Source organism: Pygocentrus nattereri, chromosome 22 (assembly GCF_015220715.1).
Source record: "Pygocentrus nattereri isolate fPygNat1 chromosome 22, fPygNat1.pri, whole genome shotgun sequence".
Taxonomy (NCBI): Eukaryota; Metazoa; Chordata; class Actinopteri; order Characiformes; family Serrasalmidae; genus Pygocentrus; species Pygocentrus nattereri.
Window position 1 is genome coordinate 33,819,246 of NC_051232.1, and position 61,843 is coordinate 33,881,088.

At 46.2% G+C, this 61,843-nt stretch overlaps 2 protein-coding genes across 4 annotated transcripts; one reads left to right on the forward strand and one right to left on the reverse strand.

The window, feature by feature from the left end:
- Positions 1-6,119: 6,119 nt before the first annotated feature.
- LOC108443827 lies at positions 6,120-38,712 on the forward strand. Of its 3 annotated transcripts, none has more exons than XM_017724692.2 (8): positions 6,120-6,267; positions 7,724-7,853; positions 24,312-24,592; positions 26,226-26,388; positions 27,140-27,352; positions 30,224-30,264; positions 32,842-33,039; positions 36,228-38,712. In XM_017724692.2, exons 3-8 carry the CDS (start codon positions 24,389-24,391, stop codon positions 36,579-36,581), a joined length of 1,173 nt encoding a protein of 390 aa, XP_017580181.1. In that variant the 5' UTR covers positions 6,120-6,267; positions 7,724-7,853; positions 24,312-24,388; the 3' UTR covers positions 36,582-38,712. The 3 variants fall into 3 exon arrangements, with proteins under 3 accessions (XP_017580181.1, XP_017580182.1, XP_017580180.1); XM_017724693.2 differs by lacking the exon at positions 6,120-6,267 and adding an exon at positions 6,516-6,543; XM_017724691.2 differs by lacking the exons at positions 6,120-6,267; positions 7,724-7,853 and adding an exon at positions 23,148-23,280.
- Positions 9,838-11,008, reverse strand: foxg1d (forkhead box G1d). The gene has a single exon (XM_017724682.2). It carries the CDS (start codon positions 10,950-10,952, stop codon positions 9,954-9,956), a length of 999 nt encoding a protein of 332 aa, XP_017580171.1. The 5' UTR covers positions 10,953-11,008; the 3' UTR covers positions 9,838-9,953.
- Positions 38,713-61,843: the final 23,131 nt, after the last annotated feature.

A 61,843-nucleotide genomic window follows, 5' to 3' on the forward strand; every position in this document is an offset into this window, starting at 1 on the left:
TAATCTGGTGAAGCTTTAAATAATAATAACAGTATTAATAATAATAACAATAATAAAATAACACAAGTTAAAATTATGTAAGTTTAAAATAAATAAACAAACAAAAACCTTTTATAGGTTTTTATATTTGTTTGACTTTGTTTAATTTCGGCTGTTCTAATGTTCTAATGTTCTAATATTTCCAGTTCTTGAGAAAATATGACGATGTTTCATCTTTAATGAAGGTCCTGCAGGAATATTTTGCTTAATTTCTCTAAATCTTGTTCGATTTTATACAAATGTTAAAATATTTTATTGGTCAATTTAAATGTGTAAAATTTAAAAAAATCAATGTAAAATTTTATCACATTAAACATATTTTTAAAACTTTATTAAATGTAAAAAATGTAAATATTTTCTTTATTTTTTGATGGGTTTTTTTTTTTTGCTGGTTGGGCTGTGGGGGGAAAAACACGGATAATGACGTCACGTTCCCCTCGCAAACTGTAAAAAGGGGGCTTTTAATCTGGAAACTCTTTAGAAAGTGACTGGGCCTCAGCCCTGAGGATTAAAATGCTCCGTTAATAAAAAACGCTTTTGTTGATTGTTGTGAACTGGATTTTTTTAACTGGATTATTTTGTGAACTGGATTTTTTTAACTGGATTATTTTGTGAACTGGATTTTTTTAACTGGATTATTTTGTGAACTGGATTTTTTTGTGAACTGGACTTTTTAACTGGATTTTCCGCGGAGCTGCAGTTGATTGAAGGAACTGGAAACGTGCAGTTTAGTAGTGAAGTTGCTGTTGCAGAGTTTAGATTTAAGTGGTTCTGTCAGACGTGTTCGCTGGAACGGAGATCACGCGCGCGCTATTTAGATTAAATGACATTGAAATGATTTCTCTTTGATGGGTTTTCTCGGATTTATCGGTCACTCTCGCGCGCAGCGGAGGATCAATAATAAACACCGTCCGGTTCACTCAGACTCTGAGGGTCAGGACGGCACCAGAGCGCCGATCTGCCTGTCTGCCTCTCTGTCTGTCTGTCTCTCTGTCTTTCTGTCTGCCTGTCTGCCTCTCTGTCTGTCTGTCTGTCTCTCTGTCTCTGTCTGTCTGTCTCTTTGTCTGTCTCTCTGTCTTTCTGTCTGTCTCTTTGTCTGTCTGTCTGTCTGTCTGTCTTTCTGTCTGTCTGTCTGTCTCTCTGTCTGTCTGTCTTTCTGTCTGTCTTTCTGTCTGTCTCTCTGTCTTTCTGTCTGTCTGTCTGTCTGTCTGTCTCTCTGTCTGTCTCTCTGTCTGTCTGTCTTTCTGTCTGTCTGTCTGTCTGTCTGTCTCTCTGTCTGTCTCTCTGTCTGTCTGTTTTTCTGTCTGTCTGTCTGTCTCTCTGTCTGTCTGTCTTTCTGTCTGTCTCTCTGTCTGTCTCTCTGTCTGTCTGTCTTTCTGTCTGTCTGTCTGTCTGTCTTTCTGTCTGTCTGTCTGTCTCTGTGTCTATGTATTTATTCATTCTGTTTATGTAGTTGTTTGTTTTGTTTATTTATTTATTTACTTTTATTTATTTGTCCAATATAGTTTTATTTATCGATTTATCTGTTTATGCTTTTGATTATTTCTCCATTTGTGTTTTTTTCAGATATTTATAAATTTTAGTTGATTTTTTTCTTTTTGTTATTTCCATTTTATATATTTCTCCATGTATTTATTTATTTGTCCGTTTCTTTGTTTATTTATCTGTATGTAAATATCCGGACTGAGTGGAATCAGTTCGCCGTGTTGAGTGTCGGGACTTTTAATGGGTCGTTTGTTTTTTTGTGATTTTGTTGGACTTTATTTTTTTAACTTTACTCATTTAAAAGTAAAATTCTGAAACGAAATAAATTCATAAATGAAATTAGAAACCGTGTCTGAATAACGAGTTATTATTAGCATGATTATAACATGCTTATAACTCTGACTATAATTCTACATGGTTGTGTTACAGAGCGTTTAAAATGTTCCGACTGGACTCCGGTAGATCTCCTAACTCATACAGGCGGACACGCTGCCGGACCCTCAGCCTGCCGGACCCTCAGCCTGCCGGACACACTGCCGGACCCTCAGCCTGCCGGACCCTCAGCCTGCCGGTCCTTCAGCCTGCCGGACCCTCAGCCAGCCGGACACGCTGCCGGACCCTCAGCCTGCCGGACCTTCAGCCTGCCGGACACACTGCCGGACCCTCAGCCTGCCGAACACACTGCCGGACCCTCAGCCTGCCGGACCCTCAGCCTGACGAACACGCTGCCGGACCCTCAGCCTGCCGGACACACTGCCGGACCCTCAGCCTGCCGGACCCTCAGGATGCCGGACACGCTGCCGGACCCTCAGCCTGCCGGACCCTCAGCCTGCCGGACACGCTGCCGGACCCTCATCCTGCCGGACACACTGCCGGACCCTCAGCCTGCCGGACCTTCAGCCTGCCGGACACGCTGCCGGACCCGCTGGCCGCTCCGTCAGAGTGATTATTGGTTATCAGTCCTGATTGATCTCTGATGATTTCAGCGTCCAGCGCTGTCCTACTTTCCAGCGCGCGGGGTCTGTGGAAGTTCCCCCACCCGATTTCAGACAGACTCCGCCTCCTGCGCGCGGATTGGCCAGCGCGGATGGGCCATTAGCCAATCGCAGCGCGGGACGCGGGGTGTTTCCGCCAGGCCCGCGCGCTGGAGGCGGAGCTCTCCCGGATACTGTAGGAAATCAGAGCGCGCAGCGTCGCGAGCGGCCTCGGGGGAGGAGCGGCTCGCGCTGAGTGGACGTGGTTCTTAGAAAGTTGGAGCAGAACCTCGGACTAGAACACTGAGGATGCATATATAGATCTATATTCTAGAACCACGAGCACTCAAAGAACCCTTCATATGCCTGAAAGGTTCTCTGCGTGGTGAAACGTTCTTCATATCGATGGAGAACGTGTTGTAATGGTTCTGTGGAGCACAAAGGTTCTTCTACACGCTCAAGATCGATCTGAAGAACCCTTCCACCATGCCAAGAACCATTTAGCCCACAACGTGTTTCTGTCCGGAACCAAAAAGGTTCTTTCTTTATAAGGATGTCAAGCTTGTAACGACAGCAGAACCCTTTTTGCTGCTACCTAGAACCCCAAAAGGTTCTGTACAGAGCCATAAATGATACATTCTCCATCAATCTGAAGAACCATTTCACCATGCGAAGAACCATTTAAGCATGAAAAGGGTTCTTTGAATGTTCATGGTTCTGTATAGAACCAGTGTCTTTGCTAAAGAACCCTTAAAGAATCACATTTTTAAAGAATGTGTATATGTAGCAGAACCCTTTTTGGTATCTTTTCAACAGTGTTCTATATAGAACCATATACGACACGTTCTCAGTCAGTCTTCAAACCACGCAGAGAACCATTTAAGCATGAAAAGGGTTCTTTGAGTGATTATGGTTCTGTGTAGAACAATTGTTTTTGACTAAGGAACCTTTAAAGAACGTGAGTGCATGCATAAATATACTGGGGTAATTCCGTTCTTAGGCTTCTGTGCTGGGTTTTGAAGTGTTCTAGATAGTGTTCTAGATAACCGTAATCGGTCAGAATCGTTCGCAGTGGTGGGGGAAGGCAGAGCTGTTTTGCTGGTGAAGATGTTCAGGGTGTAGGTCACTCCGCGCGGAGGTCACGCAGGTCAGGAGGCCGGTCATCGCGCGCAGATGAGCGCGCGTCTGGTTTCTTTGTTTAGGCGCTTCCCGGCGGGAATCGCAGCGCCGGCGAGTGCAGCGAATTTCCGAGCCTGAGTTTAAAGCGTCCGTCCAGACCGCAGACGCGCCGCAGCGCTGACCTGCAACAATATTACGTTCCCTTGCAAAAGCTTTGCGTTCACTCGCAAATATTTTGCGTTTCCTTGCAAAATTCACTGTATTTGCGAGTGAGCACATTGTAACCGCAAGGAAATGAAAAATAGCCCGTTTGAAGCCGATGATGGGAGGTATTCAACCCAGTGCTGAGGGAATGCGAACCTATTCTAATGGAATGCAAAATAATTGCGAAATAAATTAAAATGATTGTGAGGGAATGCAAAGTGATTGCTAGAGAAATTAATGTAATTGCGAAGGAATCCAAAATAATTGCATGGGAACGAAAAATAATTATGAGGCAAATAAAAACAATTGCAGTGGCCTGTAAAATTATTGCGAGAAAACTAAAACAATTGCGAGGGGAATAAAAATAATTGCAACGGCCTGTAAAATTATTGCAGAAAAAAGAAAACAATTGCGAGGGGAATAAAAATGATTGCAATGGCCTGTAAAATTATTGCGAGAGAAATGAAAACAATTGCGAGGTGAATATAAATAATTGCAACGGCCTGTAAAATTATTGCGAGAAAAAAGAAAACAATTGCGAGGTGAATATAAATAATTGCAACGGCCTGTAAAATTATTGCAAGAAAACTACAACAATTGCGAGGGGAATAAAACTGATCGCAATGGCCTGTAAAATTATGAGAAAAAAGAAAACAATTGCAAGGGGAATAAAAATAATTGCAACGGCCTGTAAAATTATTGCTAGAGAAATGAAAACAATTGCGAGGTGAATTAAAATGGAAAGACTTGCGAGGGGAATAAAAGCAGTTGCGAGTTGAATAAAAACAGTTGCGAGTTGAATAAAAACAGTTGCGAGGGGAATAAAAACAGTTGCGAGGGGAATGAAAACAGTCGCGAGGGGAATGAAAACAGTTGCGAGGGGAATGAAAACGGTCGCGAGGGGAATGAAAACGGTCGCGAGGGGAATAAAAACAGTCGCGAGGGGAATGAAAACAGTTGCGAGGGGAATGAAAACAGTTGCGAGGGGAATGAAAACAGTTGCGAGGGGAATGAAAACAGTTGCGAGGGGAATAAAAACAGTTGCGAGGGGAATGAAAACGGTCGCGAGGGGAATGAAAACGGTCGCGAGGGGAATGAAAACGGTCGCGAGGGGAATGAAAACAGTTGCGAGGGGAATGAAAACAGTTGCGAGGGGAATGAAAACGGTCGCGAGGGGAATGAAAACGGTCGCGAGGGGAATGAAAACGGTCGCGAGGGGAATGAAAACAGTTGCGAGGGGAATGAAAACAGTTGCGAGGGGAATGAAAACAGTTGCGAGGGGATGCTAAATTGTTCCAGGGAGCGCAAAGTGATTGCGATGGAACAGAAAGGAATTGCGAGAGGAAGCAGAACGATCGCAGGAATGCAGCGCAGTCATTGGCCGTTCAGACTAATAGGTCTGACTACAGCAGTGAGCCGAGCCGTTCCACTGCATCATGAATATGCAAATGAATGTAAATAAAATCCAGCAAACGACGCAGATTAAAGGACGGAGATTACAGCCAGCTGGCGTGGACGCTAATCCACGGAATCACACTTGAAGTGGGCTTACGGGCCTCGTGCGGGCCGCATACCGGCTACTGACGTGTCTTAAAGGGCAGCTCCGCCCGGTTTTCTGAATTTCCCCATGACAGAGAAACGCCACAGTGGAGGTGGTGGGCACCAGACGTCCGCCTCTCAGCGCTCTTTAAGGGGCCTGATGTCTTTATGGGACATCTTTGGGCTCCAGTAATGGTGGGGGGGGGGGCACATGTGGGGCCTTATCAGGCAACATGTTCTCTAATGAAACGGGGTTATTAAGACCCGTGTGGGTTCTCTGGTGGTTCTGGATGGTTAATAAAGTGTCTATATGTGTGTGTTGTAGTCATGGCGACGCCTGGTTCCCATCAGCACCGCTGTAAAGACGCCTGGACCTCTGGATGACCTGTGTTCGGGTCAGCTGAGCTGGAGCAGCTGTGTGCAGACAGACTTTAATATGGAGCATCTTCCTCTCCGAGCAGGTTAGTGGTTTAAAAAAGTCCAGGAAGAGACAAACAAACAAACAAACAAACAAACAAACACATCGCGAACTAGTCGAAACAAAAGTGCGAGAACTGGAAATGACCCTGGCGTCATAAAACCGCCGAGCTGGACACTCAAATCACAGAAAATGAATGACCAGGCGTCCCACAGCTCCGCCGCGCAGCGTGACGGGCTCAAGGAAACCGGCTTGGCTGAAAGACCCTCGTTCTAGTGCCGTGACCCTGACCCGGTCTGACCCGCGCTCTGTCCGAGTGGAGTTGCCAGGGCAACAGTGACCTCGTCTGAAGGCAGGTGAGGAAATGCGTGTGTCACTACATCACTGTGATTAAAGGGTCTTTTACTTTCAGAGGACGGATGTTTTGCGTCATCGCATGACCAGAACGTTACTCCGATGGCGTCATCGCCGCAAGGTCCGAAGACCGAGGTGAGCACGGCGCTTTATTCATGTCCCATGTTGTTTGTAAATGCTGATTTCTTTAGCTCTTGTTTTTTTAATAAAAGGACGAAAAACAGAAAAAATGTTTTTTTTTGTTTGTTTGTTTAATTTGATGGTATTTTCCATCATTGACCAGACACCGCCCTTTAACATCGTTTTAAACACATTCGCGTCATTAGGCAGGATGAATAAAAACCCGCGAGCTTCTCTGAAGGGCCTCCGGACGAAGCGCCTGGACACACGGACAGTGAAAACGTCCAGAAGGTGATTGTTCCTCTGCTCTGTGGACCTGACGGGTTCTTCTTCAAGGTTCTGCAGTAAAGGGAATGGTTCTGTAGAGAAACATGAGATGCTTAAAGAGGTCTCGGCATGGTGGGACGGTCATTGAGGTGTTCTGTATGGTTCTGGACACACTGTGAAACATAAGGCTGGGCGATGTGCGCACAGTGTTTACAGTACAGATCACATTATATATTAATATAATATTATAATATTATATTATAATGTAATAATAATCATTTTGATTTGTGCATATTGTGTCATCGGCGCTTGTAGGCACTGACCAGCTGCATGACTGACCACTGGTTACTTTCTCTGCTCCAGGCTCACCAGATCAACCCAAACCCAAGACGTTGAGCAGTAAGAAGCAGCTGATCCGGTTTTATGCAACTCAGAACCCGTTGATCTAAGGATTATTACTCCCTTCACTTGTTACCACGTCAGGTCGTTTTATAGCCATTCTTTGCCGGGCAAATGGTCAGATGTCTGAGAAAAAAACGAATATCGTGTATGGTGAAAATGTCTTGCAGCATCGCGATGTTCGATTTTCACCGTATGGCCCACCTCCGGTGAAGTACAGTTGAGTTGAGAGGCTGGCAGAAAGCCGAATTAGTCCCGCTTAAACTGGAGTTGGAGTTTAAACTGGGTTCATGCTGTCGAGTAAACGGCTGAATAAGATCAAGCTCACGGTTTGGGGTAAATATCGTCATTTTTTGAAGTATCGTGATACTCGATACTGTATCGCCCACCTCTAGTGAAACCCACCCGCGCAAGCCTAACGCCGTGTTTTGCGTCGTTGTTTTGTCAGAAAGGACTTCCTCAGTCTGAGTAACAGTCCCGAGTAACTGGGGTGAAAGCCGGGCGGCTTGGAGTCCGGCGGCCGAAGAGGCCCGGAAAGTGTTGAGCTGGACGCCTGGCGTGTAGAAATATTCCCGAGCGATACGGTTAAAGATGCGCGCGACGCAGCGGCTCTTTCCTCAACGAAGCTTTGTCGCGTCGGAGCGTCAGGCTGCTCTCCTATATATATATATATATATATATATGTGTGTATGTGTGTGTGTGTGTGTGTGTGTGTGTGTGTGTATGTGTATATATATCCATATATATCTTGAATGTCGCTGCTGCTGGAAGAAAACCTTGTATCTCCGTTTTTGTTGTTTTTCAGTTTCGTCATATTTGGGAAAGGCCTGTTATGATGTCCGAGGTGCGTAAATTTCATGAAGAATGGAGCAAAACAAGCGACTGAAAACGGCTTGGAAAGACGCCTGGTTCCCCTGACTTCCGTTAAAAGTGCAGTAGGTTCTTTTAAAGTTACATTTTAGGACATACAAGACCTACAGCTATATATCTATATCTATATCTATATTCATACACATACATATATACACAGGTAAAACAAAGTACATTAAGCTTTATCCTGTTATGTCATTTTTAGGCAATAAGTTTTCATGATTTTAGCCCCTAATTTTTAAGATTTACGTTACAAAGTATTTGTGTGTATTTATACACACACACACACACACACACACACACACATATATATATATATATATATATATACATGTTAGTTAATAGATTAAAGCTCAGTTGTTTTAGCTGTGTGTGTGTGTGTGTGTGTGTGTATACAGGACTGTGAAAGTTTTAGGCATCTAAGCAATTTTAACCAGCTGACCTCAGCAGTGAGTTTATCACAATATACATTAGAATAAATTCATATTCATAATTCAAATAAACACAAAAACAATAAAAAGTAAGAAGATTTTTCTTGGACACTATCATCAATTTCATCAATGACATCACGAGCTCGATTTACTGAGCACTGATTGGTCAAACCAGGAGCTGCTTTTTAACTACATATAATACTGGAGGAGAGGCTTGGAGATGGGTAAACAAACACACTGACGTCCAGAAAATCACGGTTATTAATATATAAATAAATTAATTAATATTCTATACATTTTGTTTATTCAAATATTAACACTTTTCTCCGCAAATAAACACGAACTACACAAATAAATAGATTTAGAAAACGAGACTTGGGGGCCGAAGACTTTCTCACAGCGCTATAATCAGTTGTAGCAGGTTTAATGGAACCTGTTGGTCCACTTTACTGTCCACTTACTGTCCACTTTACTGTCCACTTTACTGTCCACTTACTGTCCACTTTACTGTACGCGAGGCTTTTTGTCAACTAATTTCTCTTTACAGTGATGAAGCCTTTCTGGAAGTTGTCCTGGATAGCACCCAACAGAACCAAGTTCCCTATAGAACCATACACAACACACTCTGGCAACCACAGCAGAACCCTTCTTGGTTCTGACGAGCCATTTCATCACGCAGAGAACCTTGAAAGCATGCACATGGTTCCAGATCCATTGCCTTTTACTGAAGAAGCCTTTTAAGAGTGCAGCAACGGAAGAGAACAGTAATAATAATAATAATAATAATAATAATAATAATACTAATAAAAGTCTCCTTCGTAGAAAGAGTTGCATATTAGGACCTGCGTGTGTTTCGTCCAGCAGAGCGGCGTAAGACTGCAGCCTGTGTGACCTGAGGAAGTCGGAGGGGCCCCTGAGGAAGCCCCTCTGTGTGTGTTTGCCCCCCGCTACCCGGATTCCTTAAGGCGCTTCTCAACGGAAAGAAAAGACGTCCAAGTTCACAGTTTTCTATTTACATCAATAATTTATATCATCATCAGACGCTGCCCGGGCCGGGCGGGGGAGCGCAGCCGGGCTGGACACTGAAATACACGCGTGTTCGTCCCCCTCCAGGAGTACTCGGCTCAAAGGGCAGGTCCACCAGCATTTCCAACATTTCCGCAGGACTCAGGCGGGAAACGCTTCAGGTCCCTCTACGGCGGTGCTGATGGGAACCAGGGGTCACCATGACTGCGACACGAGTGCGGACGCGTTATTTACTATCCAGACCCGTCACGTGTCGTCTGGCGGTGAATGTGGGGTGTTGATGATCAAAATTCCTGTTGGGGTGGGGGGGTATTTTGCCCTGCGTGTATCCCTCCGCCGTAATTTAAAAGAATTGGTGTTTTGGGCCAAATCCTGGCAGCGGAACCGCCACAAAGCAGGGTCTCCGTTTAAGCCTGTAGACGCGCTACGTGCCCCGTTTGTCTGGTTCCCATCACCACCATTCAGGCTTCGTGTGTGCCTGGCTGATTTACGCGGTGCAGAAATCGTGGCCACGCGGTGGAGCGGCCCTCTGCGCCGTGGTGGGGAGGGGGTGAGGGGAGGGGGGTCTGAGCGGTATGTATAAATAGTTAGTTACCTTTGGCGGGTCTAGACTCAGTCTGAGCTCAAAGGTAACAGCGTCCCTTCACAACAACACCATCAACAACACAGTGACCATTACAATCAGCCCCCCTTCCTCTCCGGGGGTCCTCAGTTTAAGAACGAGCTGGGCGCGACCCTCTTTTGCTGCGCTAAGACCCCAGCGAAGGCGCCGCCGGCTCCTGCGGCCGGGAAGGAGGGCAGCGCGGTGGCGAGAGAGTCCGCGAGCAACGCGCGCGCCGAGCTGGCCGGCTGAGGATGAGGATGAGGAGGAGGTGGGTGCTGCGGGGCGGGGGGCGCCTGCTGTCCCGAGCCGAAGTAGCCCGGCTGGCCGTGCAGCAGCCCCGCGCTCATCCCGCCGTACGCGCCGAACGGCCTGCCCGCCTGCACGTCCTCCAGCAGCGCGCCGTATCCGGGGAAGGCCGGCGCCGCAGAGCCGTTGTAGTGCGCGTGGTGGTGGTGGTGGTGGAGCGAGAGGAAGGGCGACAGCTGCCAGCACAGCGGGCCGCTCGCGCTCTCGTGGATGCCCATGCCCAGCGCGAGCTGCGGCGCGAAGCGGAGCCCGCGCTTGAGCGCCAGCTTGCCCCGCGAGGTGGCCGAGCGCCGGCGCAGCTTGCCGGTGGTGCCGCCGATGAAGACGTCGTCGCTGGACGGGTCGAGCATCCAGTAGTTGCCCTTGCCCGGGTCGTCGTAGTGCCGCGGCACCTTCACGAAGCACTTGTTGAGGCTCAGGTTGTGGCGGATGGAGTTCTGCCAGCCCTGCTTGTGCTCGCGGTAGTACGGGAAGTTCTTCATGATGAACTCGTAGATGCCGTTGAGCGTCAGCCGCTTCTCCGGGCTCTGCCGGATGGCCATCATGATCAGCGCGTTGTAGCTGAACGGGGGCTTGTCCGGCTTGCCCTCTTTGCCCTCCTCCTGCTGCTGCTGCTGCTGCTCCTCCTTGCCGTCCTTGGCTCCGAGGGGCTCCTCCGGCTTCCTCTCCGAGGGGGACGCGCCGCGCTCCGGGTCCCGCGGAGGAGGCTCGCTCCGGGACGGCAGCAGGAGGCTGGTGATGCTGAACGAGGCGGATCTCTGCACCGTCGTGGCGCCCTGGTCTTTCGGATCGCCCATGCCGGGGTCCGCGCGCTTTTGTTGCGTGTTGTTTTGAGTGGTGCTGTTTTGTTCTGGGGGGGTCCTGGGCCGAGCGGGTGAGGGGGCGACGGGATCAGGGCATCGCAGGCGCGCAGCTAAAAGTTGTGGCACAGGCAGGAGGAGCTCTCGGAGCACGAGAGGGAAATTAATTAGTCATTAAGGAGGTTCCCACTTATCGCGACATCAGCGCAGGAGGCGGGGCTTCCTCGTGTGTGTGTGTGTGTGTGTGTGTGTGTGTGAGGGGGGGGGGGGCGTTGTAGTTAATCCATCCGCGCGGGCAAAAGTGGGTTAGAATGAAGTGTGAGGCAGGATAGACTCACTACACCCCCCCCCCCCCCACCTCTCTCTCTCTCTACCACTCTCTCTCTCTCTCTCTCTCTCTCTCTCTCTCTCTCTCTATACCTCTCTCTCTCTCTCTCTCTCTCTCTCTCTCTATACCTCTCTCTCTCTCTCTCTCTCTCTCTCTACCACTCTCTCTCTCTCTCTCTCTCTCTCTCTCTCTCTCTCTCTCTCTCTCTCTCTCTATACCTCTCTCTCTCTCTACCACTCTCTCTCTCTCTACCACTCTCTCTCTACCACTCTCTCTCTCTCTCTCTCTATACCTCTCTCTCTCTCTCTCTCTCTCTCTATACCTCTCTCTCTCTCTCTCTCTCTCTCTCTCTCTATACCTCTCTCTCTCTCTCTCTCTCTCTACCACTCTCTCTCCCTCTCTCTCTCTCTCTCTCTCTCTCTCTCTCTCTCCACACCCCCCCCTCTCTCTCTCTCTCTCTCTCTCTCTCTATACCTCTCTCTTTCTCTCTCTCTCTACCACTCTCTCTCCCTCTCTCTCTCTCTCTCTCTCTCTCCACACCCCCCCCTCTCTCTCTCTCTCTGTCTCTCTCTCTCTCTGTCTCTCTCTACCACTCTCTCTCCCTCTCTCTCTCTCTCTCTCTCTCTCTCTCTCTCTACCACTCTCTCTTCCTCTCTCTCTCTCTCTCTCTCTCTCTCTCTCTCTCTCTCTCTCTCTCTCCACACCCCCCCCCTCTCTCTCTGTCTGTCTCTCTCTCTCTCTCTCTCTCGTAAGAGCGTGCAGGCGTCATTGCGTAATTATGCTCGCGCTGCGCCCTCTGTCCACTGAGGACTGCAGGTGCAGTAGCCACCCCAGTTTCTCCACGTGTATGCAAAATAATAATAATAATAAAAATAACAATAATAATAATAATAATAACAATGATATAGAAATAATAATTTACAAAGCACCTTTCATACATTAAAAGTGCAGATCAAAGTGCTTCACAAAGTTAAAACAACAAAAACATAAACCATCAAAAATAAGATAAACAACAAAATAAAAAAAGCAACAGAGTAAGACGAGAAAAAATATAATCAAAAATGAAATAAAAAAATAAAAATTAAAATATAAACAGAGGAAGAAGAATAATAAAATTATAAATAAAATATCAAAATCCAAAAATACAATAAAAACAAAGAGAAGAGGAAAAATGTAAAATAAAATAAACAACAAAATAAACATATAAAAGGAGAGAAAAGGATAATCAAAAATAAAATAACAGAAAAAGAGAATGAAAAATAAAATAACAGAAAAAGATAAACAAAATAAAATAAACAACAAAATAAATATAAAATAACAGAAAAAGAGAATAAAAATAAAATAACAGAAAAAGATAAACAAAATAAAATAAACAACAAAATAAATATAAAATAACAGAAAAAGAGAATAAAAATAAAATAACAGAAAAAGATAAACAAAATAAAATAAACAACAAAATAAAAATAAAATAACAGAAAAAGAAACAAAATAAAATAAACAACAAAACAAAAACAAAATAGCACATTTTTAATTGTGTGGTTCTCCAGTAAAGGCAAAAATTCAGTTTAGAACCATAAATTCTATGTAGAACCATATGATGCTCAAATAGTTCTTTGCTTGGTGATGTAGTTCTTCAGATTGATGAAGAATGTGTTTTATATGGTTCTGTATGGTTCTTCTGTTGTTGCAGGCTTGCCATTGTAACTGTATAGAACCCTTTCCAAAAAGAATCACATAAAACCATCAACAGCACACTTTCCTTCAACCTGAAGAACCAATTCACCATGCAGAGAACCGTTTAATAATGCAAATGCTTCTTCGAGTGTTCATGGTTCTATGTAGAACCATTTTCTTTACTAAAGAACCCTTGAAGAACCGTCTTTTTTAATAGTGTAGTGCATCACAGTCAGTTTATTCGCTCGTCTGCAACCGCATTATTTATATCGTTGAAAACATTGGCCAGACTTGCTCTTTGAGTGTTCCTGGTTCTATGTAGACCCATTTTCTTTACTAAAGAACCCTTGAAGAACTGCTGCTTTCAGGAGTTTAGTTGTGAACAGTGTTTGTTCTGAAACAGTGCTTGTTGTTATGCTGTAGGTGGAGAGAGAGTTGAGTATTGTTTTGATTTAGTCTCATTAAAATGAAAGGCAAGCCTTTCTGAAAAGGTTCTCTGGAAAACTTAACGAGAACCAGAAGTCTGAGTCACACTGCAATGTGCTCGAGGCCTCCACTGATAAATGCACTTGCTCTGAATCTCGCTCTCCAAACCCATCGACACGTGAAGAACGTAGAGCTGCTTGTGTTCAGTTAGTCTCCGTTGTTCTCTTCACACGTTCTCTCACCATCTGCCGGTTCTGCTTCGTTCTTTGGGTTATTTCAGGGTTGCACACTCTTCTCTTTTCAAGGCTCCAAAGTACCATGTCTGATGTTTGCGGAGGCCAGCAAGACGAAACAAAGTACAAATAAGAACCTCAAGGGTTCTTTAGCAAAGGCAACGGTTCTGTAGACGACCATAAACAGCCATTTTCATGCTTAAACAGACCTTTGCATGGTGAAACGGTTCTTCAGACGGATGGAGAATGTGCTGTGTATAGTTTGTCATAGCACACTGTCAGCTAAAAGGGTTCTATATAGTACCAAAAAGGGGTTCTTTGGCTTGTAACAGGAGTGGAACGGTGTTTGGTGCTATACAGAAGGCTTTTCAAAATAGAACCATCCACAACACTGACGTGGTGGTGGTGTGTTAGTGTGTGTTGTGCTGGTCTGAGTGGATCAGATACAGCAGTGCTGCTGGAGTGTTTAAACACTGTGTCCACTCACTGTCCACTCTGTTAGACACTCCTACCTTGTCGGTCCACCTTGTAGATGTAAAGTCAGAGATGACAGCTCATCTGCTGCTGCACAGTTTGTGTTGGTCATCCTCTAGTCCTTCATCAGTGGTCACAGGACGCTGCCCACAGGACGCTGCCCACAGGACGCTGCCCACAGGACGCTGCCCACAGTCATGTGACACTATCTAGAACCCATAGGATTAAATGCTGCCAGTTATACCTTAACACAAGGTGAATTTAGGTTGTAGTTCATTCTCAATAATCTGCATAACAGTTTCTTAACAGTGTTTTTCATACAACAGGCTGTTGTTATTGAATCCCAGGTGGTTGCTAAGGTGTTGCTGGGCCATTTCTATGTTATCCCAGGTGGTTGCTAAGGTGTTGCTACGCCATTGCTATGTTATCCCAGGTGATTGCCAAGGTGATGTTGGGCCAGGGGGCAGTTGTGGGCTGGATGTTAAGGAACCAGCCCTGTGACTGGAAGGTTGCCGGTTCAGGCACCTAACCCCTGACTTCTCCCTGGGCGCCATGGATAGGGCTGCCCACTGCTCTGGGCAAGTGTGCTCACTGCCCCTTAGTGTGTGTGTTCACTAGTGTGCATGTATGTGGGTGTTTCACTGCACGGATGGGTTAAATGCAGAAGTCTAATTCCACAGTGTGCAGAACACAGTGACAAATGGTTATAAATTCTAATTCTATTCTATTGGTATGTTATCCCAGATGGTTGCTAGGCCATTTCTATGTTATCCCAGGTGGTTACTAAGGTGTTTCTATGCCATTGCTATGTTATCCCAGGTGGTTACTAAGGTGTTTCTATGCCATTGATATGTTATCCCCAGGTGGTTGCTATAGTGGTAATATGCCATTGCTACACTATCCCAGGTGGTTCCTAAGATGTTGCTATGCTGTAACTGTGTTATCCCAGGTGGATGCTAAGGTGTTCCTTGGTCATTGGTGTGTTACATGCAGGGCATTGTGAAGCAAAATAGTCCCCTAAAAAACTGATTATTCCAGATATTCCACTATTTCCCATCATCAACATTCCATATAAACTCAGAAAACATGTGTAGGTTCTCTGGTGGTTCTGGACGGTAAATAAAGTGTCTATATTTGTGCTGTAGTCATGGTGATGCCTGGTTCCCATCACCACCACTGTATAGAAATCTGAGCCACTACAATCAGCCATTTCACACCAAACCACTCTGAATGACTCCCAACCAATTTGCAGGAATTGTAACAATTCCCATGTAATAATTCTCCCATATGTGTTCGGTAAAGTGTTATCAGCCTTTTAATGCAAATGACTGAGAAACAGCTTCGATTCAGCCTGTAGTGGAACATCTCTTTAAGAAGCCTGGTGGGTTTATCTCTAATCACATATGGACGTGATTACAAACACGTTTTTGCCACGTCAAACACGTTCTTTCAAAACAAACCGTCAGAGTGGTTCAGAGCGCCGAGCCAGCTGGCATTTATTGAATACATGGATGGACAAGACACTGTGTCAAAACATTAAGCTGGAGCAAATGTGGCTGATGTGCTGCCCCCTTCAGTTCCATTCCTGCTGGTGCAGCAAGCTCAAGTGCTCCTGTTCACCATGAGCAAAGCCCTCATTGGACTGTCAGAGCAAATCCCGCCTCAGCTCCAGGGTCACCAGGAGTTTATGCTATTAATAGTGCTGAGGGTAAGGAGCCCTACAGGAGCAGCTCCGCTGTCCTGGGACCAGGCTAATTACAGCGGGTCAGCAGGACTGGAGAGCGCAGACCACAGTGCGAGAGCCACTAAGCAGACAAACACAGGCTTTAGCCCACCTTGGCCTAAATCCACTTGCTGTGTGTGTGTGTGTGTGTGTGTGTGAGAATAAAAGCTGATATTTATTCACGTGAGCTGCGCTACACTGTTAAAAAAAGAAGGTTCTATTTGACAAGAGAACAGTTTCATGTCTAAATGAACTCGTTCTTCAGATTAAGAGACACTTTTTAATCCCACAAACAGGGAAACACACACACTAGCAGTGGGCAGCACTATCCACAGCACCCGGGGAGCAGTTGGGGGTTAGGTGTCTTGCTCAAGGGCACCTCAGTCATGGACTGTCAGCTCTGGGGATCAAACCGGCAACCTTCTGGTCACAGAGCCAGTTCCCTAACCTCCAGCCCACGACTGCCCCCTAATTGATTGATGGAGAGTGTAGAATCTTTTATCAGAATTTCTGTGTAGCACCAAAAAGAGTTCTACTGTTGTAACGATGTCAGACCAAGTGTCCATGGTTCTATATAGAACCGTTATCTTTACTAAAGAACCCTTGAAGTATGTTTTTAAGCGTAATCCACCTGGAACAGTGAATACATCACCAGCGTTTGCCCCTTAAAATCTCAGGCTTGTTACACACTCCAGCTTATTATTCAGCAACTACAGGGACTTCACTGCGAACCTGCTGAGCTGTTCTCAGGCTAGATGTGTGTAGGGAAACTCCTGACCATCCAGGGGGTTGAACAGCGCCCTCTTTCTAATGAAAACAAGCGGTGGATCGGAGTTCTTTCTCCGCCAGATGCTCAGAAAAGTATTGTGGTGTATATTTTGGCGGTTTGGCTTAGTTCTGCACAGCCAAACGCGTGCCTTCGTTCTCGTTTCCACTTTCAGCCAATTTGAGTGGAATGGACAAATAAAGAAAGGCTTGATTACGTGCACAGCAAACGTGCCCGGCTTTGGAAAAAATGATAGCTATTAAAAATGGATGCTCAGCTTAAATTATGCACCACTCATCTGTAAGGAAGGGAAGGAATGTTCCTTCTAACCTGGCGCTTTTGAGAAAGCGTGACATTCCTAACCTTTCTCGGTTACTTTTCAGCTCCCACCGAGGATTCACCCACATTTCACCTTCCCTGCTTTTCGGCTCGTGGTGTTCCGGTGCTGCTACACGCTGTCAGGACCTCATGGTGCACCACGGTGCTTGGGTTGTGCCTCTAAGTGCAGTACAGGGTTGTGCTGTACACCTGATGTCTAGCAAGCTCTTGAAACCGTGTGTTGTCACTGTTTTTGATGATTTCAGTTTGAATCAAATTGTGTACGACTGCAGCTAGTAGGGTGAGACTAGGGGTGGGCGATACTGCACAGTGATTATCTTGATACGCAGTGCGCATCACGATCTTTAGGTCTTTTTGAGGTTGATAAGCTGGAACAGATAAAAAAAGAAGGTAATGTTGCATTAAAAAATACTATAATAAGTAGGATGAACCTGCCTATTGCCTATTGCCCAGTACTTTATATCACTAGAAAAAAAAAAATATATATATATATATAAAATATACACAAAATATAGACACAATATACAGAAGACAGAGACAATATACATTTAAAGTGACTTGAGTGACTCTGTGCTATTGTTCTTTAAGTCACTTTAAATGTATGTTGTCTCAATGTCTTGTGTCCATGTTTAAACTAGAACTAGTACTAGTTTTAAGCTACATAGTAACTCTGCCCCAGTCATTAATTATTCATTCGTATTAATGCGCATACAGCTGCACTAAATCCAATTATACAGGCCTAATTATACTCGCTTTGTAATGAAATATACAGTTGGTTTCTTTAAGCGTTAACAACATCTATGATAAACTCAGAAAAGCATGTTGTGATGTCATTTATAACAATAATGATAAATAATTCTCATCTCGCCCACCCCTAGGAGGGAGCAGTGCAAGTGGGATAAATAAATCAAATAAACGTAATGCTGTGTGAAGTCAGTCAAGTGGAACTGTAATCATTTTTATCTGAAATCATAACTTGTTCCACCAAACACGTCGTTAACCCCCAGAAAGCTTCAACAATTTCAGAATGATAGCAGTGGTTTAAAGAGCTATGATGCCTATGGCAAAACAGGTTTGAAGAAAATGCACTATTCACACAGTGGCCCGTTTACTCCATTACAGACTGGTTCCAGCTGCAGGCCTAAGGACCCGCTTTTCACAACGTTTCAACAAACCTCTTTCACAGAACTCCTGCTGCAGCTGCACTATCACCACCTTTTGGGTGTCAGCGATTCGTTGTATGGCCACCAGAGGTCTCAGTCCCTGGAGCACTAGCCTTCTTCCACATGAACCACCTGCACCTTATTTCAGTAAATCAGCCGTCCTTTCAGCCAGGCAGGGCGAAGTAATGCCAGTTCACCTGTGTCTGCGTACTGAGCGTTTGGGAATGTCTAGCTGTCTTGTGTTTCCGACTCTCTGCCCGGACTTTCAGATTTTTGCCTTTTGCCCCTGTGTTTTGGATCATTGGTTTTTGGACGGACTTACTGGTTTTGACCTGTTTTCTATGCCGTTTGACCACAGGTTTTGGATTATCCCTTCTACTGTTAAACCTGCACATGCATCCTTCTTCAGTTTCTGAGTCTGTTGTGTCACATTGGGGGCATTTGGGGCAAAAAGAACAAAATTTGTGATTTTTAAAGTGACACCACAAACACGTTAAACATGAAATAATGTACATATCATTACTGTCGGAACAGAGCCGTGCATCGCCAAAGCAGCATAAAAGGAGAAATGTTCTAGTCTTTCTAAACTACATTAAGTAAAGTAGTACAGATGAGCGCTGAGTGGTCTTCTCACAGTGGAAGGATGGACAGAAACACCTGTGGATGTTTTCAGATCTGAAGCAGCTTGATCTTCTCCTCTCTCTCAGAGATCAGAGCTTTCAGTGCTGCTTATCTGATGGGGGCGGTTTTGGGGTCGACCGGCTCTTCCAGGTGGTTCTTAGGTGGCTCGTTTTCTCTGGAGCTTTCAAGATTTTTCTTTAACTCCAGTTTTTGGAAACTCCTCTGTCTTGCACAGGTGGATTATTTTATGTCTCAGAAGTATCTACTGTATTCAGTTTGAGATATAAACCTGCGAGGCAGCTGAGGTGAGTTTGGGTAGCTGTCTGTGTGAATGTTTGTGTTTGAAGATGAACAGAATGTGTGTGATGTATCTGTGATCTGTGGTTGGTGATGTATCTGTAAGACTGGAGGGATGGAAGAATTAAACTGTGAGTATGTTGGACAAATGAAATACTGATAGATTTGACGTTACACTTGGAGTTGGAGACTGTAATTGTCTGTTAAATATCGTTTTCCTGCTTTTGTTTCTAAAAATGTAGCGCATGACTGGATGTGAAAGAAGTGAAGCGGTGGTCTCTGACTTGCACAGTACTTCATATCATTGGAATGCCTGTTAAAGCTTCAGATGTCCCTGTTTAAGCTAGAGCGTGATAAGAGTAGAACATATACTTCATCTACACTGTGGGAAATAAAGGCACTATGCAGGTACATGACTCCTTCATCAAGGTACAAGCAATGCAAGTGTACTCTCAAAGGTACAGCAGTGTGGTCCAACCTGGAGTTCAGCACCTGCTTTGAGAACTCAGTTGGGTGAAATACTTTGAAAAAGTAATGACGGTTGATTACTGAATACACTGGCCTAAATCTATTGAGTAATGTATTGTGTTACAATGCATAAAGTATTATATTCAGAATACATGTGCAATACTTTTTTCATACATCTCAGTCAGGCAGTTGGAAAAACCTTGTAAAACTTATTTCATACTGTTCTTCATTGTTAGTGGTTGCAAGTTTTCCTAATATAACTATCAAGGAACTCAATCATTCCTGAATGTAAGTCATTGTTTTGAGTTATTAACTCAGCAATTTGAGAAAATAAGCCGTTATGTTGAGATGGGGAGCTCGGGGAATTTGACCTGGACCGTTTATGTTGCTAAAGTGGTTCTGGCCACATGACCACATTTCCTGACCACGTTCTCCCACGAAAGTTCAGAGCGATTCATCAGCGTTTCTAAAGAGCCACTAAGCCAAAGAGTGTTTTCAGGTCATGTAAGAATCCCGCCTCATATTACTGTAATCAGCATCTTATTTCCTACAACGCAGCCCCGTTTAGAAGCAGCTGACACATTAACAGCCGTCTGCAGAGCCGCAGATTCGCTAACATTACACTTCAAGCTTTAGGATAAAACAAACTTTGTTTTGAATGTGTTTATAGATTTACAGGGTAAATGTTACACAAATATAGCTTTTGTTGCCTAAAAGTAAAATATGCCATTGCTATGTTATCCCAGGTGGTTGTTAAGGTGTTGCTGAGCCATTGCTATGTTATCCCAGGTAGTTGCTAAGGTGTTGCTGAGCCATTGCTATGTTATCCCAGGTAGTTGCTATAGTGTTACTATGCCATTGCTACACTATCCCACATGTTTCCTAAGGTGTTGCAATGCTATTGTTGTGTTATCCCAGGTGGTTGCTAAGGTTTTGCTATGCTGTGTTATCGCAGGTGGTTGCTAAGGTGTTGCTAGGTCATTGCTGTGTTACACGCAGGGCATTGTGAGGCAAAACAGTATCCGTAGAAAGCTTTTCCCACTTTTTACCATCATCAACATTCCATATAACTCAGAAAACATATGTAGGTTCACTGGTGGTTCTGGATAGTAAATGAATGTCTATATGTGTGTTGTAGTCATGGTGACCCCTGGTTCCCATCACCACCACTCTATAGAAATCTGATTTCTGCATCAAGTTAGATCAATAGGTTGTCTGTGCTTCACCAACCACATGGCCATATCTACACATAAACATCACATGAACAATACACATCACACAGATATGAGCGTGGGTCTCTGTGTTCCCTCTGTTCTTTAATCCTATCCCACTTTCTGAGAGCAATATTCTTGAAATAGTGTCATTTTTGACAATATCTTATTTAAACTGCCGCTCTGTAATGGTACTGAATGCAGTCCAGCAGCGATGTTGACCGCCCCAAAATAGAGGCAGTGCCATGCCTGGCTGCACCCAATGTGGCATCTAAGCATGTACCTTATTAGTCCCACAACGGGAAAATTTGACCTATTTCCTATTACGTGCCATCACGACTACTCAGATCCCAGAGTGCTGTCTTATTAATAGTCCCCAGAATTCCTAAGGCTGCAGCTGAGGGAAGAGCTTTCTCTTATAAAGCCCCCAAACTCTGGAATGATCTTCCAGAAACTGTTCGGGACTCAGACAGAGTCTCAATCTTTAAGACTAGGCTGAAAACTCACTTGTTCAGTTTAGCTTTTGGTAGCTAATGTTCCCCCTAGATAAAGGCAGCAGATCCAGGGGTCCATGGACACAGGGAATTATAGTAAACTGAGACACTGGTGCTGTCGTCCCACCGCTCGCACGCGGTCACTCAGGCTTGTGGACGGTGGAGCGGAGGGATGCCGGACTGTCTCAGAGTGCTGCCGTGTCTGTGTGTCCTTCTGGTTCTCTCCTGTTAGTTAAGCTGTCATAGTCAGATCTGCCGGAGTCGTTAGCCACACTCTGGAAATGTTCACATTCCCTGTTTATGAACAAACGGATAGAATAAAACTAATTCCCTCTCCGTGCCTTTTTCCGAGTATACGACTGCCCACATGTCCGGCCGGACACTGAAGGATGACACACTGTTGAGCCCTCCTGCTTCCTCCTTCAGACCAGCTGCCCACGCCCCAGATACCACCACCTGCCTTGGACTAGCTGCCCATCCTACACTGATGTTCTCATAGACTCCCAGCTATTCCTACTACTAATACTACTGCTATTAATATTAGTAGTATAATAACTCTGTAGGTAGTCTGACCAGAGGAGGACGGGTCCCCCCTGGTGAGCCTGGTTCCTCCCAAAGTTTCCTCCTCAGCTCTGAGGGAGGTTCTCCTGGCCACTGGCGCCCCCTGGCTTGCCCACCTGGGGGCTTTACATTCATGTTAATTCATGTTAGGTATGTCTTTACTGGAATTCTGTGAAGCTGCTTTGTGACAACATCTGTTGTAAAAAGCACTGTAAAAATACATTTGGTCTGATTTGATACTATGAATAATAAAGTTCATAATATTTGAGATCTTGCCAGTTTTGTACTTGTTGACAAAGCCAAACAGGTGAATGGCCGTGTCTGGGCAGTTCCCACAGAATCAAGCTGCCCGCTGTTGTCACAAGCAAGAGCTGTCTCTTCTGCTCAGGGTCCAGATATATATGAATATCTCTGATATGTTCTACGCTATTGCGGTAATAACTATCTGTAGTCTAACCTCTTTAAAAAAGAATCAACAAAAAGAATAAAAAGGAGTAAAAGCTGCTGAGTCCCGAGGAAGGAAGGGAAAAGCCTTCGCTTTATTGAGCTCCAAGTGGCAAGATGCTTCCTGGACGACCACAATGCAAAGATCATCTCGACGCATCTCTTTTTACTGCCCATTGGGGTGATGAAGTAATCACCCCACCCCTTACACAGTTCCATACCACCTTACTGCCCATTGTATCCGAACGCTGCGCCCTTTTCGGCAGCCCATAATGTTGTACCAGGCTGCTCCATCCTCACAAGGCCATGTTACACAGCTTCTTCACCCAGGTTCAGGAGCTCCAGCTGTAGTTTATAATGTCAGATATCGTTTATACTGCCACCCAACAGTGCCCTTCCGTTCAGCCATAATCTGTAGCTACAGTTTGTACAGTGCCTGTTTTTGTGAGTTCAAGAGTTCATTGAGCTCATCCTCTTTAGAGATGATATTCCAAATCACTGGTGTCGGAACAAAAACCTCCTATCTCCAAAATGGGAACTTTACAGGAGAAGGAAAAAACGAACTGTACTTCTAATGTAAGTCAATGGAACCAGAGTTTTTTTCCCATCAGTTTTGGGTCGTTTCTTTTGGTCCATTTGTCCTGAAATGTACAGACAGTGTAAAGAGCAACAGGCACTTTTAAATTAGGGCAAAAACTGAAAAATGGCAAAAATGGAGATGCAAGGTTCTCTTTGTATAGTATAGAGTATATAGCCCAGGGTTTCTTCTTCAGGAGATCTCCACACACTCAGGTTAGCCCATATTTAGTTTATTGATAATTAATCAGGGAATATTTTATTAAACATTTCCCATCACTCTCTGTCTTCAATACGTACAGATATTACGAATTTGCGGTGACGTCATGACCACGTCACGCTCCAGTTGGCCAATAGCAGCGCTCTTTCTGGGTTTTTTACCGTTTACAAACAAACCCCGGAGCTCGGCGGCTGAGCCTGCGGGTAATCTCGCCGGGTTCGGTTCCCAGCTGTGCGCAGGCAGGCCGTGTCTCCGTGTGGCTTTCTTGCTGTCTGCGGTCTTGGAACAGCCGAGGTCTTGAGGAAAGGTGGGTTAATTGGTGTTTTATATCGAGATAACTGCGCTGAGCGACTTCTCTTCCTGCTCAGATTCTGACTGTGCTGTCAGAAAGGTGGTCGTTAGGTGGTCTCAAAAAGGTCGTTTAGCGAGGGTGAAATTGGTTGCCTTGTTTTCTAGCTGCTTTTTCGAATTTTCCCGTTCCACCTTAAATGGTGCAGCAGGTACGATTTGGCGCCTCAGACCGCTGCACCAATTAAGGTGGAACGGGAAAGATAGTTCACGTCGCAGTTGTAGTAACTGATATAGTCTCGCGTGTTGAACGGGCCTTTATTAACACGGTCTAGGTACATGAATAGATTTAACCAGTACCTGTCTGTCTGTCCGTCCGTCTGTCTGCCTGCCTGTCTGTCTGTCTGACTGACAGAACACGGAAAACACCCGAACTCGAAAGTGAAAGTAAACCTGGTGGCGGCCGGGTAAGCGGGCACCTCCCTCAGATGTGTCACTGCTGCAGGTGTTATGACCTGGTCAGATCATTATAAACGCGTTAAATAAGAGCGGACTGAATGCTGAGCGGTTCGGTGTCGAGCGGTTCGGTGCCGAGCGGTTCGGTGATGAGCGGTTCAGTGCCGAGCGGTTCGGTGTCGAGTGGTTCGGTGATGAGCGGTTCGGTGCTGAGCGGTTCGGTGATGAGCGGTTCAGTGCCGAGCGGTTCGGTGTCGAGTGGTTCGGTGCCGAGCGGTTCGGTGCTGAGCGGTTCGGTGATGAGCGGTTCAGTGCCGAGCGGTTCGGTGATGAGCGGTTCGGTGTCGAGTGGTTCGGTGATGAGCTGTTCAGTGCCGAGCGGTTCGGTGCCGAGCGGTTTGGGCTCCGAGGGTTTAATTATGGTATTTTGTCCCAAGATGTTAAATTCAGCACATAAACACTGTTCAGATGTACAGAAGTGTGTTCTCTGTAGATGAAGTGCTTCTTATTTACACTCACACGTCATGGATCAGGTGTGCCCAGACTCTTATAATGTGTTCTTTCTTTCCCTCCGTCTGTCTCACACGTGCACAGGTTCATCCACTGACATTGATGGGCCTTTTTTGTGTGATCCACTTGGATGTTATTTGCTTGCTGTTATCTGAGCGGAGATGCCAGGATCAACCAACAAAATATGCACGTCGTGCCAGGCCACCATCGGTGTGGCAAGTAAAATCTGCAAGGCCTGCGGAGGAAAACAACCGTATAAAATACTTAAACAGAAAAGGCTCGAAAGGGCTAAACAGCGGATCGTACAGTCTCCCCATGGACTGAAGGCGAATGCAGTCAAGTTAAAGGACGCTGCTTATGTGCATGTGAGTAAAATATCATCCATTTCAACCTGTTTAATGGGTAAAAACCCACCCGTCTGTCTGTAACTGTGATTCATCCTCACAAACTCTGGGCTAAAACATTACGACCACTCACAGATGAAGTGAACAGTCTTGGTTATCTAGTAATATCAGCATGTGTCAAGTTCTGGGTTGTATTAGATGTTCACACTGTTGGATGCAGGAGACATGTGTAGGGTTAGGGTTAGACCTGAAAGGCTTTGGCAAGAGCCGAATTGTTATGTCCATCTTCAAAACAGCAAGGCTTGCGGGACACGCCTGGTCAGCAGTGGCGAGTACCTCCTGATAGCGGTTTGAGGAGGGAGCCGACCGTACGGCTTATTGATGCATGTCTGCGATGATCACGTCTGATTTAAACTAATCACAGACATTTTTAATGATGGTGATTTTTAATGACCTATCACTGTTGCTGCTTGTCCCTCTCCTCTCTCTAAAAATGCCTTTTAAGAACTTCCAAACTCAGAGGGACAGAATTTATTGCTCCGGCTCCCCATCACGGCGCCCCGCACCCCAGCTCGGCTTACTGGATCAAACGTGAGTTCATCCTGCATCCTCATGGGCTTTGGTTTTTGCTCGGGGTTTGGGCCCTGCCTTCCTGACGGCTCTCGCAGCCGTCATCGGGGGCCCGGGGGACGGGCGTGTGGCACAGATGAGTACAGGAGGAATCACAACACACGGTGCATCAGGACCTGCTGTGTGTGGTCAGGATACCCATGCTGAAGCAAGCAAGCAAGCAAAATGTATTTATATAGCGCTTTTTACAGCAGGTGTTGTCACAAAGCAGCTTTACAGAACAATCAGTATTACAGAGAGAAGAGAAAAGAAGAAAGAAACTCCGGGTCCGAGCCCCCATGAGCGTCGCCAGCGGCGACGGTGGCAAGGAAAAACTCCCTAAAGAGGAAGAAACCTTGAGAGGAACCAAGACTCAGAAGGGGAACCCGTCCTCCTCTGGTCAACACCGGATAGCAAACATTATTAGTATGAAGTTTTATAGTAAAGTGGGAAAGAGAAGATCTGAGGGTGAGGACTGCACACTGAACACTGTCCACTGTTAAAAACACCTACAGCTGACACACAAGCACTGGAACCGTTGGAGCGATAGAAGGTCACCCGGTCCGTTAAGGAGTCCTGTTTTCTTTTGCATCACGTGGATCGCCGGGTATGTGTTCACTGTTATCCTGGGGAAGTGGCCTCTTTCAGCAGGATAATGTGAATGCCACACTGCACACATTGTGAACAGGAACGTGAGAAAAAATTGAAAGGGTTGCTCTGGCCTCCAAATTCCCCAGATCTCAATCTGACCATCCGTCCGTGCTGGAACAACATGTCCAGTCTGCAGTGGCTCCAGTTTAACTTACAGGATCTGCTGCTACGTCTTGGTGCCAGATACCACAGAGCACCTTCAGAGGTCTTGTAGAGCCCATACCTCGGCAAGTTGGAGCCTTTTTGGCTCTACACAGAGAACCGAAGCTTATAAGTCAGCACCATAATGTTTTGTTTTCAGGTATAATGTTATTGTGAAACAGAAACTCCAGGTCCTTAAGGTCTCCCGTAGTCTTTCCCTCAAAGCTAATTTTACATGTCATTGTGATTTCAGCTTCACAATCTGCATGCTGCTGGATACGTCCCTCTTCTTCTACTGGGGAAGAAGAAAGGATCGAAGGTGACGGCAGAACTCTTGACCTTGTCTGAGAATCCCAGCCCACAGGAGCGAATTACATACAAAGCCATAGAGTCTGTTTTTGAGAGTTTTCTGAATGGTAGGTTCACCTGATGTATACCTTACAAAATCAGTAGTAGTTGCTTGTATAGTGCTGGATAATCCAGCACCCACCATGTTCCTTCAGTGAAAAATAGAAAATCTCCATTTGTTTGTGTTTGATTGTGCAGTATTGGGAAAAAATATCAGTCGATTAAGCAGGCGTATTGTTTTTTTCTCAATTTTATTGTCTTAAAAGGTTCACTTATGACAGGTGTGTGGCTTTTAATGTACCAGAAACACTTTCATTAATTTCCCAAACAATTACCGGCGTCTCTTGATCGCATACACTCTTAAATATGGTTCTTCACAGGTTCTTTGGTGAGGAAAATGGTTCAAAATAGAACCATGAGCACTCAAAGAACCCTTTGCTTGATTAAAGTGTTCTTTGCATCGTGACATGGTTCTTTAGATTGATGGAGAATGTGCTATAGATGGTTCTTTATGGAACCTTTCTGAGAATGATTCTATATAGCACCAAAAAGGGTTCTTCTATTGTTTCAAGCTTGACATCGTAAGAGTAGCAGAACTATGTAGAGCCATTCAATGATACAGGATAGACTTTAATCGTGGAAAGGGTGCTTTGCATGTTCATGGTTCTATATAGGACCATTTTCTTGACTAATGACCCTTGAAGAACCATCATATTTACATAGTGTGTTATTGGTGCTATACGCTTCAGTGGATACACGGTTCCATCATATCTACTCATGATTTCCGTTCTTTCTTTATTTATTTGGGTTTTTTTACAGTTTACTTTGATGGGACCACTTGTGTTACTACCACTCAACCTGCACCAAGCCCACCTGTCTACACCCAACCAGTCCCCCTCCAGTCTTCCACTACCTCATTCAACTGTACTGCGTTTTCAAATCCCTCCCCTACCTCCGTGGAATCAACCCACCCAGCCTCTACGTCTGACCTGCTGTCCTCTCCATCCACATCCAGCGCACCAAAGGAGAAGGGTGAGCAGTCTGGGCAGTTATCAGGGATGTACATGATTACATATGACAGTTCTTACTATTATTAACATTATTCATTATATTTTAAGTATTAAGATGCAAACGGGCTCATCCAGAGCGGTGTGGTGTGAAACACTCTGTTCTAGATAAACTTACAGTCAGAGCTGCTCACAGGGGTGGTGATGGGAACCAGACGTCCCTCTAAAAGCTCCTCACAAAGTTCCTACATGAACTGGTTCTGAATTCGCTGGTGGTTTTGGATGGTAAATAAAATGTCTGTATTTTGTTGTTGTCATGGCAACCCCTGGTTCCCATCACCACCACTGTAAAGACAGTGTTTGTCAGTGCCACGTTCACTTTTTCAGAACTTTTAATTACTAATTCTACACTCTGCAGCACAAATTAAAGAAAAACTTCATTTTGTACCCAAATGGTCCAATACTCACCCCAAATGATCAAATACTAACCCAAAAAAATCTAATATCAACACTAGTGAACAGCGACTGTAGTACTCTATCACCTCAGGAACACAGTACTGTTGGGGTAGAAGCAGATCCACTATTTTTATCTAGGAAGTAGTACGCAGTTATTTTTCCAGTATATTTATTATATAGGAACAGATTAGCAAGAAAAATCTAATAAATCACAGATACTGTAGATGCTGGTGTGCATCATCTCACCATGTGCTCTCATCCACATCACTCCTGACTTGGGGCAGTCGTGGGCTGGAGGTTAGGGAACCAGCCTTGTGACCAGAAGGTCGCCAGTTCAATCCCCAACACCGACAGTCCATGACTGAAGTGTCCTTGAGCAAGACACCTTACCCCCGGGTGCTGCGGATAGGGCTGCCCACTGCCCACTGCCCACTAGTGTGTGTGTTTTTTTAAATGGACAAGCAGTTTATTTCCATGTTTGGTATTAGAGATAAGTGTAAGAGTTTTGTAGGTTTGTAAAAATACAGTTTTGCTGAGCTTGAGTGAGAAGTAAATGACCGATCTGTGAGGAAGACTCTCCAGGCTGATTAGAATCCATAATCCCGTTTAATCCAAAAACACAAAAACCAGAGTAAAAAACAGTCCAAAGGTCAAAACCCAGATCGAAAACCAGCAAAAGCACCAAAGGGAGATCCAGAAGCAGCAAAAGAGCACAGAAAAGGGTGAAGGCAACCAAAACCATCAGCAGGGAGGAGCCGAGGCTCAGCATGCAGAGAGACTGGCAGGACTTTACACTGAGTCAGCGTCCTGCAGGTCCTCATATAGGCAGGTGAAACGAGCTGCAGGTGAGGGGTCAGGGTGCAACGAGGGAGAATGTCAGTATTCAGGTGAGGCTGACCTCTGGTGGCGAGGACGGGTATCACACCTGACACGATCATTAGAAATTGTGTTGCCTGTATTCAAGCAAGGAGGAAACTGTTCATGGTTTCGTCCAAACAGACTGTTGTTCTGCTAACTATGTGAAGAGTTTTGAAAAAAGAGAACTGAAAATGCTTGTTAGCATTTAAAAAGCTGTAACAACACCATAAAATCTGTTTTCTGTAAGTTCAGAACAGGTTGTGTGTGGCCCTTTGTGCTCTTTTGACAGATGAAGAGCTCTTAAAGGGCCTATATTCAACACGTGGAATGTTTGTTTGGGTTTATGTGCTAAAATAGTCTGAGGTTATCATTACATGCCCATTTCCAGCCTTTAGTTATCCCTCAGACTGTCGCTGTGCCCAATGAAATGATCCACAAGTGAAGTGTACAGAACAAACCGGCCTTTGTGGACACACCAGTCTAGCACCCGCACTCTCTGATTAGGCAGCCAGGCTGTTGTAACACGAGCAGAATGTGGCCTGGTGTTGTCATGTTGCAATTAGTATAAACGTCCACTAAGAGGCAGCATATCGCTGTTGTCAGGAGAAAATGGTAACTTTACAGGAGAAGGGAAAAACCTACTTTACTTTTAATAGAAGTCAATGGAACCAGATGTCTTTCCAAGTCATTTTGGACCGTTTCTTTTAGCCCATTCATCATGAAATTTACAAACAACGTAAAGGACAAAAGGTATTTTCAAATTATTGCAACAACTGAAAAACGACAAAAATGGACATTCGAGGTCTGGACATACTGCAAAATGTGTAGAAATTTCATTGTGCCGGTTCCCCCCTAATGCCCCCAATACAATGAAAAACGCTGGCTTTTTAACTTTACGCTGGGAACAAACTGGATGGCTCTTTTCGTATTTGGCCCAAGTGAACATGACGTCCATTATTTCTATAAACAGTCTAAAAGGTGGACGTGTCAGACCACAATATACGATTCTGCTGTGCCCACTTCATTTCAGATAAGCTCGAGAAGTCAGCAGTGTTTCTGGACATTGTTATTAAATGACTTCCCCTGTACATTGTACAGTCTTCAAATTCTTAAAATTCTAATGGACTGTTTCGTAATGAGCGTATATGTACAAAAAAACGATGAAATTGGTAAGAAAGTCTATGAATATCTTGTCTTTATACTGTTTTTTGTTTAAATACAGGTCAAAGTGGATTTACAAATCACTGTTTTATTTGCATTCCACGTACTGTCTTCGTACATTAAACACTTTTATTTAAAAAAAAGCAAGTGGAAATTGAGTTTTCCACGATCTGAGCTCTGTAAGTGTGAGGTCACTAATCTCAGTGCCAAATAAGGAGCGTTTTCAGGCAGAGAGTGATGTTGGTTGATTGGTCAGAAAAAACTGGATGGATTTTATTTCAATAGTGAGAAAATCGTTTTGCATAGAATTTTGTTTATATGTGGGGATTAAGGTATGCTATGAATTGATATACATAACCAAAGCACAAATCATGACTTTGCTCTAGTTTAAATCATTTCTCTTTTTTTTCCTCCCGTTAAGGCAAAGAAGCGATTCCTGAGGTCGCAGCTTTAAGAATTGAGGCAAGTACACAAAATATATTGATAATGAAACACATTCATTCATTCATTCATTCATTTCTTGTTGTGACTATTTTAATAACCTCTTTAGCCACAGTCTCTGTCTGAATCTAAAAGATTTACCACCAGCAATAACAAATCCAGCGCATACAGTCAGGTCCAGAAGTATTTGGACAGTGTCACAATTTTGGTAATTGTGCCTCTGTGAAAAACCAGAGTGGAGTTGAAATGAAGCAGTCAAGATGTGAAGTGTGACTTTCAGCTAGAATTCAAGAGATTGGACAAAAATCACTTTTAAAAACGAATCAGAATGACAGGCATTTTTACAGTCCCTCCATTTTCACAAGTTCAAAAGTAATTGGCCTTTGCCTGATGAGCAGTTTCATGGTCAGGTGTGGCCTGTTTGCTTGTTGTTCCACACTTAATGAGATAAAAGGTCTGGAATTGATTCACGGGGCTGAATATGCATTTGGTAGCCAGTTTGTGTTAAGCATGACACACGGCACAGCTGGTGATATGAATTTCAATGATTTTAGTTAATATCTTCAACAGAGTGAAACATACACATCGCAAATGCATTAATATGCAGTGATTAGTATGATAGTGGCTATTTTGTTCCCTGATGTAGTTTAATTTTTTACAGAATGCTGTACGTACAGTGTGCTGTTGAGTCTAATTTTAGAAAAACTTGATATTTGTGTATTTATTCCATATATTTATTCATTTTTGCTAGCGATGCTTCACTTTGGTTGTGTTATTAGCAGCAGATGAGTAGCCTGCTGAAGTAACTAGCCAACAGCTACACCTTTATTCTTATCTGTCTCTCACTAGTGTTCTCCAGTTGGCTTTTACTGAGCAGTGAGTAGCGTCTAGTCCAGAGGTCAGCAACTCAAATTTTAAGAAGAGCCAATCTGACCTCATTGGGTGCGCCAAAATTTTATGTCCATTTATTTAAGTAATATTTTACAATCTTGGCTGTGAATGTCTCAGTATGTCCGAATGTTCCAGTATAGGCTAAAAAATACGTAAAGCTTAGACTGGCTTTGCTCTGCTTTAAGCTTTAGCTGCTTTTCTCGCATCTCTAGCAGGAAACTTTTCTTCAAAAGTGGAACAGTCTCTCGATATTCAACTGAAGTCGCTTCTCATTTGCCAGCATTTTGAACTAATTTTCCCATTCCACCTTAAATGGTGTCTGAGGCGCCAGAATTTAACTGCCGTACTGTTTAAGGTGGAACGGGACAATTCTAACAAAATGCTGAATTCAGTGTCACAATTTTTTTTAGTGTTTGTCACTTTCTTGCTGAGGATTACACATGTCAGGAAACCAGCTGGAGTGATTATAAACACTAATAAGTCCATTCGTCTCCAAATTATCGATGTCCGTCTTAAATCTCTCTCTTTGCCGTTTCGTAGCTACTAGCTGGGCGAGACTGTCGTCTGTGTTGCTATGGTGACCAGCCGTCTGCGCTGATCTTCAGGGTTAAAGGGTGAATCAGCAGTTCTACATTAACTCCAGCGTTTAAGACCATTTACTGTTAAACTGTGTTGAAGGATCAGCAGAGCTTTATTTTACTGTAGAGGAGGATTATTTTATTATTACCTACTGATCTGATTCAGCTGTGGAGCCGCGACAGGGCTGGTAAAGAACCTCATGTTGCCCCGGAACTGCATGTTGCCGACCCTTGAGCTAGACTATAGACATTAGGTTATTTGGACGTTAAGCAAGTTGCATTTTATCGTAATCAGAGGTTTCCAAAACGTGCCCCTGCTGAGTGGAAAAAGTAGGAAAAAGAAACGATAAAACATCTAACATTGGGTTCTTCTCATTTTACAAAGCAGGATCCATTAGATACTACCATGTTGGCACGTCCTGTAGATAGTTCCAGGTCCCTGCTGGAATTAATACACCTGTTAGAACAATTGTGTCCCTGTCCAAACACGGATTGACAGAGATGGGTGACGTGGTTTGAGATCAGATGAGATGAAAACCATCTACAAACTAGTCTTGGAAGTCTTTGTTATTTCTGATTCTCAGCTGTGCTTGTTTGTGGTTTAGTAAGCCCCCCCAGTATCTTACATTCCCCTGTGCCCTCGCTTTGGAGATTACAAACTGCTTACTTGCTACAGGATGAATATAATAAAAAACAGAAACATACTAGTCCTTCATGAGAAGCCGAAAGGGAAACCAACTTCTATGACTGAACTTTGGAAGACGGCAAAAAATCCCTCCGTATTTCTTTGAAAAAACTAAAAGCGAATCTCCTGAAAGAATGGAAGTAAAAACTGAAAAAAATATTATGTTTAGTTGTTGGAAGTTCTGTGTAATTTTCTGTTAAATAATTAGTCTGGGTTATTTGTAAAACTAAATGGTTATACTATTATATTTGTTCAGTTTGTAGCTGGTAGCGTATGATTTAGTTGCACAGGTACATTAGATTCAGCCTGAGAATGTTTAACGGACTGTCCTGTTTGTTGCTTAATTGCTTTTGAGGCTGTATTTTAATGTTGAGTGTGATTGACTGAAGCAGATCGACTTTACCAGAACCTGTGAAAACAGTGTGTGTGTGTGTGTGTGTTTAGGCTCAAGGTCCTGACAGCAGCGTATCAGACGGTCTTGATGTCCTGATGGTCCCTGACATCACCGGTGTTTTGGATCCTCAGCCGATTGTCCAGTTTGATGACATTTCATTAGTCAGTCTCTTCTCTCCGTCAGTCCCTTTCGTCAGTCAGCCTTCCTGTCCTGGAGAGAGCAACAGAAGGAACGATCAGAGAGAGCAGGTCCTTCATTCTTTATTCACAAGTGCCTTGAGTTCTAAAGGGTTACTGAATGCCCCTCCAGTTAGAATTGAATCTTTCAAATACAGGCTGGCCTGAATAGTAAATTGTTAAATACACCACTCACTCACTCACTCACACTCACTCACTCACTCACACTCACTCACACTCACTCACTCACTCACACTCACTCACTCACTCACTCACTCACTCACACTCACTCACTCACTCACACTCACTCACTCACTCACTCACTCACACTCACTCACTCACTCACACTCACTCACACTCACTCACTCACTCACACTCACTCACTCACTCACTCACTCACACTCACTCACTCACTCACACTCACTCACACTCACTCACTCACTCACACTCACTCACTCACTCACTCACACTCACTCACTCACACTCACTCACTCACTCACTCACTCACTCACACTCACTCACTCACACTCACTCACTCTCACTCACACTCACTCACTCACACTCACTCACACTCACTCACTCACACTCACTCACACTCACTCACTCACTCACACTCACTCACACTCACTCACTCACTCACACTCACTCACTCACACTCACTCACACTCACTCACTCACTCACACTCACTCACTCACACACTCACTCACTCACTCACACTCACTCACTCACTCACTCACTCACACTCACTCACACACTCACTCACTCACACTCACTCACTCACACTCACTCACTCACTCACACACTCACTCACTCACTCACACTCACTCACTCACTCACACTCACTCACTCACTCACTCACACTCACTCACACTCACTCACTCACACTCACTCACTCACTCACACTCACTCACACTCACTCACTCACTCACACTCACTCACACACTCACTCACTCACTCACTCACTCACTCACACTCACTCACACACTCACTCACTCACACTCACTCACACTCACTCGCTCACTCACACACTCACACTCACTTGCTCACTCACTCACACTCACTCACTCACACACTCACACTCACTCACTCACACTCACTCACACTCACTCACTCACACTCACTCACACTCACTCACACTCACTCACACTCACTCACTCACACTCACTCACTCACTCACACTCACTCACTCAAACTCAATCTCACACATTCACTCACTCACTCACACACTCACTCACACTCACTCACACTCACTCACTCACACACTCACTCACTCACACTCACTCACTCACTCACACTCACTCACTCACACTCACTCACACTCACTCACTCACTCACTCACACTCACTCACACACTCACTCACTCACTCACTCACACTCACTCACTCACTCACTCACACTCACTCACACACTCACTCACTCACACTCACTCACACTCACTCACTCACTCACACACTCACTCACTCACTCACTCACACTCACTCACTCACTCACACTCACTCACTCACACTCACTCACACTCACTCACTCACACTCACTCACTCACTCACACTCACTCACACACTCACTCACTCACTCACTCACTCACTCACACTCACTCACACACTCACTCACTCACACTCACTCACACTCACTCGCTCACTCACACACTCACACTCACTTGCTCACTCACTCACACTCACTCACTCACACACTCACACTCACTCACTCACACTCACTCACACTCACTCACTCACACTCACTCACACTCACTCACACTCACTCACTCACACTCACTCACTCACTCACTCACACTCACTCACTCAAACTCAATCTCACACATTCACTCACTCACTCACACACTCACTCACACTCACTCACACTCACTCACTCACACACTCACTCACTCACACTCACTCACACTCACTCACACTCACTCACTCACACACTCACTCACTCACACTCACTCACTCACACTCACTCGCTCACTCACACACTCACACTCACTTGCTCACACACTCACACTCACTTGCTCACTCACTCACACTCACTCACTCACACACTCACACTCACTCACTCACTCACTCACGCACTCACACTCACTCACACACTCACACTCACTCACTCACACACTCACTCACACTCACTCACACTCACTCACACTCACTCACACTCACTCACTCTCACTCACTCACACTCACTCACTCACACACACTCACTAACTCACTCACCCACTCACACACTCACACTCACTCACTCACTCACTCACTCACACACTCACTCACACTCACTCACTCACACTCACTCACTCTCACTCACTCACTCTCACTCACTCACTCACACTCACTCACTCACACACACTCACTCACACTCACTCACTCACTCACACTCACTCACTCACACTCACTCACACTCACTCACTCACGCACTCACTCACACTCACTCACCCACTCACTCACCCACTCACTCACTCACACTCACTCACACACTCACCCACTCACTCACTCACACACTCACTCACACTCACTCACTCACACTCACTCACTCACTCACACACTCACTCACTCTCACTCACTCACTCTCACTCACTCACACTCACTCACTCACACACTCACACTCACTCACTCACACACTCACTCACTCACGCACTCACTCACTCACTCACACTCACTCACTCACACTCACTCACTCACACACTCACTCACACTCACTCACTCACTCACTCACACTCACTCACTCACACTCACTCACTCACTCACACTCACTCACACACTCACTCACACTCACTCACTCACACTCACTCACTCACACTCACACTCACTCACGCACATACTCACTCACTCACTCACTCACACTCACTCACTCACTCACTCACACTCACTCACACACTCACTCACACACTCACTCACACACTTCTACAGTTACAGACTGTAGTCCATCTGTTTCTCTGATACCCTGTTCTTCAGTGGTCAGGACCCCCATGGACCCTCACAGAGTACTATTTGGGTGGTGGGTCATTCTCAGCAGTGCGGTGACACTGAGGTGGTGGTGCTGTGTTAGTGTGTGTTGCGCTGGTACGAGGGGATCAGACACAGCAGCTATTTCCTGTCCCAGGACTTTTGGCCTGTCAGTGTATATAGACTCTTAGATGATTTGCGGATTAGAAAAATCTTTAAAATATTATAACTAGATTCTTTAAGGACAATGGATGTTTTTATTCGTAGGAGTGTATACAACATGTCTCCAGATCAGCACTCATCCTCTCCCTGTTGTTGTTCTGCAGGAGCTCGACAGTCTAGCGGCCTGGACACCCCCTGGTGAAGACCCAGCCGAGATGAACAGATCCATCCACCAGGTTCCCGTCTGCCCCCTTGATCTGGAGCCCACCTACCCCTTCTCAGAAGACGACGCTCATAAGCTGATATATCAGTGTAGGGATCTATGGAGTATGAAGGATGTGTCCATGGAGGTCCCCAGCCTCAACATGGAGGAAGACAGCAGCTTGCTCCAGCACTTCTACAGCACCTCTCTGGACCTGACTGAGACTGAGAGAGGCAGGACTCTGGACAGTCACACACACAGCGACAGCGTCTTTGAGGTTCCCAGTGCGCACACTCAGGGATTTGAGGACAGCTAAGTGCAGGGGTGCTGGTCTTACCAAGGGCAAAGCTGAGAAAGCCAGCAGGGCTCCTGACTAAGGTTTTTCAGAACCATCACAGAAGCGTCCCAAAACATTGTGTCTGCACTCCTGACTGTCCCAAATATTAGAACTGCTTTTATTTATATTGCTGTGAAATTCTTATACTACCGATCTATGGACTCCCCGAAACAGTGAACAATGAAAATTGGTCCAAAGGATAATTAAACACAAAAAATTATGCAGTGGTTTCGTAAATTATTGTAAATGAAAGTATATGATATATATAAGTCACTTATATATAATTGGCTTATCATCGTGCATAACAGTTGCTCAGCTAATACAGCCTGTGAATAGTAGGCTCCTACCGTATTAGGCCAGGCCTTAAAAGAGCAGTACAAGAATATAAAAGCCCTTTAAGCTAAAGCTGCCATGAAATGTGAACATACACCATCACTAGCTTTGTGCTAACATGGCATTACAAAAGCAAGCATTATTATATTCATAAACAAAGACTGCATAAAAAACAAAAATTGCTGCATTTAACGTTGCCATGTGATTACATTTACAGTACGTTCATGATGAAATGTGTGTTTTTTGGGGTTTTTTACAGACGCTCAGTGTTAATTTAATGGAAATGCTTTTTCTTGTGCCTGGGCGATGGCATAGTATTAGTCGGGAGCCTTGGACCTCATCAACTGTGTAAGGGAAGATTTCACACTTAAATACTGATGCACTTGTAAGACTCAAGCAATAATTTTATAATAAAAGATGTTTAAAAAAGCATGTTTATAGGATCGCACCATTTTTATGGGGACCTTCTGGGCCAAATCACCGCGGGAATTAGCGTCTACCATCATCTAACGCTCTGAATTCAGTTCATGAAAACCTTGCTAATTTGCAGATGAGCTGAGTCGGGTGTTTTTAATGAGGCGGTGTGCTGAATTCTGCAGTGTTGTGGCCCACAAGGACTGGAGCCTGACACACGTGTTCTAAGTAAAAGTTTGTGTTTCTTCTTACAGCTGATGCACAAGATAGTGAAGACCGACAGGTAGCCAGCTAAGACAGCTCATTACAGCCGTATTGTTAAGCTACTCAGGTAACAGTTTATTTTAATTATGCTTAAGCTAATAAACAGCACTCCGAGAAAAATAGTGCGCTACTGAGCGTGTGATGCCGTGAGCCTTAATTGCATCTCTCTTGGTGCTACTTCACAAGTTAAAGCATCTTCTACCTCAGCCAGCGCTGGGTAAGTAAAGTGATGCAATATTATTAATCACTTTATAACGTAATTGCATTATTTTGTGTGGCATCATACTGATTAAAAAAGCTTAAGTTCTGTCATACACATTATGGCCAAAAATATGTGGACACCTGACCATCACACCCATATGAGCTTGTTAGACGTCCCAATCCAAAACCACTGGCATTGATATGGAGTTGGTCCCCTGAGGTGTTGCTTCCATAGCACTTACAGTTGTCTAGCGCAGCTCTAGCAGGGCAGAAATTTTAGAAACAGCTGGCATGACAGTGCTGTGTATAAAGTCACTGAGTTCTTCAATGTGACACACTACTGCCAGTGTTTGTCTAAGTGCTTGATTTCATACATCTGTTATCAATAAGCATGGCTGAATTACATAATTAAGGGTGTCCACACTTTTTGCCATATAACGTATATTATTCAGTTAACATTTTATTAGTTGGGGACAGGACGTGTTAGCGAATTATTATAAAAATTTTAGGGGCTGGAAAAAATCAGAGTGTGTTGATTTTCATTGCCCTCGCCCCACTGTTCTCCCAGTGCCGCTGCTTTGTACTGTTGTTCCTTTCTGTATCAAAACTAGCTCTATGACGTTACCAGCCTGTGATCAGCATAGAAAGATGCTTTATGTTCAGTGTCAAATTTGGCTGGTCAAAGGTATGTTCCTTTTATTCTCTTTAATTTATGTGATATTTTCTTATTTTCAAACATCATAAGAGTCAACATTGTGCAAGAACTGATTCTGTTCCTGTTTTGCACATACGCTCGTCTTGCACTTTATTGCTGACATTAATGATGTTTGCACACGCAATGCTGGAACAATGTGAAATGTCACCAGTGTTCAAAATAAAGAATCGTCAGTCTTTGAAATACTTGTGTTTGGAAACATCTGAATCTGAAATGGCTTCCTATCGAACATGTAGGCATGAGTAGCTGGACAGTGTAGAACTGCGCCATCTGCTGGTGATGAGGAGGGACAGTGTAGAACTGCGCCATCTGCTGGAGATGAGGAGGGACAGTGTAGAACTGCGCCATCTGCTGGTGATGAGGAGGGACAGTGTAGAACTGCGCCATCTGCTGGTGATGAGGAGGGACAGTGTAGAACTGCGCCATCTGCTGGTGATGAGGAGGGACAGTGTAGAACTGCGCCATCTGCTGGTGATGAGGAGGGACAGTGTAGAACTGCGCCATCTGCTGGTGATGAGGAGGGACAGTGTAGAACTGCGCCATCTACTGGAGAAGAGGAGGGACAGTGTAGAACTGCGCCATCTGCTGGAGATGAGGAGGGACAGTGTAGAACTGCACCATCTGCTGGTGATGAGGAGGGACAGTGTAGAACTGCGCCATCTGCTGGAGATGAGGAGGGACAGTGTAGAACTGCACCATCTGCTGGTGATGAGGAGGGACAGTGTAGAACTGCGCCATCTGCTGGAGATGAGGAGGGACAGTATAGAACTGCACCATCTGCTGATGATGAGGAGGGACAGTGTAGAACTGCACCATCTGCTGGTGATGAGGAGGGACAGTGTAGAACTGCGCCATCTGCTGGAGATGAGGAGGGACAGTGTAGAACTGCACCATCTGCTGGAGATGAGGAGGGACAATGTAGAACTGCGCCATCTGCTGGAGATGAGGAGGGACAGTGTAGAACTGCGCCATCTGCTGGAGATGAGGAGGGACAGTGTAGAACTGCACCATCTGCTGGAGATGAGGAGGGACAGTGTAGAACTGCGCCATCTGCTGGCGATGAGGAGGGACAGTGTAGAACTGCACCATCTGCTGGAGATGAGGAGGGACAGTGTAGAACTGCACCATCTGCTGGTGGCTTTAAAAAACAGTTTAGGAGAGTTTACGCTTCCCTAAGAAGATTAGTTATGTGCTGTGCTTTCTCTTCGCTAAGCTAATACATGACTTGCAATCTTTGCATGAAGATGTGAAGGTGTTCAGGCTGACAGCACACTCAGATCGTCAGATGCAATTATTAAATTATGAATGTGGCAGCTGCATATCTTAGTACACAGGGACAGTCCATATAAAAACCTTGTCATATAAAAAGTTCTTGGATTTCTGCGACATTGACGTTAACTTCTCTGTCAGGTTTACTATTATGTTAACGCCATGCTAGTGACAGTGTTTTTACATGCTGTAAATGTGTCTGGCCTGCTTTTCAGCCACATCCTTGGGTTTGTTTTGGCCCGATATAAGGCAGTGTCCTCGGCCCAGATCTGGCCCACATACTGTAAAATGAATAGAATTAATGAATGTGGCCCGAACCTGGCCCACCTACGACAGTCGCACGAGAATTGGCCCAAAACAGAAGGCCAAACTGTACTCAGCTGAGAGTCATCTGGTCCTGTTTTGGCCCACATGCCTGGTACACGACCAACACTAGTCTGTCATTGTTATTCTCTGTCTGGAGAATAACTGGTCATTGGTATAGGGTAGGGTGCTTGAACCTCAGTCTACAAGGTAGAAAGCAAAGCTGTTACCCACTACACTATACCAACCAAACTACACCATCCACCTGCACTCCATGGATAGCTGGCAAAGAGTGGCACCAAGACAGGTACGTATGACAGCTCCTGTGAGCAATGCAGTAGCGCCAGAGGGCAATTTTAGTTTGAAAGTCACTAGTTTGACCACTAGATGGCACCAAAGGACGACTTAATTGTGTAATACACTGTTTTGACCAGAGAACTTGTAGAGAAGAGAATTTCCACTCTGCAGTGTCTTCCGGGCTTCTCAAACGCTAGAGGGCGCTCCCGGGTGAGTCCAAACTGAATGGGTTACTAAACACAGAACAGCATAAAACATTTTAACACTGCCGTTACATTATTAAGAGCTTTTAAACTTGGAAGCTTATAGGAGTTCAAAACGGCATCTCATGTACGTCTATGATGAGCGCGAACAGCCAATGAGCTGCTCTGCTTGCCAACCAATCAGCACACAGCAGCAGTAATGTTAGCGTCCTTCTGCCCAAAGGAAATACAGGTGAGTTTTCTTTGCTGTTTTAGTTTTACTTTCTAAAATTAAAAGAAGGTTCTGGGCGAGTGATTAGAAACTATTGTAACCTCGTTTTTAGTTGTTGAGCTACATTTACTGCCATTTATTGTTGACTCACTCACGGGCGCCCTCTGGCCAGGCTCATAAACGGGCTCTGGTTTGACCACTAGTCCGTCCTGACTGACTGTCCTCATCAGTCAACAATCAACAGATGAATGGCTGTAGAAAGACCTTTGGTAAAGGTTTAAAGTATTAACTTTAATAACTGGAACACATGCAGGCACATACATGTTGACTAAGTGAATGTGTACAAATGTACAAGCCTATCAAATCTTTTGATATAAGTCAGTTTTTATGAATTTAAACAGCTTTTCTTTGCTGTATCCCATGCTTGTGTTTACCTAGACAGATTTTCCAAACCGTGCTTCTGTTCTGTGAGACATGCATCAATATGAAGCCATTCCTTCCACAGTCCAGCACAGATGTTTCAATGAAATAGTAACATGCCTCCCCCGCCCAAAAAGGGCTACTATGTGTGAAACTTGGTGGCTTTGTGGGAAAAGCCTTGGCCTTAGATAAGAGAGGTTGTTGGTTCAAGTCTGGTGTGGCATGAGGCTGAAGAAGGAGAGGGGGATGGAGAAAAGAGAAGGAAAAATACGACAACCAGCAAGTAGTTTTACTTCAAGAATGCAAAAGTCAAACAAGCTAGATTTTTGAATCCATAACCCCCTCTTATCCTCCTGGGTGTACTTCCCCCCTGGGTCGTACCCTCCAGTCTTCCTCACGTCATGCACCCTGTGTATATGTTTCACCACCATCGTGGCATGAAGATCCTGATGGGGATGCGAAACAATAACCTCCTGATCTTGCAGGTGTGGCATCTACCAGTGAGCCACTGGATCTCATAAGGGTTTTTTTAAAAAACATTTGTCTTTGTTATCTTTACCAACAAAGATGCAAAAGAAAGGCCTAAAGGGGGATCTGAACCAACAACCTTGTGGGTATAAACATATCATTTACACCAGCAAGCCACCCTACAGAGCAGTACTTTTTTGGGGGGCATTTTTCTTTGAGATTCCCAGGTTGTGCATCTATCCACGTTTAGGAACATCTTGTACCAGGATGACTTAAGGAAGAGAAGATTCCAAAAGGCAGTTCCAGCTGTGAAGCCCTTATCATAAATGCTTTTATAGCCTTACAATAAAGACGTGTAACAACATTATACTTTTTAATGTTCCTGTTTTAGAAAAAGTTCCCAAACGGAGTTATATTTTGTATGAAAGTTGTTTGAATTGTGTTGGAATTGTCGTAGCAACTGCAGTGTTTACCATCACTGAGAAGACCAGTTCTCAAATACTATGAACTCAAATAGCAAATGCTCAGTAGCAGTTATGCTGATTGATCGAAGCTTGCTGTCTTTAAGATTAGCCTCTGTTTGCTGTAGAAAACGGAAACATACAGGTGAGGGAGTCCTCTTTTTAGTGAAGATCTGTGTGTGATTAGAAACCTGACTCACTGAGGATCTGCTCTTGGGTGCCCTCTGCTGTTTACCAGTGATATTTTGTTTTTGCATATGGTGCAGTTGTCCACTGTCCCTCCTCATCGCCAGCAGATGGTGCAGTTCTACACTGTCCCTCTTCATCACCAGCAGATGGCGCAGTTCTACACTGTCCCTCCTCATCACCAGCAGATGGCGCAGTTCTACACTGTCCCTCCTCATCGCGAGCAGATGGCGCAGTTCTACACTGTCCCTCTTCATCACCAGCAGATGGCGCAGTTCTACACTGTCCCTCCTCATCACCAGCAGATGGCGCAGTTCTACACTGTCCCTCTTCATCACCAGCAGATGACGCAGTTCTACACTGTCCCTCCTCATCACCAGCAGATGGCGCAGTTCTACACTGTCCCTCTTCATCACCAGCAGATGGCGCAGTTCTACACTGTCCCTCCTCATCACCAGCAGATGGCACAGTTCTACACTGTCCCTCCTCATCGCCAGCAGATGGCACAGTTCTACACTGTCCCTCCTCATCGCCAGCAGATGGTGCAGTTCTACACTGTCCCTCCTCATCGCCAGCAGATGGCGCAGTTCTACACTGTCCCTCTTCATCGCCAGATATATACAGACATATGAGAGGAGACCTTGGAAGCTTCGAATCTTCAAGACAAATCCCCCCCGATTGTCTGATTAAAGACTTACAGAGACAAAACACTTCATTACATCACATTAAAATATGAGAGGAGAATTCCGTTCAACAGAATGGCCTCTAAATGAAAAAATGAAGGTTAAAGTTAATACACTGCTGCAAATTCATGGAACTTCTGTGAAAAGTCTTTTATGAAAATGCATCAAACACCAATGTCACATTATTCATGCTGAATAAACTAAATCAGAGTTATGGCAGGTAATGATCTGACTGATCAGATTGAGGGAATGCTGTGATAAATCAAGCACGTTATCATCAGGACACCATCCTGAAGCCCACTCCATCTGCAGCACTGGTGACCATCAAAGGTCCAGAAACCTGACCGTGGAAACTGGGCGGATCATCTGACTCAACAATGGAGGAAGTTCACATTCCAGGCTTCACTGGTGCCTCACAATAGGAGCTATGTGTGTTAGCAGGTGAAACAGGTCAGTAATGAGAGGGGTGGAGATTCCTTTAATGAGCCACACCCACTGCAGCTAATTAGCTTCTTCAGAAGTGCCTGATTGGCTGAATCAGACGAGGCTGTGTTAGCTCTTACCATACTATTGAAAGTTAACACAATGTTTATTGCATTAAAATACCCTCAGGGATTGAAACTGCACTGTTCGTTTTCTTATTTCGCACGACTTTTATGGGCTTTTTTGGGGGGTAGAAAAGTGGCGGTGTTGCACATAACATTGTCTCGCAGAATTGTTTACCATCAATGTGAAGACCAGTACTAAAGTACTTAGAAACTATAAAATGTTTTCCCACCTGACTAAAATGATCTAGAATTTATCCTCTATGATTTTTAGACTATGTTCTAACAAATTGCTCAAAACCACAAGAATAATTTTGCATATTTGGCCTTAAACCAAGCATGAAGAGTGCTTCATAAATTTAAAATGGCAAACAGAGGTTGCAGCTTGGTTGGACACATCTAACTCTGTGACCTAGGATTCTCATTCATGGTGACTCAAAAAATTTGCATAATCATCAAATTGCGGTCAAGATATGACTAGAAGCTACCATCAATTTGAAAGCCAGTCCTTAAATAGCTGCTGTACATAGGAGGAAGCCTGCTTCTCACGACGTGATTAAAGCAATCCGTTTGAAGTCTTCTTGGCTCAAAGTGAACAAGAGAGCCTTAAAAGACGCTACTGATGATTCTAAAGTGACGCCTGTTGGTTTAAGTGTGAAACGTGTCTAACAGTGACATATTTCTGACAAGTGTCAAACAGAGAAAGTTGCTTCACCAGCCAATCTTAACACAGAGCTTCAAGCTTCTCATTTATGGTAACTCAGGAAATTAGCATATTACCATAGCCAGCTCTCAAAGCTTACCATCAATGTAAGAACTAGTCTGAAAGCAGTTAATTTTTATAACCACTTGTTCTTTTATAAATTTGTGCTGCTCAAGTTGCCTCACGTCCTATCTGACACTATAGAGGTGCTGGGCTAGTCTCAAGTCCCGCCCACAGAAGGCAGGAGAACCGCCTCTTCAGAGGGGGGGTGGAGCAAACTTGATGGCCCAAATTTAATCTGCTGTCTCCTCCGTGGGGTCAGAGCACTTCACTGATTCTTCTGAATCACGTGGTGTTTCAGGCCTAAGGGAGGATGCGGCCACGGCTAGCCCCCAGGTCCGGGGCAGAAGGCCGGGGCGGTGGACACGGCCAGCCCCAGGTCCGGGGCAGAAGGCCGGGGCGGTGGACACGGCCACGGCCAACCCCAGGTCCGGGGCAGAAGGCCGGGGCGGTGGACACGGCCACGGCCGGCCCCAGGTCCGGGGCAGAAGGCCGGGGCGGTGGCCACGGCCGGCCCCAGGTCCGGGGCGGTGGACACGGCCAGGGCCGGGGGAGAAGGCCGGGGCGGTGGACACGGCCACGGCCGGCCCCAGGTCCGGGGCGGTGGACACGGCCACGGCCGGCCCCAGGGCCGGGGGAGAAGGCCGGGGCGGTGGACACGGCCACGGCCGGCCCCAGGGCCGGGGGAGAAGGCCGGGGCGGTGGACACGGCCACGGCCGGCCCCAGGGCCGGGGGAGAAGGCCGGGGCGGTGGACACGGCCACGGCCGGCCCCAGGGCCGGGGCAGAAGGCCGGGGCGGTGGACACGGCCACGGCCGGCCCCAGGTCCAGGGGCGAAGGCCACAGAAGGAACGAAAAAACACACCTGTACAGACAACGAAAGAAAGCATTTTGAAAAGTACTTCAAACTAAAGAAACGCTGGTGCGATGCTGCTATTTACTCTGTGGGACTAAGCTTCTCAATCGTGGTAGAAACATCTGATTTTTAGTGATTTTCTCGTCTTCACCGTCATCGAGAACACCGTTCACATGACAAGCCTTATAAAGACTCATTTTACTTTTTATTTCACTGGCTTCTCTGATTGGCTACTTGCTCATTAATATGCAAATATATGCAAAAGCCATGTGGAAGATGAAGAAATCCATGAGATTCTTGGTGCCTTGCATTCTGGGAAGGTTATTTGTGCTGCAGAAAATCCACCTGAATGACGCTTCAGACGGATCTTTCAGACTCATCTCAGACCAACAACCAGGAACCTTTCAGCATGGAATGACGATCCAGAGGCCAAAATCCAGACCCAGTTTCCTGAAAGCATCACAGTGTTAACATGATAAGAGCTGTCAAAGAAAGTCAAAGCAGTTAAACGTGTCTACAACATTTCATCAGTTACTACACAGTTTACTCGCCCCACTCACTCAGCAGCTGGACAACGTCAAAACAACTGTGATGGTAAAATGTTACTACTAGCAATTCTATCATTTACTCCAAGATTATAAATATTCAGAAACTGTCATTCACATAAAAAAATCATAACAACATTAATCAGGTGAACATCAGGACACAACAAGCAGAACAGAGAGCAGCTAAAAACTGATACCACCTAAAAACTACATCAGTACCATAAAGATAAACAGAGCTGCTAAAAACCAGTCAAACCCAACAAAAGCAGAGATCTATTCTTTTTCTCTGCCGGTCACTTTTCCTAACACGCTGTGGATAAGAATGGTCAATAACATCCATCCATTCATCCATCATCGTTGACCGCTAGTCCAGACAGAGCAGAGAATCCCAGATGACCCTGTCCACCGCAACTTCCACCAGCTCATTCCCAGGGACCCCAAGCCGCTCCCAGGCCAACTTGGAGACATAATCCCTCCAGCGGGTTCTAGGACGACCCCGGGGTCTTGTCCCGGTATGCCGTGCTTGGAACACCCCCACTGGGAGGCGTCCAGGGGGCATCCGGATCAGATGCCCGAACCACCTCAGCTGGCTCCTCTCAATGTGGAGGAGTAGTGGCTCTACTCTTAGCTCCTCCCGGATGACCAAGCTAGGCCTAGGCCACCTAGGGCCTCCCCGCAATCTCCCACGGCCAATATGGCACTGCACTGCTCCCAGGCCCACATGGCCTCCCCACGTTGCCTCTTCGGTACGGTACAATATGCATGGAGAACTTTGGATCGTGTTAGTCTGGGTCTTCACTCCAGACCTGTTCGCCCTGGGAGATCCTACCAGGAGCATATTGCTCCCAATGACTTAGCTCTGAAGATCCCAAGACCACACATGCCCTTCTGCCACGACAGGGTCCCCATCCAGGAAGGGTGGTCAGTAACAGTAAATGAATAATGGAGATCTAAATGTGAAATATCTAAAAGAGCATCAGAAACGTTCTACGGGAATAAAACGATCAAGCAAACAACCAAATCATAAACTGCCTGAAAAAGACAGCTGGACAACTTTTAGGAGCGTTTTCTCAAAACAGACACAAAGTCCTGCTGTGTAAATGACGTCACGGTCACATTTCCAATGAAGCAGCAGCAGCACAGTTACATTAATCAGCAAACTCTTCTGCTTAATATCCCTGATGGTAGACCGTTCTGGGCTGATCGTGGCTTCCACACATGAGTGACGGTCATTTAAGGGGCAGATGTTGGGCATTCAGGCCAGAACAGGGCCAGATGCTGTAATGCTGATTACAGCTTTGCCTTGTGTCTTGGCCAATTCTGGCATAACTGTAATGCAGCAACAGTGAAGTCGGGCCAGATTCTAAAGATTACAGTTGTTTCTATAGAATTTTTCTATTAGAATTTTTGACTCAAATATCTGATAAATATTTTAATGAGGAAGTTAAAGACAAAATAATGTGTAACTGAAAGTCCTGGTGACCTGAAATCTTCTCTGGTGATTTTAAACTACATTGAGGGTCACCAGCAGGTGGCGCAGTTCTACACTGTCCCTCCTCATCACCAGCAGATGGCGCAGTTCTACACTGTCCCTCCTCATCACCAGCAGATGGCGCAGTTCTACACTGTCCCTCCTCATCACCAGCAGATGGCGCAGTTCTACACTGTCCCTCCTCATCACCAACAGGTGGAGTTCATCACTAATTAAAGGCTTAAGAGACGCCGCTGAGGTTAAACCGTAAGATCTCCTTCAGCTGCAGTGACCTCAGTTCAGCTCACACAGCCCTCAGCTGGAGCTCTGACTGAACTCCTCTTTATCTAGAACAAAAAAGGCGAGAACCACAGCACTACAAAAGATATGTGGTTAACTAAACTCCCCAAAAAGAGAAAAGTGGACGAGTTAAGGTCTTTAACTTTCTTTAGGTTTGCAGTCTCTCCAACCGTCTTAAACTATCGCCCAGGTGAGGAGAAAGTCACTATAGTCACTACAACAGAGCACTAAGAGCACCAGGATGGAACCCAGAACAGCACCACTGATATTTCTGCAGTTAGCACTTTGTAAACACCTCACAAAAGTGATGTAAGAATCTGATGCTAACATTATTAGCATGTGTGCTAGCAGTTAGAGATCGTTCCTGTTGATTCTGCTCATTAACGAGGAAAACACTGGCAGTTCAGCCGTCCTGAGGCTTGTAGACGGAGCTCTGAGCTGACCTGGTCTGCTGAAGACTCACTGCCTCTGTTTTGTTCTTGTAGCTTTACATTTTCACCCTGTTCACTAAAATAACAGCAGCACTTCGATTCAGAACAATGTCTGATCAGCCTACCGGACTGTGGAGCCGCTCCTCTTCCTCCATTTGGCGTCGCTCTCCTTCTAACGCGACACCTCATTGGCTGGTCTGTTAACATGTCATTGGCTGATTGGTCCGTTATTACCACAGACTCGTGGCCGTGCGAGAGGCGCCGTTTAAACGCGTCCAACTCGAGTTTAAAGCTCGTAAAAACAGAACAGCGGCGCTGAAATGTTTGATGCTGTTCTGTGTTTGGAAAATGAATTCTTTAATATGCAGAATGTTTAAGCGGTTATAAGCTTTGAACGCCCTCTAGCGTTTGAGAAAGCCGAAGACATTACAGGCTGTAACTCTCCCCTCTACAAGTTCTCTGCTGCCCTGGGCTGCTTGGAGAAAGACCTGCCGTCCAGAACTGGAAACGAGTGGCCCCTGTCGTCCCTCTCAAGGCGGCCACGGACCACGAGCTGCTGTGGGGAAGCAGCAACGCCAGAGGGGGGATTTTAATTAGAGATACACTCGTTAAATAACTGGACAGTCCTGACCGACATTCCTTAACAGTGGACACCCAGAAGCAGCAGATGGACGGCTGCAGTAAAACACACCCAGTAGAGGTTTAAGTTTCTAGCTTTAATCAGTGAAACAGGTCAGGTGTTTGAGCGCTGACCAAGTGAATTTGGAGAAACGCACAAGGCTCTCAAATCCCGGAGTTTGACCTGAGTTTGTTTTTCTGAAGTTAAACAGTTTTACTGTTTTCCATACTTGTGTTTACCAAGACAAACGTTCCACACCACGCTGCTGTTCTGGGACACAGGGATGAGGAAGAAGCCATTCCTTCCACAGTCCAGCACAAATGGATCAATGAAACCTGCTGATTTCCAACCTTCTGGTTTTACTTTCTCATGGTTTCTGATAGAGATCACTCCTGTAGATCCCATTAGGAAACCATCAAATTCAAATCTGCCACTCGTTAAACCGTTAGACACACTCCAGTTCACCACAGACCTCCAGCACACTTTTCTCAATGTTGGGGCTATCAGGGGAAGGCCTGGGTGGTGGACCACTCCAGCTGATCAGCTTCTTCTGAAGTGCCTGACTGGCTGAATCAGACGCATCTGTGTCGGCTCTTACTGCACTATTGAAGGACAGTCAAAAAACGCTGACGGCCTTAAAATAAGACAGCGGCTTGAAACTGCGTTGTGCCTGTTCATATGGTTTACTTAAAAAACCCTGTGAAGACTTTCATCTGTGTGCTTTGGGTAAGGATCTTCTATTACAGTGCAAAATGGAAGGAACCTCTAGATTACAGACACTATAGTGCCTCAGAAGTGTTCACCATCAATGTGAAGCCTGGTACTAAAACACTTAAAAACTGTTAAACAGTAAACACACATCTGTAAAATGATCTGGAGTTTAATCTCTATGACTGTTATAGACTGTGCTCTGAATAAAAACAGCTCCAACCCAAACTCTCTGCTTGGTTGGTCAATCTTGGTTCAGTGGTTTAGGATTTTTATTCATGGGGACTCATAAATAAACAGAATTACCTTGTCAAGAAACAACTAGAGGTTACCACCAACTTGAGAACTAGTCCTGAAACTGCTGCTGTTTATGAGAAAAGACTTGGCTTTTGTAATGTGACGAAAAGAAATAACGATACCTGTAACCGAACAAGCGTTTCTCAAAAATACAAAAAGCATTACTCAAGCAGCCACAAGCACAAGATATTGCAAAAATTACTACCACTTGGAAATTTTTAACCACAGTATCAAACAGAGAATCAACAGCTTTGTTGGTCCATCTTAGCTTGGAGCTCCAGGCTTCTTCTTTATGGTAGCTCAGGAAATTAGCATATTCCCAGGTGTGGTAATCAATAAAAGTTACCCTGAATTTAGCAACTAGTCTTGAAGTAGTTATTGTTCAGGGCGCTTTTTCTTTATATAAATTTGGGCTGCTGGGTGCCTCGTTTCCGTTCTGATGGTTTGAGCCAATAACGGCTTGCCTCAAATCCTTCCTAAACTCGACAGAACTGAGGAACCACCTCTTGTACAACGGTGACTGGAGCAAACGCATCAGTCCAAATTTAATCTATTGCCTCTCCGGCCGTCAGGGGGAACGCCTGGCTGGTGGACACAGCCACGGCTCCTCTCCGGCCGTGGTGGGAAGGCCTGGCTGGTGGACACGGCTACGGCTCCTCTCCGGCCGTCAGAGGGGACGTCTGGCTGGTCGACACGGCTACGGTTTCTCCGGCCGTCGGGGGAAGGCCTGGCTGGTTGACACGGCTACGGCTCCCCTCCGGCCGGCGGGGGAAGGCCTGGCTGGTGGACGCTGCTACGGCTCCCCTCCGCCCGTCGGGGGAACGCCTGGCTGGTGGACACGTCCATGGCTACGGTTTCTCCGGCCGTCGGGGGAAGGCCTGGCTGGTGGACACGGCTACGGCTCCCCTCCGGCCGGCGGGGGAAGGCCTGGCTGGTGGACACGGCTACGGCTCCCCTCCGGCCGGCGGGGGAAGGCCTGGCTGGTGGACACGGCTACGGCTCCCCTCCGGCCGTCGGGGGAAGGCCTGGCTGGTGGACACGGCTACGGCTCCCCTCCGGCCGGCGGGGGAAGGCCTGGCTGGTGGACACGGCTACGGCTCCCCTCCGGCCGGCGGGGGAAGGCCTGGCTGGTGGACACGGCTACGGCTCCCCTCCGGCCGTCGGGGGAAGGCCTGGCTGGTGGACACGGCTACGGCTCCCCTCCGGCCGTCGGGGGAAGGCCTGGCTGGTGGACACGGCTACGGCTCCCCTCCGGCCGTCGGGGGAAGGCCTGGCTGGTGGACACGGCTACGGCTCCTCTCCGGCCGTGGTGGGAAGGCCTGGCCGGGGGCCACGGCCAGCCCCAGGTCCGGGGGAGAAGGCCGGGGCGGTGGACACGGCCACGGCCAGCCCCAGGTCCCGGGGCGAAGGCCGGGGCGGTGGACACGGCCACGGCCAGCCCCAGGTCCGGGGGCGAAGGCCGGGGCGGTGGACACGGCCACGGCCAGCCCCAGGTCCGGGGGCGGTGGACACGGCCACGGCCAGCCCCAGGTCCGGGGGCGGTGGACACGGCCACGGCCAGCCCCAGGTCCGGGGGCGAAGGCCGGGGCGGTGGACACGGCCACGGCCAGCCCCAGGTCCGGGGGCGAAGGCCGCGGCGGTGGACACGGCCACGGCCAGCCCCAGGTCTGAGGGAAAAGGCCACAGAAGGAACGAAAAAACACACCTGTACAGACAACGAAAGAAAGCATTTTGAAAAGTACTTCAAACTAAAGAGACGCTGTTGCGATGCTGCTATTTACTCTGTGGGACTAAGCTTCTCAATCGTGGTAGAAACATCTGATTTTTAGTGATTTTCTCGTCTTCACCGTCATCGAGAACACCGTTCACATGACAAGCCTTATAAAGACTCATTTTACTTTTTATTTCACTGGCTTCTCTGATTGGCTACTTGCTCATTAATATGCAAATATATGCAAAACTCATGTGGAAGATGAAAAAGTCAATGAGATTCTTGGTGCCTTGCATTCTGGGAAGGTTATTTGTGCTGCAGAAAATCCACCTGAATGACGCTTCAGACGAATCTTTCAGACTCATCTCAGACCAACAACCAGGAACCTTTCAGCATGGAATGAAGATCCAGAGGCCAAAATCCAGACCCAGTTTCCTGAAAGCATCACAGTGTTAACATGATAAGATCTGGTAGAGAGAAAGAAACAAATTTACATCTAATCAGTTTTTGCACAAGTTCTGAAACGTGAAGAACGGCTGATCATCTTTTCTCACAGACTGATAAAATAAAAACATTTGCAAGATAATCTTCAAATTTCACTGCTGTCATTTTTCCTCGTGGATGAGATGCATAATAATAATTTAATAAACGGAAATCTAAATTTCAAATACATAAAAACGTCAGAAAGATTCTATTTGAATAACCAGTTAGCAGTTTACACTTCAGATACGGACAGTGCTCGTAAGGGTGAGCGTTACTTCCAAACTCTGAGATTCATTAACTGCACTGGAACACTGTCTCAGAACTGGAGGTGCTGCGTATCACACACGGTACAGCATAACGTGTCTTATGCTTCAGCCTCATCCTGAAAAAACCCATAGAAAAATGTGTTTTTGTTGGTTCCTGATGGTTTTGTGATGTGTTTTGGTTGTTTTAATGGGAATCAGACAATGGTTCATTTGACCATGGTATTAACTTTCACTGTTATGCAGACGATACTCAACTGTACATATCAGCCAAGCCTGATGACCAATACAGGTTAAAGGAAATGCAGGACTGTGTAAAAGACGTGAAAGGCTGGATGTCACGCAACTTCCTCCTATTAAACAGTAACAAAACAGAGGTTCTCCTTCTGGGTCCAAAATTAGCAAGAAGTAAATTACCAGATTTAATCTTAAATCTCGCCAACTTTCCAGCCACACCTGGATCAGCAGCTAAAAATCTCGGCGTTATAATAGATTCAGATTTATCATTCGATCAACACACAGGCGGCATCACTAGGACAGCTTTTCTACATCTTCACAACATCGCCAAGATCAGAAATGCCCTGTCCCTGCGTGATGCAGAAACACTAGTACACGCCTTTATTACTTCCAGGCTAGACTACTGTAACGCACTACTGTCAGGATGTACGAGCAGGAATTTAAACAAACTCCAACTAGTCCAAAACGCCGCAGCCAGGATCCTCACTAAAACTAGAACATCTGATCATATCAGTCCAGCGCTTTCAACACTTCATTGGCTACCTATTAAATTCCGTATTGATTATAAAATCCTTTTATTGACTTATAAAGCCCTACATGGTCTCGCTCCCAAGTACTTACAAGACCTTATTTCTCATTATGAGCCATCATGACTACTCAGATCCCAGAGCGCTGGCTTATTAATAGTCCCCAGAATTCCTAAGGCTGCAGCTGGGGGAAGAGCTTTCTCTTATAAAGCCCCCAAACTCTGGAATGATCTTCCAGAAACTGTTCGGGACTCAGACTCAGTCTCAATCTTTAAGACTAGGCTGAAAACTCACTTGTTCAGTTCAGCTTTTGGTAGCTAATGTTCCCCCCTAGATAAAGGCAGCAGATCCAGGGGTCCATGGACACAGGGAATTATAGTAAACTGAGACGCTGGTGCTGTCGTCCCGCTGCTCGCACACGGTCACTCAGCGAGCTGCCCACCTTACACTGATGTTCTCATAGACTCCCAGCTATTCCTACTACTAATACTACTGCTATTAATATTAGTAGTATAATAACTCTGTAGGTAGTCTGACCAGAGGACGGTTAGCAGTTTTAGTTTGTAAAAAGCACTACAAATAAATTTGATTTGATTTGATGGTACCATACTGGGATGTAAAGGTGTTCTAGAGGAAACTTGTGGTTGGAAACCGTTAAGCCATTAGCGACTGCTGTGAAACAACAATCCATCCATCCATCCATCCATTATCTTCCGCTTGTCCGGGGTTCAGGTCGCGGGGGCAGCATCCTAAGCAATGAAGCCCAGACCTCCCTTTCCCCAGCCACTTCCACCAGCTCTCCAAGGGGGATTCCGAGGCGCTCCCAGGCCAGCTGGGCGATATAGTCGCGCCAGCGTGTCCTGGGTCTTCCCCGGGGTCTCCTCCCAGGTGGACTCGCCTGTGACACCTCCCGAGGGAGGCGTCCAGGAGGCATCCTAACCAGATGCCCGAACCACCTCAGCTGGCTCCTCTCGACGTGAAGAAGCAGCGGCTCTACTCCGAGTCCCTCCCGGATGACTGAACTTCTCACCCTATCTCTCAGGGAGAGTCCAGACACCCTGCGGAGGAAACTCATTTCGGCCGCTTGTATTCGCGATCTTATTCTTTCGGTCATTACCCAAAGCTCATGACCATAGGTGAGGGTGGGAACGTAGATCGACCGGTAAATCGAGAGCCTTGCCTTATGGCTCAGCTCTTTCTTTACCACAACAGACCGGTAAAGAGCCCGCATCACTGCTGACCCAGCACCAATCCGCCTGTCAATCTCCCGCTCCCTTGTACCATCACTCGTGAACAAGACCCCGAGATACTTGAACTCCTCCACTTGAGGCAAGAGCCTATCCCCGACCCAGAGAGGGCTCTCCACCCTTTTCCGCCTGAGAACCATGGTCTCGGATTTAGAGGTACTGATTCTCATCCCAGCCGCTTCACACTCGGCTGCAAACCGATCCAGCGAAAGCTGAAGTTCGCGGCCTGATGTCCCCAATAGGACCACATCATCTGCAAACAGCAGTGATGTGACCCTGAGGTCACCAAACCGGACACCCTCCATCCCTTGACTGCGCCTAGAAATTCTATCCATAAAAATTATGAATAGAATCGGTGACAAAGGGCAGCCCTGACGGAGTCCAACTCTCACTGGGAACGAGTCTGACTTACTGCCGGCTATGCGAACCAAACTCCAGCTTTGTTTGTACAGGGCCTGAATGGCTCGTAGCAAAGAGCCATGTACCCCGTACTCCCGAAGCACCTCCCACAGAATACCCCGGGGAACACAGTCGAATGCCTTCTCCAGATCCACAAAGCACATGTGGACTGGTTGGGCAAACTCCCATGAACCCTCCAGAATCCTGGAGAGGGTGAAGAGTTGGTCCAGTGTTCCACGACCAGGGCGGAACCCGCACTGTTCCTCCTGGATCCGAGGTTCGACTATAAGCCGGACTCTCTTCTCCAGTACCCCTGCATAGACCTTGCCAGGGAGGCTGAGGAGTGTGATTCCCCTGTAGTTGGAACACACCCTCCGGTCCCCTTTTTTAAAAAGAGGCACCACCACCCCAGTCTGCCAATCCAGTGGCACCGCCCCCGATGTCCACGCAATGTTGAAAAGGCGTGTCAGCCAAGACAGCCCCACAACATCCAGAGCCTTGAGGAACTCAGGGCGGATCTCATCCACCCCTGGAGCCTTGCCACCAAGGAGCTTCTTAACTACCTTAGCGACTTCGGCCTCAGTAATGGACAAGCCTATTCCCATGTCCCCAGACTCAGCCTCCTCACTGGAGAACGTGTCGGTGGGATTGAGAAGGTCCTCAAAGTATTCCTTCCACCGCCCAATGACGTCTTCAGTCGAAGTCAGCAGCACACCATCTCCACTATATACAGTGCTAGTGGCACACTGCTTTCCCCTTCTGAGTCGCCTGACGGTTTGCCAGAATCTTTTCGGAGCCGACTTAAAGTCGGTTTCCAAGGCCTCACCAAACTCCTCCCATACACGGGTTTTTGCCTTGGCAACAACTGAAGCCGCAGATCGCTTGGCCTGTCGATACCTGCCAGCTGCCTCTGGTGTCCCACAGGCCAACCATGCCCGGTAGGACTCCTTCTTCAGCTTGACGGCATCTCTCACCTGGGGTGTCCACCACCGGGTTCGAGGATTACCGCCCCGACAGGCACCAACTACCTTACGGCCACAGCTACAGTCAGCCGCTTCAGCAATGGAGGAACGGAACATGGCCCATTCTGAGTCAATGTCCCCCACCTCCCCCGATATCTGGTCAAAGTTCTGACGGAGGTGTGAGTTGAAGATCAATCTGACAGGTTCTTCTGCTAGACGTTCCCAGCAAACCCTCACTATGCGTTTGGGCTTGCCTGGTCTGACTGGCATCTTCCCCCACCACCTGATCCAACTCACCACCAGGTGGTGATCAGTTGACAGCTCAGCTCCTCTCTTTACCCGAGTGTCCAAAACACATGGCCGCAAGTCCGATGACACGACTACAAAGTCAATCATTGAACTGCGGCCTAGGGTGTCCTGGTGCCATGTGCACTTATGGACATCCTTGTGTTCAAACATGGTGTTCGTGATGGACAAACTGTGGTTTGCACAGAAGTCCAAAAACTGAACACCACTCGGGTTCAGATCAGAGAGGCCATTCCTCCCAATCACACCCCTCCAGGTCTCACTGTCATTGCCCACGTGAGCGTTGAAGTCCCCCAGTAGGACAATAGAGTCTCCAGGAGGAGCACTTTCAAGCACCCTTCCCAAGGACTCTAAGAAGGCTGGGTACTCTGAACTGCTGTTCGGTGCATAAGCACAGACAACAGTCAGGACCCGTTCCCCAACCCGAAGGCGTAGGGAAGCTACCCTCTCGTCCACCGGAGAAAACCCCACCATACAGGCACCGAGTCGAGGGGCTATGAGAAAGCCCACACCTGCCCGCCGCCTCTCACCATGGGCAACTCCAGAAAAGAAAAAAGTCCAGCCCCTCTCAAGGAGATTGGACCCAGAGCCCAAGCTGTGTGTTGAGGTGAGCCCGACTATATCTAGCCGGTATCTCTCAACCTCGCGCACCAACTCAGGCTCCTTCCCCGCCAGTGAGGTAACGTTCCAAGTTCCAAAAGCCAGTTTCAGCAACCGAGGATCAGAACGCCAATGCCCACGCCTTCGGACACTGCCCGATCCACAACGCACCGAACCCCTACTACTGCCCCTCCCATTGGTGGTGGGTCGATGGGAGGGGGGACTCATGTATCTCCTTCGGGCTGGGCCCGGCCGGGCACCATGAGTAAATGCCCGGCCACCAGACGCTCGCTGGCGAGCCCCTCCCCCAGGCCTGGCTCCAGGGTGGGGCCCCGGTAACCCTGTTCCGGGCAGGGTACACAAGTCCTGTTTTTCTGTCTTCATAGGGGTTATTATGGATCACACTTTGTCTGACCTGTCACCTAGGACCAGTTTGCCATGGGAGACCCTACCAGGAGCTTTTGCTCCAGACAACATAGCTCCTAAGATCATTCAAGCACGCAAACCCCTCCACCACGATAAGGTGGTGATCCAAGGAGAGGTGAACCAACAATGTAAAAAAAAAAAAGACATTTGTTTCTAAGATACTCTCAATAACTTGACATTCTGTCCTTTAGATTTTAAAAAATTTGATAATGAAAAAAAAGAACAAGGTAATAAGTGTTACTGAATGTCCTGGTGACCTGAAATCTACTCTAGAGATTTTAAACTGTTTTGAAAGCCTCCAGCAGATGGCGCAGTTCTACACTGTCCCTCCTCATCGCCAGCAGGTGGCGCAGTTCTACACTGTCCCTCCTCATCGCCAGCAGATGGCGCAGTTCTACACTGTCCCTCCTCATCGCCAGCAGATGGCGCAGTTCTACACTGTCCCTCCTCATCGCCAGCAGATGGCGCAGTTCTACACTGTTCCTCCTCATCGCCAGCAGATGGCGCAGTTCTACACTGTCCCTCCTCATCGCCAGCAGATGGCGCAGTTCTACACTGTCCCTCCTCATCGCCAGCAGGTGGCGCAGTTCTACACTGTCCCTCCTCATCGCCAGCAGATGGCGCAGTTCTACACTGTCCCTCCTCATCGCCAGCAGATGGCGCAGTTCTACACTGTCCCTCCTCATCGCCAGCAGATGGCGCAGTTCTACACTGTCCCTCCTCATCGCCAGCAGATGACGCAGTTCTACACTGTCCCTCCTCATCGCCAGCAGATGGCGCAGTTCTACACTGTCCCTCCTCATCGCCAGCAGATGGCACAGTTCTACACTGTCCCTCCTCATCGCCAGCAGATGGCGCAGTTCTACACTGTCCCTCCTCACCGCCAGCAGATGGCGCAGTTCTACACTGTCCCTCCTCACCGCCAGCAGATGACGCAGTTCTACACTGTCCCTCCTCATCGCCAGCAGATGGCGCAGTTCTACACTGTCCCTCCTCATCACCAGCAGATGGCGCAGTTCTACACTGTCCCTCCTCATCGCCAGCAGATGGCGCAGTTCTACACTGTCCCTCCTCATCTCCAGCAGATGGCGCAGTTCTACACTGTCCCTCCTCATCACCAACAGGTGGAGTTCATCACTAATTAAAGGCTTAAGAGACGAGGAGAAAGTCACTATAGTCACTACAACAGAGCACTAAGAGCACCAGGACGGAACCCAGAACAGCACCACTGATCTTTCTGCAGTTAGCACTTTGTAAACACCTCACAAAAGTGATGTAGGAAGCTGATGCTAACATTATTAGCATGCGTGCTAGCAGTTAGAGATCGTTCCTGTTGATTCTGCTCATTAACGAGGAAAACACTGGCAGTTCAGCCGTCCTGAGGCTTGTAGACGGAGCTCTGAGCTGATCTGGTCCTGCTGAAGACTCACTGCCTCTGTTTTGTTCTTGTAGCTTTACATTTTCACCCTGTTCACTAAAATAACAGCAGCACTTCGATTCAGAACAATGTCTGATCAGCCTACCGGACTGTGGAGCCGCTCCTCTTCCTCCATTTGGCGTCGCTCTCCTTCTAACGCGACACCTCATTGGCTGGTCTGTTAACATGTCATTGGCTGATTGGTCCGTTATTACCACAGACTCGTGGCCGTGCGAGAGGCGCCGTTTAAACGCGTCCAACTCGAGTTTAAAGCTCGTAAAAACAGAACCGCGGCGCTGAAATGTTTGATGCTGTTCTGTGTTTGGAAAATGAATTCTTTAATATGCAGAATGTTTAAGCGGTTATAAGCTTTGAACGCCCTCTAGCGTTTGAGAAAGCCGAAGACATTACAGGCTGTAACTCTCCCCTCTACAAGTTCTCTGCTGCCCTGGGCTGCTTGGAGAAAGACCTGCCGTCCAGAACTGGAAACGAGTGGCCCCTGTCGTCCCTCTCAAGGCGGCCACGGACCACGAGCTGCTGTGGGAAGCAGCAACGCCAGAGGGGGGATTTTAATTAGAGATACACTCGTTTAATAACTGGACAGTCCTGACCGACAGTCCTTAACAGTGGACACCCAGAAGCAGCAGATGGACGGCTGCAGTAAAACACACCCAGTAGAGGTTTAAGGTTCTAGCTTTAATCACTGGACAGTCCAGACAGTTCTGAACTAAAATCTGAATCAGTAAGTTTCTCCAACATTAGAAGAACCCTTTGGCCTTTTCCCAAAAAGGTTCCATATACAACCACGTTCTCCTTCAATCTAAAGAACGATTTCACCATGCAAAGAACCATTTGAGCTTGAAATGGTTCTGTATAGAGTTCTGTATAGTTCCTTTACTAAGGAACCCTTGAAGAACCATCTTATTAAAGTGTGTAGTTTTGGGCTAAACTGTGAATCACTTAGTTTTCCAAATGCGTTCAGAGTCTTGTTCAAAGATGTGATACAGTAAGATTTCAGTTTCAGCGTCTGATGTCGTCTTTAAACTGTTTTCAGATTTTTTTAGATGATATATATATAATATATGCTTTAGATGATTCGCACATCATTGCGTTTGGTTTAGTTGTTTTTTTCGGAAATGGGATTGTTCGTGATTTGTACTACAGCCAAAAAAGCTGAACAATAAGATGGACATGATTCAGATATAATAGCGCAGAGCCATCTTCTTGAGTTAATGCCCGTGTCATGTAGTTGCAATATAATAATAATAATATTAAACATAATTCTGTGGAATTGTTGAGACACTAAAAATGAATTAATGGTGGAGAGACACATGTAGGTGATATATGGTAAAACAGTCCCCAGTAAATCGTTTTTCCAGATTTTCCACTGTTTTCCATCATCAACAGTCCATATAAGCTCAGAAGACTCGTGTGGGTTCTCTGGTGGTTCTGGATGGTAAATAAAATGTCTATGTCTGTGTTGTAGTCATCACCACTCAGTTTAATCTCTCAGTTTACATTTATGGCATTTGGCTGACGCTCTTCTCCAGAGCGACTTACAATTTGACCATTTTACACAGGAAAGCCAAGGTGTTGTTGGGAGTCTTGCCCAAGGACTCTTATTGGTGTAGTGTAGGGTGGTTACCCAGGTGGGGATTGAACCCCAGTCTACAGTGTAGAAGGCAGAGGTGTTACCCACTACACTAACCAACCACTCAGTTGTAAATCTCTGAAACCCAATGTTGTGAAATTCTGCCAATGTTCTAAAACACCAACACCCTCGACGTGGCTCCTTTTGACTTAATAAAGATTTTAATTATTAAATTATTTTTACTTTTGTGTACTCACAATATACACATGCGGAGTACGTCTTATGAATAACGCACCGTTGTCCATTAAATTACTTATGTTTTTACCCTCTTTCGATGCAAAGTAGGTGGATCTAGCTTGCGTCAGCATTAATCTCACCAATCACAAGGCTGATTTGGTTCACCCCACCGACAACTGCTTTAACAAATCAATAGACCACTGTGGTCGTGCGTCATTCTGTAGTCTTCCTTACGCCCATATTAGGAGCTCCGGGTCCGAGCTCCATTTCTCTATGGCCAGAACGAGGTGGGGTGTGTGGAGTCAGTCCAGCTGAGAAAACATCATTTCAGTGGATGATGGTTCAGTTATGTTCCCTGACTAAAGGCACTGAGAAGGAGCCTTAAGGGTTCCACCCCAGTGATGAGAGGAGAACCGCCCCAGAGAGTTTAGTACCTTTATTTCGAGCGTACGAGGCTGAGCGTAGCTTCTTTTTTCACAGCTTTTTGTTTGAATGTTCCTACTCCTTCTTAAATGGTGCCGTAGCTGTGAGTAGCTATCACAAACAAGACTCACCTGTCGCTGTGAAATGTTAACGTCACTCAGCTGTTAAGCCGAAGTAGTGAAACCTCCTCGTATCAGGCCTTTCAAGCCTCCATGAAGCCGAAGTCAGCTTCTTTTTCGCCGGTGGCTTCTTCGAATTTCCCCGTTCCACCTTAAATGGCACGGCGGTGCAGAACGTGACTGCTTTGCCATTTAAGGTGGAACGGGAAAAGTCCTGAGAAAATGTCCTCGTGTTCTCTCAATACAAGAGAATTTGTTCACAAGCGGATCTTGACCTCTTCAACACGGCGGACGCACAGACGCATCGCCTCAGATAGGCAGCAATAGGCAACGTGGCATCTGGATATGTATATTTATGGTCTTTCCAAAGCGCTTATAGGACGGACTCCACTGTCTTTAAAAGGGGAGAGACCAAAATACTTAAAACCTTTTCAAAGACACGTTTAAAATCACTCATACAATTTCACAAAAACCACTTAAGTAGCTCGTAGCATTTGGATCGCACCAAAAACGTCTTTCACAACAATGGGGAGGGGCTCACAGCATAACCAGCAAGCTGATTGGCTCTTTCTTGAAGGACGGGAGTGTCACTGTAAACAGACAGCCTGTCTGACACCCAGTGATGTCGGGTCTCGGGTTTTTCTCGTTGAACAAAAGAAAGAAAGCCGACATCTTCACAGCTGGACACTAGTTTACATCTGTCTGCCAGTCGTGTCCGCATTCTGCTTCTCTGTGTGGACTAAAGCTAGAATTAAAGCTAGAACCGTTCCTTCTTTAAAGCACCAGCACATCATCGCTGGAGACTGCTTTAGGGAGTCATGAGGGAACTACAACAACATTGGCAGCATAACATGGAGCCCACTTCACTCATTTCTCTCTGCTCAGCTGTTTATTTATACTTCTGCATGCGCTCATTTGAATATTAAGCCACGCCCACAGCGAAAGGGGGCGACTCCAAACATTTTTCTAAATTTGCACTTTTTAACGTCCGTTAGTGGTGAAGAGATCCAGGCCAAGCAGGTCGCAGTAAAACGTCTCGTTTTGCTTTCCACTGTTTCACCATCAGCAGTACACATAAAAGACTCGTGTAGGTTCTCTGGTGGTTCTGGATGGTAAACAAAATGTATGGTTGTGCTGTAGTCATGGCGACACCTGGTTCCCATCACCACCACTGAGTCTGTACAATCAACCATTTCACACCAAACCGCTCTGAATGACTGCATTTACTTCTCAAAGATGGAATTATACATTTTTTTAAAAATGTAGAATTCCCCTTTAAACTTTACTGTCGGAACGCTGTCAAACTGAAGTTCTGTATTTCACACTGTTC

Excerpts from the sequence above, each read along its gene's own strand:
- foxg1d (XM_017724682.2), bottom strand. The coding sequence starts at position 10,952 with ATGGGCGATCCGAAAGACCAGGGCGCCACGACGGTGCAGAGATCCGCC.
- LOC108443827 (XM_017724692.2), top strand. The coding sequence starts at position 24,389 with ATGCCAGGATCAACCAACAAAATATGCACGTCGTGCCAGGCCACCATC. Across the intron at positions 27,353-30,223 it reads CAGCGCACCAAAGGAGAAGG|GCAAAGAAGCGATTCCTGAG; the intron begins GTGAGCAGTCTG and ends CCTCCCGTTAAG. Across the intron at positions 33,040-36,227 it reads GGAACGATCAGAGAGAGCAG|GAGCTCGACAGTCTAGCGGC; the intron begins GTCCTTCATTCT and ends GTTGTTCTGCAG.